The sequence below is a fragment of the Malaclemys terrapin genome, chromosome 16 (assembly GCF_027887155.1).
Source record: "Malaclemys terrapin pileata isolate rMalTer1 chromosome 16, rMalTer1.hap1, whole genome shotgun sequence".
Classification (NCBI taxonomy): Eukaryota; Metazoa; Chordata; order Testudines; family Emydidae; genus Malaclemys; species Malaclemys terrapin.
Window position 1 is genome coordinate 28,456,157 of NC_071520.1, and position 50,751 is coordinate 28,506,907.

The 50,751-nt window shown below is 41.8% G+C and overlaps 2 protein-coding genes across 3 annotated transcripts; one reads left to right on the forward strand and one right to left on the reverse strand.

Moving 5' to 3' along the window:
- Nucleotides 1–253: 253 nt before the first annotated feature.
- On the reverse strand, nt 254–4,439 carry RPL6 (ribosomal protein L6). Its single transcript, XM_054006367.1, has 6 exons — nt 4,260–4,439; nt 4,064–4,162; nt 2,752–2,895; nt 2,044–2,092; nt 1,287–1,471; nt 254–443 (listed from the first exon to the last, which is right to left on the reverse strand). The coding sequence occupies exons 1-6, from the start codon at nt 4,422–4,424 to the stop codon at nt 291–293; spliced, it is 795 nt and encodes a 264-aa protein (XP_053862342.1). The 5' UTR covers nt 4,425–4,439; the 3' UTR covers nt 254–290.
- A 3,009-nt stretch (nt 4,440–7,448) lies between these two features.
- Nucleotides 7,449–49,591, forward strand: PTPN11 (protein tyrosine phosphatase non-receptor type 11). Of its 2 annotated transcripts, XM_054006320.1 has the most exons (17): nt 7,449–7,623; nt 14,232–14,354; nt 16,468–16,662; nt 17,898–18,090; nt 18,999–19,064; nt 21,192–21,308; nt 21,927–22,040; nt 31,389–31,485; nt 31,968–32,047; nt 32,182–32,340; nt 35,965–36,096; nt 37,542–37,696; nt 37,867–37,934; nt 38,824–38,975; nt 42,659–42,771; nt 44,537–44,638; nt 47,159–49,591. In XM_054006320.1, the coding sequence occupies exons 1-16, from the start codon at nt 7,610–7,612 to the stop codon at nt 44,607–44,609; spliced, it is 1,851 nt and encodes a 616-aa protein (XP_053862295.1). In that variant the 5' UTR covers nt 7,449–7,609; the 3' UTR covers nt 44,610–44,638; nt 47,159–49,591. The 2 variants fall into 2 exon arrangements, with proteins under 2 accessions (XP_053862295.1, XP_053862296.1); XM_054006321.1 differs by lacking the exon at nt 18,999–19,064 and having other exon boundaries at nt 47,159–49,590.
- Nucleotides 49,592–50,751: the final 1,160 nt, after the last annotated feature.

Consider the following 50,751-nt stretch of genomic DNA (forward strand, 5'->3'; position numbering starts at 1 on the left):
TATCCTTCCCACGTAGCATGACGACCGAGCCTAGTACTCCCATCATTTTAAATGGGACTAATGGTTCTAACAGTGCGTTTCTGAAAGCTGTCACTTGCTCTTATGTCATGTAAGAAACTCCATCTGTTTGAAATGCAGGGCCACAGTCCTCATAACAGCACAACTTAAAACCCCTAGCAGTTTTCTAATTCAATCCAAACTGTGTTAAGATATGCACATTACAAAGTTAACTATAACTGGAATCAGACAAACCTCAGTTTTTTTCCAATTTTAATGTGTTTTCAGAAAATTTAGAACACCAATTTGTGAGGATAAACTCCATTGGAGAGAGAAAATACAGAACGCAGGTAGCCACGGAGCTGAGGCACCTTCTTGATTATTGGCAGGATTTGCGAATCCACTGTCTTCTGGTCTGCCTTGCGTTGTTCTGTTATCTCATATTTCTAAAGAACAAAATTAAGCGAGTTAAATTACAGTTGGTTATCCCTACAGAGATAAGGCTGGCTTCTTGCTTCCTGCCATGGCAAGGGCTTTTTCACCGAGTAAGCATTTCTCAGCATTCACTTGGAATTTTCCTTTCCAGGGAACAACAAACAAAAAGTAGTTCTATTTGGGCCACAGGACTCAAGTCACCTACAGTAGATAATTAAAGCTGTTGGAGTTTACACAATTGATAAGAATATGTTTAGAAGAGTAGGAATAGATCTTAGCTAAAAGAGCTGTTGCTAAATTTAATCAGCTGATGCTATGGTGCAAATGAAGTCCTAAAATCACAACACATGGAACACTTATGGACAACAGACCATGGAATGCACATTAAGAAAATTCAGGGCTATTTTATGACTCAGTTTACAGTATAAGATTGAGTCCATGCACTCAGGAGACACTGCTTTAAGAACCTGTGTTCAAGCACCTCCTCAGTATGGAGTTATTTTGATAACATTTTAAGATTCGCACCCCCCCCCCCCCCCAGTGTTAGACACACACAGTGGGGGAAGTAACATCTGAAAAGCACTACATCTCCCTCACGAACAGAAGCTGGTCTAAAAAAGATATTACCTCACTCACTTTGTCTCGAATATCCTGTGACCAACATGGCTGCAACACTTCCCAATGTTGTCATTTTCATGCATTTTAGTAGACCTGACCTTGCTTTCTTTTAACATGTTCTTATTGTTAAACATTAAATCTGTTTCATGGAAAGACATCTCCCTTCCCTTCCATCTTGGCTACAAACATTGAAAAAGACATTTGCAAATAGGAATACTAATCATTGTTATGCTTACTTCTTTCTCAGTGTCAAAGATCTCGCCTTCTTGATGTTTGGGCTTACGCAGCCTCTTCTTCTTAAAGTACGCATCGGTGAGATGTTTTGGAAGTTTCACCCCAGAGATATCAACTTTGGTAGATGTGGCAATAACGAATTTCTGGTGAGTCCTGCGCAGAGGGACACGATTGATAGCCAAGGGTCCTGGTGGCATAGAAAAATACTTGGAATGAGTTGCAATGTCACCTTATCACTGGAGAAATAGTACCCCCTTAGCTACACTCAAAGGAAGGTCACTCTCCATTAGGACGATTAGTTTGTGTTCTTGCAGAGGACAGTTGGCTTCACCTACTAAAATCTGAACTAATAAAGAAAATTAGGAGACTCTTTTCTCAAGACTTCTGATAATGCTAAGAGCTTCCTTGCGTTGTCAGTATTTTCAGATGTTAAAGCACAGTGATACTTCATTAGCTCCACAGGCTTAACTGCAAGTTATTGGTACTGCCAATGAAGTACCCTCTTTTGCTAAAGGAAGGGCACTTCACTCCCTTTCTCAGATTTTCAGTGCTATCTAGTGTTTCTAGCATTGGAAGACTGAATGATATCAGAACTTCGAACAGTCATGTCACGGGTACCTCAGGTTTGTCAAAAAAATTTCTATTCCCAGACAAGTACAACAATGGCAATCATGGTAGAGTCTGAAGACAGGCTGCCTGGACAGACTTACAGTGAATTCAACAGGAATTCAAGAGACTTGAGTGAATAAAGTTTCTTACCTGTTACCAGCAACAGGCCACTAGCAAGCTGCTTCAGGAAGACCACACGCTGAAAACCAAACACAATAGGACATTAGTCTGAGACAGCAATGCTAAATGCAGTTTGATGTCTGAGAAAATATCAGGACCTGATTTTTGTACAAAAAGTTACAAAGGAGGAGAGACACACTTTAGCCAGAAAGACAAAAGGCATAGCAGTACCAAATCCACCACACTTTAGAACAAAGACTGTTCTAATTTGACAGGACCCATTCCCAATGGTTAGGGAAACCAAACTAGAAACCTAAGTAGCTGGACTATGTTTAAATTGTCTAGTTTAAAAAACTGGAACAGGAACTGGCTTGGGACCCAACAATTTCATTCCTAAGTAGCCCCTTTTGTAAGTTACATGGGTTTATATTGGGTAAAGTCTGGCAATCAACTGCAAGTCCCTCCAATTCTTTACCTATCACAGAGGTATAAGCAAGGCATGGTCTACACTTCTAGGTACGTCAATATATAAATTGTCAGTCAGGGGTGTGGGGCAAACCCCCACCCCTAGCACTGACCGAAAAACTCCTTCTGTTGGTATATGCTGCATTTATAATAAGGGGCTATGGCATCATAGGCTCTGCAGAGCATACAGAAACTTCTAACAGACCAGCCAAACCAGTATTTTGAAGAGCAGATGTGGCATGGAAGGATATATGAAAGACAATTCTCCTTTACCTTGCCTCTGTGGCGACCAGTGAGAATGATCAGAACAGTTCCTGGAGTAATAGAAGCCCGCAGTTTCCTCTTGTGTTGGCAGAAGGGCTTTTTGCCATGACTCAAGAGCTTGCGAGGAACGTCTTCAGTTGGATAATATCTAGGCTAGAGAAAAAGCAGCAAATTATTAGCCAAAACTGCACTTTTACTATTCCATCAGCGAACTTAGCGAAAACAGTTTAATCTGAGTTTTGATCCTTCCCCTTTTAGTGGATGCAACACAACTTCTCTCATGGGAAGGCCATTTCCACCCTATCCCACTTTAGATTTTTTTGTTTGTTTCTCTGTTGTGCACAGGATTCACTTTGTTGCAGGCTAGCATTTTACAGAAACTGGCACTTTGAGTGATACATGTTAGGTACACGAGGTTGCATTTTGCATCAGATAGCTAATCAGTTACACAACATAGAAAAAAATAATACAGTAAATGTATGTTATTTGTGATTGTATTTACAGTTCACTAGAGATGCCAGAGGAGCCCTACTGTGCTGCTCATTCATAGGCCTAGGCACATTCAAACAATGGGCCTAGTCCATCATGGAGGTTGTCAGGGTCTTCCCATGGGAAACTCCTTAATGCTGCATGCAGTAGTCTCCCTTACATGTCAACAGGCAATTAGCCCAGTAATATACACCCAGAAGCCAACTGTACACATTCTCTGATTCAGGCCACGTCTACACTGCCTAACAGAGGTGTGAATAGCAGTGCTGTGCTGTAGCTCCCCCATGTAAACACTGTGGGTGTGAACAAAAAGGTTCCTAGTTTGGCTGGAACAGCTGCTCTCCAGCTTCATTGTTAAGTGTGCCACCTTCTTTAATAAAAAAGAAACTGTGAAGTAAATGTATGGAACATCAAGCTCCCATAGCATCAGTGATGCATGCACCAGTTACGGAACACCCGTTCTAGAATATTGCAACACAAAAGCCACAATAAATATAAAGATGGGATGTGCGTATCTTTTTAAAAGCAAGACTTACTCCCCACCCCATTTTTTACCCCCCCCCCCCCAATATATTAACAAGTCACTAGCTTAAATGCAAGTACCTACATAACAGTTTTACAGTGCTATACAGACAACCTATAGTGGAGATTATACTGTCTCATAGCCCAGAAGTACATCAATAGCAGCACTATCTAAGGAAGCTTTTCAATACAGAATAGGGAGCATATTCTCTTGTCATCTACATCAATGCAACTCCGTAACTCAGTGTTTAGCAGGAGCAAAATTCTGCTTGTGCAATTTAGTTAATTTTTTCCACTAATCTATTCTTACCATTTTACGAACTTTTACCACACGGTTGCCTCCATTCTTATCTCCCCCAACTGGTTTTGTGAGGGTAGCAGGTGCTTTCTCTCTCTTTTTCTTTTCTATCTATTGACAAACCAAAAAAAAGTTTCAGACAAGTTAACTTATGAAAGTTTGGGACACAACCTAATTAGTTAAACATCGAAATTCATTCCCTTTATACCTTTGTTTCTGGTGCATCATACTTGCGCTTGTAGATGGCTTTTCTGGCATACATCGCTGATCGGGAATATTTCCCAATTCCTCGGGCCAGCACTGGGTTACGGCTTGCATGGTGCTTTTTAGGCTTCTTTGCCTTCTTCTCACCTGCCTTCTTCTCGCCTGCCATCTACCAAATATCAAAATAAAGTATTAGTGATTGTCACATTAAACAAAGAAATTGTACAGAAAAAAATGTAATTGCTGCAAAAAACAAAAGCAAATTATACTTAAAATATCCATGGTATTCCTATAGTGGTCTTGAGACTATTCGGCTATGTTTACTGTACTATCTTTTGCATCAAAGCCACCTAAACTACACGGAGCCTAATCAAGATGCACAGGACACCACATCCATTGCATCTCGCTTGTAACACAAGGCCACGTATATAGTTAATACAGGTGATACAATTCAGATACCTGACCATGTCCAAAAGTACTAAAGCAGAGATCCAGGGAAGAGAAAAATGCAAATACATGTTGGGACTACAACTGCATGACAGCCCGTAGAGGGAAGTGGAGAGAGGGGCAATAACCAACTCCCCACCACATGGTGACCTGGGGCTTTTACGTGCCCTAGACAGAGTCCCCAAGGTGGCCAGGCTCAGATATGATTTCCCGCAGGGAGCAGAGACTGGAGGCGAAGGAAGAAACCCCGTCCTGTGTGTGCCCACCACCCATACGATACGATCTGCCTCTGGCTGGAGCGTCCTCATACGTTTCGGACCAAAGGCTTCACGCCGGGCGGGGGCTGCACTTTACAGGCTCCCAACCTCTGCTCCGGCTGAGTCCGGTCACCGCCCAGAGAAAGGGGCTCCTAGGATCACCCCCCACCCGAGGAGTTATTCAATCCATTACGGTGGCTGCCGGATCCCCAGCCACACAGTCCCCATAGCGGGCCATCCGCGGCCTACACTCCCCGGAGTTACCGGGGCCCGCGAACTCCGCACATACGGGCCCCCCCGCATGTATCCGGGCCCCCCGGAGCCACCGAGCCGGACCCGCGGGCCCTTCGGGGCCGCCTCACGGCAGATGGTGGCGGATAGTAGCCACTACTCCCCCGCAATAAGCGCCGCCACTCCGCCATTCTTACCTTCCTAAAAGGGAAAGGGAGCAATATCCGGGAACCCGGCGCTAAAGCGAGCCCAGCGTCTGACGTCACCCCGTCCACTCCGGGGCACGCTGGGAGATGTAGTCTGTGGCCTATAGCGGTTTCTGGCTGCCTATAGGTCTGTACGGCGCGGAGGAAGGTCAAGATCTGGGTCAAAGGGAGGACACTCTCGCCCTCTGGTTATAGCACGAGGTAGTGGGAGTTGGTCACGAGTGGGACCGACTGGATTCTATCTTGGCTGGGGTTGGAGAAGAAGGTATGTGATGTGTTGAGTAGTTACAGGGCTTATGGGTTCTGCAGATGACTTAAACCCTCCCCGCATTGTAGCAAACAACTAAGTGTTTAATTTCACTATCTGGAACTTGTAAAAGTAAAGGTTGTATAAATCTGCAGAATGGGGGTCTTGATTAATAATAAACCTACAGATGTCAGGTTTCAGAGTAGCAGCTGTGTTAGTCTGTATCTGCAAAAAGAAGAACAGGAGTACTTGTGGCACCTTAGAGACTAACAAATTTATTAGAGCTCTAATAAATTTGTTAGTCTCTAAGGTGCCACAAGTACTCCTGTTCTTCTTTCTACACATGTCAGCGTCATGGTTCTATATACTTTAGTTTCCCCGTCTGCATATTCTGTCAAATAGCTACTTCACAGAGTTTTATAAAGGTTACTTAAGGTGACACTATTGACTTGTATCAGAGGGGTAGCCGTGTTAGTCTGAATCTGTAAAAAGCAACAGAGGGTCCTGTGGCACCTTTGAGACTAACAGAAGTATTGGGAGCATAAGCTTTCGTGGGTAAGAACCTCACTTCTTCAGATGCAAGTAACGGAAATCTCCAGAGGTAGGTATAAATCAGTGTGGAGATAACGAGGTTAGTTCAATCAGGGAGGGTGAGGTGCTCTGCTAGCAGTTGAGGTGTGAACACCAAGGGAGGAGAAACTGCTTCTGTAGTTGGATAGCCATTCACAGTCTTTGTTTAATCCTGATCTGATGGTGTCAAATTTGCAAATGAACTGGAGCTCAGCAGTTTCTCTTTGGAGTCTGGTCCTGAAGTTTTTTTGCTGTAAGATGGCTACCTTTACATCTGCTATTGTGTGGCCAGGGAGGTTGAAGTGTTCTCCTACAGGTTTTTGTGTATTGCCATTCCTGATATCTGACTTGTGTCCATTTATCCTCTTGCGTAGTGACTGTCCAGTTTGGCCAATGTACATAGCAGAGGGGCATTGCTGGCATATGATGGCATATATAACATTGGTGGACGTGCAGGTGACTTGATGCATTGGAAGAAGTGAGGTTTTTACTCACGAAAGCTTATGCCCAAATAAATCTGTTAGTCTTTAAGGTGCCACCAGACTCCTTGTTGTTTTTGTAGATACAGACTAACACGGCTACCCCCTGATAATTGACTTGAAAAACACAATTGTAGACAAAAATTGTACTTACTCTTACGTGTAACCCCCAACTATAAATGAAAGAGATCAGAGAAATTTTTTTCTTTTTAACTTTGTTTCTTTGAACTTTTGAGAGCATTTTGAATATAGTAAAGTATCTTGTTGATGGTTAGTTGCGCTTCCCCTCTCAAGCAGTAGGATGACTCCAGCGTGGGAGTAAGATGCCTTATATTTTTGGAAGAGGATTTTTTTTTTTTGTTTTAAATAGCACGGTTTAAAAAAGGATCTCGATCAGCAAACTCATTTTTTTTAAATAGTCATTAAAAACAAGTTAACAGTATCGCCTCAGATCATGTTGGTAAAAGATTTAGATGAAAGGTGCTACTTTAAGTACCACGTGTTCCCACGAGACATTTAAAAGCTGATCCTGTGCACGCAGAGAGTGCTCAGCAGATGCACCTATGGGTGCACGCAGAGCGCCTCTAAAATATCCAGCCATCATTCCCTGCAGATCCCTCGTGCCAGCAGCGCTCACTGCATGCCCGCCCTGTGCAGCCCGCAGCGCTCCAGGCCAGGCAGCCGAGCGCGCGCCTCGCCGGCAGGCCCCGCCCCCGCCCCCGGAGGCTGGGCCGGTCGCGGGCGGATGACGTCGTGGCAGGCTGCGCCGGGGTTCTGTGTCTCCGCGGCCTGGCTGCGGCTGCTTTTCACGCTCCCCTCCGGGTCCCCCAGGCCGCGTCCCGCCGGGGGAGCCCCCCCCCCCCCCGTGAGAGGCCGAGACTCGGGGGGCCTGGCCGCTGCAGGCGCCGCGGGGGAAAATGACATCGCGGAGGTGAGGCGAGGGGGCCGGGGCCACCTGCCCCTTTCCCTGGGGGGGCGGGGCCCCATCTTCCCCTGGAGCGAAGGGCCCGGCGGTGGGCGGCAGAGACTCCCCCGGGGCGGGGCGAGCCCCCCTCCCCGTGGCGCGGGGCCGCTCTCTGCTGCGGGTAATTAAAGGGCAGCGCCCCCCCCCCCCCGGGTGTTCTCTGGTGTAGGCAGGGCCCCCCCCCCTGCAGATCCCAGTGTAATTTATTCAGTGACCCAGTAAACTGTCCGTCTGGCATTCCCGGATCCGGAGCATTCACCCCGGGTGGCAATGGGCATTAGCAACAGATGCATTACTGAGTGTGCGGATTTGGGAATTAAAACGTGAATCAGCTTCTACAATTATTAAGTGCAGGCTAATGTTTTAGGTGGCCTATACGGTAGGTGTAGTTTAGCGGTGCTCGGCTCTCTATGAGCTGAGGGGTGAAAACATTATCTACTTCCAAATACCTGCAATATTTGCTGGATTTAGAATTTGAAAAACTCAGTTAAATTTGAGTTTATTGCAGAGGTGTATGTCTTTCCACATCTCATTTTTACTTTGTAGAAGACTCTTGTTTATCCTTTGTCAGTACATTTCCCGTTTATTTTCTTTTATTCACTCTTTTTTACCTGTATTTAATTCCTTTGATTATGAAAGCTGACAGTATTTTTAAAAATCTGATTTGCTTTATGCTGTCTGTTTACTTTTTCTTTTTCAGTTTAGAATGATGAAGCTAGATTATCAATTTCATTTCAGGGTTCTCTTCCCTCCTACCACCATATTATTGTGTTTGGATCTCCAGCAGCTTGGGTAGATATTTAAAGTGGGAGGGAAATTTTAAAATTGAAATGGGGGGGTGGAATCTTATGTATTTCTTTTCATATCAGTTTCAGTGATGCTTTCCCACCCCCCCTTTTAAAATAAAGCCTAAAATGCATATGCCTGCATTAGTTAAGTGCCCATTTTACAGTCTTTGCTCACTGTCTGACTCTTGACAATTAGTCCTCTTAGCCCATTCAAAAGTTAAAAGGGGTTAATGAGAGAGAGTGAATAAAGATTAGAAATACAGACAAACCAGTGAGCCTAAAAGTAGGAATAATTAAACTAATAGTCACCGCTTTCCCGATATGTCTAGTTGTGTCAGCCAAAACCCAGAAGCACTCTAATCTGTTCTGCAGTCAAAACGGAGATCTGAGTAGCCCAATCATGAAATGGAGAATCATATTGATTTTGTTTCTCTTTTCAAGGTGGTAAATCGATACTATGCTCCTTTTTCTCCCTCCCCCCAAAATTTTGCTGACTATTCAAACTCTAATCAGAAAAGAGAAATACACTGTTAATGTAGTGTGTGATTCAAGGATGTCCTACACCTTCTGAGTTCTGCAAAGGGCTTTTGTACAGTCATACCCTGATTCTCCAGAATATTTCTTTATCTGAAACAAGGGCATGTTCCCATCTATCTATCTATCCCCATCCACCCCCTCTATCTTTATTTATCTGTCTATCTATATACACACATACACTCCTGGAAAAGGCCTTCTACTTATCCCCATTGTCCTTGTTTGACTGTCTCATTGATTATCTTTCCACTAGCATTTTTGCCTTATTGTAAAATGCCAAGTAGAATGCTGTGTGGCTGAAACTATTAAATCATGCTTTGGGGAACATTAAACCCTCTGTTCTCATTGTGGGCATAAATAGAATATATTGCTATGTATTGGTTTTTGATTGTATTCTAAGCTCTTGGTCAATTTTACACTAGGAGTAACTCCTGTGTCTGCTTAGAACAGAGCTAGAAAAGGAAAGCAGAAAAAAATCTAAAATGCATTCCATTCCTATGAAAGGAAACGTAAGTGAAAATCCTCTATAGGGTTTATATTACTCCTGTCTGTGTCTGTGCAATCCTCTGTGCTCTCCCACCAGTGTTGGAAAGGATGTGGCCAGCGTGGTTCAAAAGCACAAATGTGGTGGCAATATGCCAAATGAGGTTATCCTGATCACCGGTCCGGAACCATTTAACATAGATCACTAACACCCCCATTTCTTTCTATTTGGGGTGGTTGACAAATGCATCTTCCTACTCAAAGCCAAAAATACAAGGGTGAGCAAGCAGGAGAACCAGTTACCATTAGAACAGAAGTTACAACATGTGCAAAAACGTGGTCACTTTCCTGGATGTACCTTTTTTGATCCCAAACCCCAGCTTTGGTGGGCTACAGGAAGAAAGATCCTCTTTTCATAATCTTTTACATGATTCCATAACCAATTTTCAAATATATTATATTAGGGTCCCTTCTGTTCACTGAGATGTATTATCTTTTGGCGTAACTTTACATGATGTGTCTAACTAGTAATGTGGTGGTATGTATATTTGTGTACTTGGAGGACCAGGTGTTGCAAGTAGTGTGTGTGTGTAAACTTGCAGTGAAGTTAATGGAAGTTCTGCATGTGGCATGCCTGTAGGATTGATTCCAATATGTTCACATTCCTGTATCTATGCTTCTCTTTTTCATGTAATTATAACTAAAGTTCAATAAAATCTTCACTTAAATCCCACATACATTAAAAACTCCTGCCTGGCAATGTTTTGAAGTTATTGCTTCTCGTAGAAGTTATATGGGGGGGGGGTGATTGTGGGAAACCTACATAGCCAGATTGTTCCTTGGAGTACATTGTCTAGCATCCAGTCCAGTCTGGTTGTTAAAATCCCAGGCAATGCGGCTTGCACTGCTTCTCTTGGCAGACTATTCCAAAGATTAATACATTTCCCCATCAGGAAACTTTCCTTGACATTCAGGCAAAATTTTCCCATTATTCATTTCATCTTCGTTCTATCCCTGTGTCTCCCTGTATCCCACATGAAATTCTTCTTGCAGTTTACACCTTCCAGGTTCTTGTAAAGCTGCTTCGTCTAGTTGTACCCATTTAGGACCAGATGTTCAAAGGTGTCTAAAGATAGCTGCTTTTGAAAATTGGACTAGGTGCCTGCCTCTATCTTTTGGCATCTAAAGACTTTTAAAAGTCTAGCCCTTGGTCCATATAATCTTTCTTCATAATTCAATCCCTCTGACCTAAGTTATTGTGGGTCTTTTTTTTTTTTTTTTTGGCAGGGTCATCTTGTCTGTCATCCTATTGCCACTAATGGCTGGTCACCAGTGTGTGGGTTAAGTCCATCTTTCATAGTCCACATAATACACACTATGTGTTAACCATAGATTCCTCTTTTCTAAGCAAATGTGGTCATCTGGGGTCCAGAAGAGGTTAAAGTTATCAGTTACTTAATTGGGTGAAAGTGAGTAGCAGACAGTCAGGTTATGTTGCTGGGTTTAGTTGGTGATGGTAGAAACTTGCCAATCTAGCTAACAGGCTTTACTCTCTTCAACCTTTCAAGGTAACTATGTTGACTATCGTGCATGTACTGTGTGTATTTTTCAAAGAAGATGAGGAAAGCTGAGGCACTGAGTGGGCTTTGAAGATCCCATGACTCTTAGGCTTGGCTACACTCGGGACTTCACAGCACTGCCGCGGCAGCACTGTGAAGCGCGAGTGTAGTCGTGCCGCCAGCACTGCGAGAGAGCTCTCGCAGCGCTGTATGTACTCCACCTCTCTGAGGGGAATAGCTTGCAGCGCTGCGAGCGAGTGTGCAGCGCTGCAGGCACTGATTACACTGGTGCTTTACAGCGCGGTGCTCGCTGCGCTCAGGGGTGTGTTTTTTCACACCCCTGAGCGCAACAAGTTGCAGCGCTGTACAGCGCCAGTGTAGCCAAAGCCTTAGGGAAGAGTAGGGGTTTTCCCCAATTTTCTTAGCCAAAATGCATGTCTCGCTGTTGTGCTGATTGGTTACTGCCCAGAAGCAGCTGCATTTCAGTGGTATTGCATATTTATAGTTTGAAGAGCTTTGAGGTCTTTCAGGATCATGAGCATTGGATAAATGTAAGATTATCTGTCAATTGATTATCACAACAGACAAGAGTTAAACTCAAAGTACTGTAGTTGGATTTTTACTTACATTTTCCTGGTTTGAGCTATACCCAGAGTAGTTTATTTTTTTGGTGGCTCTGCTAAAGGTGCAATATTCTGGACGGGGTTCTCTTGCTTAGATAGGATATACACAGACAGATCTAAGGTTCCCATGTAGAATTACTTCCTTTTCAAGTTGCACTTGTGCACCTTTACTTCTAATTTCCCTGGGTATATTAGCTAGACTGACTCTGTTAGGGACTTGGCTGTTTTGGAAGCTCTAGAAGTGTCCGGAGTATTCTTTAGGAAAAATTTGCCAGAGTAGGGAGTATGGAGTATTACATTATTGGAATAATGATAAGTCTTTCTCAATTTAAGCTGCCAATCAAAAGAGCTGCTCTATGTTTAAACATGCACTTGCATAGCTTTCTGTTATGGCAGTTTACCGTGAAATGTGGATTTATGTTGGGAATAATCAGAAATGCGATGTACATTTTTAGTTATAGTATTTTTATAAGTGTAACAGAGCAGATTTCTGCCAAGCAGCTAAGTGTCTGTATTGCTGTGATGTTTTGCTTTACTCAGGGAAAAAACTCACTGGGTTTTTCAAGAGCAGTGGATTCTGCTGCTTTCTCTCAGATATGCTGTGTAAGTCTATAATCAAAGTGCATATGTCCAGGGGTGCATGATTTATAGCAGTTACAAAAATAATGAAGCCTTTCAAATGTCTAGGAAGACTTTAATTTCAAGAGTTGAGGTGAAAATAAAACCCAAGAAAGTAGTTTGGCAAAGCCACTGGAGTCAAATGGTTGCACACTGTTTGCCCAGCATTTTGCATTTCTGTGACAGTACTGTATTTTGTTCTGTGTTCTGTCTTGGCCGGCTGGGTGGCAGTGGATACAGTCTTGCTTTTAGTTTCTCAGCTTTTAAAACATGTCTGGTTAAATTGGGAACTCTCCTCAGACATCTGATTGTGTATCGTTTCTCCATTGATTCCCTTGGTACAACTGGGGCAGACTTATGCTTTGGTCCAAAAGGTAATTGAAATAGTAGATATTTACAGCTATAATTAAGTTTCTGTTGTAACTTTCTGGAATACCTTTTGGGAGAAATTTTCCATGCTCAGTCTCTGCATGAAGTTGAACTCATCTAAAAAGTGTTTTGTTTTGTTTTTTTTAGGATTCTTTGTTTCTGAATTTTTGGCAAAGGAGCTGATCTTATTAGTATGTGTGCAATTTTGATGTGTCTTTACTATACATGTCTGTATTGATTCAGCTTCCAACCTATATTTCCCTAAGTCACTTCCTTGTGAAAGAGAGCATCTTTTGGCCTGTACAGGGGAGCCATGATGGAGAGGGAGATAATGGATAGTGAGGGCTGATGCAAACCTCAGATTTTCTCTTCAGTTGATTGCATTGAAGTATAATAATCCTAGTTTCTCCTTAGTTCACAAAGCTTGTGCCTGGATATCATTTCCAGTTACTTAAATCATAGGACTGGAAGGGACCTCGGGAGGACTAAGTATTATCTAGACCATCCCTGACAGGTGTTTGTGGGCAGTAGAGTTGTTGGCCATCTTAATGTTGCATTACTTCTGTATTGCAGCAGAGGAATAAAACTTGTGCGATGATACGGAAAACATGGACTTGTTAACTAAATCACTACAAATAAGTCTGCTGAAATGTAATGCCATAGGTGGTGATGCTGAACTCTTTAGTTATAGATATAGGCCATATATGGTTCTCCTCCGGTGAGGTCCACTGTTTTGGTCATTCAGGAGGCTGCTTGTGGGTGGTGAAAACCAATATGATGTTCCTCTGTTTTGTATTTTAAGAGTGTGATATTTTAGGACCATAGGAATTGACAGACCAGATCAGAGCATTGCTCCATCTAGTCAGGTAGCCAATCTCTGGCAGTGGCCAGTACCAGATGCTTCAGATTTTGGACAATTGTGGAATAACTTGTCCACAAGGGAAGTTTCTTCCTGACCCCCGTCATCAGTCGGTGATCGATTTTATGCCCTGAAGCATGAGGTTTTGTTTTATTTTTACTTTTTAAATAAAACTGTCTTAATGCTACTATGGATGTCTTCAGTATTCTTATATATGTCTAATTTTTCCTTCAGTCCTAATAAGCTGTAGACCTCCATGGAATCCAGTGGCATCGAGTTCCGCAAGTTGTGTGTATGCTGGTGGTGAGGAGTGTGTGTTTTTGTTCTTATTAGTTGTCTTTCAGTTTAATTGAATGTGACTTTGCTGTTGTGTTATGAGAGGATAAATATGAGTGCCTGACTTCCCTGCTCTATACCATTTGTTTTATATACTTTTTATCATGTCTCCTCTGAAATAAACAGTTTCCAATGGTGTGGCTATAGTACTTCCACTTATGACATCTCTTATCAGAGGATCTTTGCGATATGTAGAAGAAAACCTACTTTTAACTGGTGACACGAAAAGTACAAGTTAGAATTACATTGACATTTTTTTAGATTTTTTTTCAAAGCATAACAAAATTCTTTAAAATCCAATATTGCATCCAGTGATTTTAATGTTATCTGATATTTGTGTGACAATGTGCCATCAGCTAAAGAGAGATTCTGGTTTTAAAATATTTTTCTTCTTTATCTTGTGTAGATGGTTTCACCCGAATATTACTGGAGTGGAGGCAGAAAATTTACTGCTGACAAGAGGCGTTGATGGCAGCTTTCTGGCCCGGCCCAGTAAAAGTAACCCGGGAGATTTTACACTTTCTGTTCGGTAAGTTAAGTATTTGAGAGGCTCTGTCCTTAATACCCACTTGGCCCAAACATACAGAAGTTTCCAATTGCCGTTGTTCTGTGGAGAGCAATCCTTTTTGGGTAGAGAGATGAGACTTTTGTGAGCTACATGTTCTTCTCTATTTCTGACTTCTGAGTCTGTTATGTTGATAGTTTTACATTTGCTTCTGCATAGGAACCCAAATGTCTTTGGTTTTCCAAGTTGTGCAGAGCTTGGAAGGCAGTGGATCCTGCTCTGTAGTGAGCCAGAAAGGTAGAGGTGAAGTGGCAGCCAGTTCATAATTTCTCCATTCCTTACCCTTTTAAAGAAATCCATTCGGGTTCCTGTCCAGAAAGTAGCAGAGCTGACAGCGTTAGCAAGATCATGCATGTAAGATCTGTGCTCCTTTATACCGCACTCTGTCTTCTCTTCTCCCCCTCATCACCCCGTTAGCTACACTGATAGTACTTAAAAATTTGCCAGTTACCTTAGATAGATATTTGCAGTGTAACTTAATGCCAAAAATGTGCTTGGCGCTGTACAACACAGCATGCAAATATAGTCTTTGCCCCAAGGAGCCCACCCCCTAAAAACCCATACGAGAAAGGGCTCATGGAGAAAATCCAAAGGAGGGAATAACATAATTTTTCTTCCCTCTGTAATGTCTCACTTCTTAGGGATTGCAGAAGAAGTGAGGGGGATTTGAATGAGACTAGGATGGTGGCTTGTCAAATAGAAAGAGACCAATCCACACACACTCAAGATACTTTCCTATAACAAGAATAAGGAAATATTGAGGTAATCTTGTTTGTTAGGAGAAATGAACAAGTTTTTAAAGGCAACTCATGTATTCCAGCTTCTAAAATGCGCCTTCTGGAGTACGTGTCCTCTGAGACAATGTGGGGATGGGGAAGGGGAAAAGGGCATGTCTGACACTTCATTGTTGCCTTACATTTTAAGGTAGTCTTAGTGGAGCTGAGTCAAGGGAAGGAGACCTCATCAAAGATCTGCGCATTGGAGGGGGGGAGGGGCGGCTGAAGTTTCCTGACTGAGAATTCCATTTAAGTCCTACCTAGGGCAGTCTTATGATGGCCGTTGATCTCTGCTCTTCATTGATATTAGTGGAGGTAGAGGCTAGTTGCTTATATAAATGGCTATCCTTGACTGATTGTAGGGAGCAGACCTGTCTTTAAGGGAAATCCCCATGCTGGGGAACCATGTTAGGATGTCTGAGTTGCTCCTTGAACGTGACAGTTGGAGTCTGTCCAGCCTTTCCTAGAGCCTGACTGCTATACCGGGCAGAGCTGGACTCCACTCTGAAGAAAGTGGTAGCACAGAACCCCAATGAGGCATCTTGTGGATGATGAAGACTTCCCTCCGTCATGAGAATTGCATCTAGAGGACAGGAGGTCTGTGCAGCTTCTATTGGACAATGTGTGTATATCTGCACTGCAAAAACAAAAAAACCTCTATGGCAGCGAGTCTCCGAGCCCGGGTCAACTGACCCAGGCTTGTGGGACTCTCACTACAGGGTTAAAAACAGCAGTCTAGACATTTGGGCTCTGAGACCCAGGGAGAGAGAAGGTCTCTGAGCCTGGGCTCCAGCCCAAGCCCGAATGTTGACACTATTTTTAGCTCTCTAGCGTGAGCCCCACAAGCCTGAGTCAGTTGATCCGGGCTCTGAGACTTGCTGCCGTGGGTCGTCTTTTGCAGTGTAGATGTACCGGGTGGGCTCATGAAGACTTGTGGTTCAGTGGAGCCATTAAGTAATTATGGAATGAAAAAAATCTTATTTCTGTACTGACTGTTTAACAACCACTTCCTCTTCCTGTAATCCTTGATGTTGTTTCATTGCCCTGCTATTAGATGTATAGTTGCTTCATTCACAGTGTGCAGTAATTTAGATATGCTGCAATTCATCTGCTGGAAGGTGCCTGACATATAAAGCTGAACTACTAAAATTTCCAAGCTAGTAGAGTGGAATATTTTAAAGTGATTGGTTTGAAATTGGCGAACTTGTGTAAGTTGCCCTTTTCTTTTCTTTTCTTTTCTTTTCTTTTCTTTTCTTTTCTTTTCTTTTCTTTTCTTTTCTTTTGGTGTAATAAACATTTAGGCGAAATGGAGCTGTCACGCACATCAAGATCCAGAACACAGGAGACTACTACGACTTGTATGGAGGAGAAAAATTTGCCACGTTGGCTGAGTTAGTCCAGTATTACATGGAACACCATGGGCAGCTCAAAGAAAAGAATGGAGACGTAATAGAGTTAAAATATCCACTGAATTGTGCTGATCCTACATCTGAAAGGTGAGAGAGAAAAATAGTGGTGAAAAATATGAAGGAGTCCATTCTCCTTTCCACGTATGCATGTAATTCCTATTAACCTTAAGGATTTGCCTTTACTCAGTGTAAATAAGGGTGGCATTACCTTACCTTGCAAGTAGTCCGACTGTTTTCTGTGGCACTACTTGCAAAATAAGCTATTACTCAACTTGAGTAAGGGTGGGAGAGTCTGGACTGAAGAGGATAGGCCCTATATGTTGCAGTAACTAAAACAAAAACAAAGTAAACTACGCAACCCACTTTCCGATCCTTCTTGGAAAATTTCATTGGTTGCAAAAGCTTCAGAGAATTATTTGTGTTACTGCAGTGACTTCAATATATATTTCAGGGCGTATTTTTATCCTGGTAAGGCTGTATTGTATGTGGGTTTAAGAAAACAAAAGTCAAATGCAAATACACAGATTGCTGAAACTGACATTTTTAACAAGACAGCACTGATCAGTAGGATCTCAGACTTTGTATACTTACTAAGGAAGTATAGCGAAGGAACTCTTCAGAAATGAATGTAGTTCTTTTTGGAAACTGGAATTAATTAGTCTTGACCCATTATTCAGCATTATGGCCAGTAGATGTCAGTTTATTCTCAGAAGTGAAAAGCAAGGAAAAATAATAGAACCACGCCATCATAAGGTCTGATGAAATTGTATCCATAGTGTCTAAGGAAAACTTTCTGTTAACATAAGAGCACTGAAATCATGCAAGTGCATAAAATAAACAATGGCAAAAAATACAAGAGAAATTTGAGGTATCTAATTGCAGTAACTGAAATTTTATTAGAACCCACTTCAGTTCTTGCTGACTTTTCTCTTGGGATTTCTTTCTTGTGATCTGTATAGATTTTTTTATTAAGCAATGGTGGCATTCTTCCAAGGTTTAAATGCATAAGAATTGAAGTATCTTAATCCGTTTTCTGTGTATGCAAGTTCTGTTTTGAGAGTTGTTTTGTGCATAATGTTTTATTACTTCTGAAGTATTTCTGTATGTGCGAACACACGCCCTCTCAATTCATATATTTTCTAAGTCTGTACTTTGCTAGTTTTTGGGTACCTTTAGCAACACTTGTGGCCCTTGAGACCTCAGTTTAGTATGAACATTTTGGCTTGTTATAGCTGTTTAAGCCAGGTGGGCCCAGTCATGGGTACAGTGAAGAGAAGGGCAACTATATTTATTTATTTATTTTATTTATTGTAAATTTTAAGGTGGTTTCACGGGCACCTTTCTGGAAAAGAAGCTGAAAAGTTATTAACAGAAAAAGGAAAACATGGAAGCTTCCTTGTGCGAGAGAGTCAAAGCCACCCAGGAGACTTTGTTCTTTCAGTTCGGACAGGAGATGATAAAGGCGAGAGTAATGATGGGAAATCGAAAGTGACCCATGTCATGATTCGGTGCCAGGTACAACAAAGCTGGAACTTCTTGACTGTACAGGCTTCCTTCCTGGTTTGCATGCTTATTCTGTCAGGAGAGGCATTACAGACTTCTCAATACTGTTCAGTCCACTGATTTTGGTCAGACGGCGCTGTATGTACAGCATATTGTTTGCTTGCTCAAATTGACTTCTTTGCTAATTTCAAGAATTCTATTAGCATTTTCTTTTTTTCACTGGATCGTGCCATAGCATATCTATATTGCTGAGGAGCTTCTACGAGGTTTCTCTTTGATTGCATCAAGAGTCTGTCTCAAAGCCTCTGCTGATGTAGCCTTTCACATTCATGAATCTCTCTCAAGTTTGTTGCAGTCTTGTCTTACTACTTCTCTTTTTATATAATAGACCTCAGAATCCATTCAGGTGTGTGGGGGGGTTTGTAGCTGTACTATGGAGGCTGGTTATTTTGTCTTTTTCATAATGTCTTTCCATAATAACAAACAAAATACAATAAATCCTTAATTCAGGGAAACCTTGTCCTACAGTTTAAACTTCAGGTAGGGTAGTTTGCCTTTACTAAAGAATGTGTTTAAACTATCTGATGCCAGGATTAATTCTTGATGGCTATTTTTATTCTCAAAACATTTTAATGTGTGCCTGAGTATTGGTGTTAAAGGGTCAAATCTGTTGAAAGTACTTTAATCCTTTTTAGAAAATACAGTTTTTGTAATACCTTTATTTGTCTTTTAAAAAAAAAAAAGCAAAAACAACCCTCCCCACATGCCTTGTATAGAGAAATTAGGAATTTGGTGTGGAAATGGTGCAACTGAGTGAGAGTGCCTGCTAGAGGTGTTTTTTTTTTTTTTTTTTTTTTTTTGGCTGTGCATTCAGTAAATGCCGTCAAAATTTCAAGGTAATTTCCTGCCTTTATTTATAGAATCATAGAATCGTAGGACTGGAAGGGACCTCGAGAGGTCTTCTAGTCCAGTCTCCTGCACTCAAGGTAGGACTAAGTATTATCTAAACCATCCCTGCAGAGGTTTGTCAAACCTGCTCTTGAAAATCTCCAATGACAGAGATTCCACAACCTTCCTAGGCAATTTATTCCAGTGATTAACCACCCTGACAGTTAGGAAGCTTTTCCTAATGTCCCACCTAAACCGCCCTTGCTGCAGTTTAAGCCCATTGCTTCTTGTACTATCCTCAGAGGTTAAGGAGAACAATTTTTGTTCCTCCTTTTGAAACAACCTTTTATGTCCTTGAAAACTGTTCTCATGTCCCCTCTCAGTCTTCTCTTCTCAAGACTAAACAAACCCCATGTTTTCTAGACCTTTAATCATTTTTTGTTGCTCTTCTCTGGACTTTCTCCAATTTGTCCACATCTTTTCTGAAACGTGGCGCCCAGAACTGGACACACTATTTCCAGTTGAGGCTAATCAACGTGGAGTAGAGTGGAAGAATTACTTCTCATGTCTTGCTTACAACACCTCTGCTAATACATCCCAGAATGCTGTTTACTTTTTTTGCAACAGTGGGACACTGTTGATTCATATTTAACTTGTGATCCACTATCCTCAGATCCCTTTCTGCAGTATTCCTTCCTAGGCAGTCATTTCCCATTTTATATGTGTGGAACTGATTGTTCCTTCCCAAGAGGAGTACTTTGCATTTGTCCTTATTGAATTTCATCCTGTTTACTTCAGACCATTTCCCCAGTTTGACCTGATAATTTTGAATTTTAATCCTCTCCTCCAAAGCACTTACAACCCCTCCCAGCTCGGTATCATCCGCAGACTTTATAAGTGTGTTCTCCAAGCAATTATCTAAATCATTGAGGAAGATATTGAACAGAACCAGACCCAGAACTGATCCCTGCGGAACCCCACTCATTATGCCCTTCCAGCATGACTGTGAACCACTGATAACTGCTCTCTGGGAATGATTTTCTAACCAGTTATGCACCCCCTTTATAGGAGCTCCATTTAGGTCAGTGATTCTCAACAATGGCTCTGGGGCCCACTTGGCGGCTGCGAGCAGGCTTCAGGGGATCTGCCAAAATAAACCAGAGAGCAGGAACAGCGTTAGACTTGCTGGGGCCCAGGGCAAAAAGCTGATGCCCAAGCCCCGCTGAGGGCTGGAGGCCAAAGCCAGAGCAACTTAGCTTCACGGGGTCCTCTGTGGTGTGGGGCTCTGGGGAATTGCCTTGCTTGCTACCCCCTAATGCCAACCCTGGCTTTTAATCTACTGGATATGCAGAAAAACAGTTGTTGTGGCACAGGTGGGCTGTAGAATTTTTTAGCAGGGCGGGGATGGCCTTCGAAAGAAAAAGATTGAGAACCCCTGATCTAGGTTGTATTTCCCTAGTTTGTTTATGAGAGCGTCATGTGAGACAGTATCAAAAGCCTTACTGAAGTCAAAATATACCACATCTACTAGTTTCCCCCCATCCACAAGGCTTATTACCCTGCCAAAGAAATCTATTAAGTTGGTTTGACCTGATATTTTTCTTGACAAATCCATGCTGACTGTTACCTAGAAGATAATAAGGTGATAAATGTCTGCAGCTCCTTATGTACATTTATCTTTATGTATATTAGCCATTTTAACATATTTAATTATTTGAGTTTGGGAAATAAATTTGTTAAGAGTTCTCCATGCCCTCAATCTGTTGCTAACCTCATAAATGCTAATGGTAGATGAGATAGTAATTATATTGCTGACTTGCTTTTTAAACAAGGACTACAGTACAAATACCTGTGTTCCAGGACCCAGTGTTAGATTCTGTTGTGCTTTTGTTTTGATTTATTCACAAATTCACGTCTGAGTCTCTGATGGTATCCCTCAAGTATTCTACTTGGGGTGAGTATCAGATAGGGACACTGTTATCCTTAACATTAAAATGTTCTAATTAGAAATGTATTACAACTTTTCCGTGGAATATGACTGTAGTAAATCATCTTTTATAATTTCAGTATGGAATGGCAGGGGATAGTTAAATAGGTTTTTAAGTACTCATTTAAGGGATCTTGTGATTGGTTGAACATTCTAAAGAGGTAATTAATGCAGACTTTATTTTGATTATTGTGTACATTGCTATGAATGAGCACATTTTGAATATCTTTCTTGGAAGGAGCTGAAATACGATGTTGGCGGAGGGGAGAAATTTGACTCTCTTACAGATCTAGTGGAACATTATAAGAAGAACCCCATGGTAGAAACTTTGGGCACAGTACTACAGCTTAAGCAGGTGAGCTTAATAAATGCTAGAACTTGGATCATAAACATTAATTAACTTCAGGACATAGAGGTGGGAATGGTGGTGGTGGGGGGGAGCTCAACCTTTTTCTTACATTCTGTAAAGTGTTGAAAGACAGACATTCATTCAGCGTTAAAACCAAAAGTGAATTTACCATCCTCTTTTACAACAGCATCTTAATCTTTCAGGTTGGTCCAATGATTGGATTTAAGATGCTATAGTTATTTTTAGCCATCTATAAAGGACCTAATTCTCCATTTCTGGTGCATCTAGAACTCCCCTTGGCTTCATTGAGAGTTCTGGGTCTACAAGGATTTTAAAATCCTGTCAAAAAGAGAGGAGGAGAGGACGCTTAATGCACTGAAACTGGAACCATGAAACTGTGTGACGACCACCCCATGAATCTGATTTTAAAAAAAAAAAAAAAAAAAAAAAAAAAAGGGGGTGGGGGGTGGGGTGGGGCTTCAAAATCTGGAGTGAAGCCTGGGTCCTAAAACTCTTAGTGGTACCTACATACAATATGTTTAATACAGGAGATCTGTGTAAACTAGCTTTATCCTGTTCTGTTTGCTGTGCTGTGGTTTAATATAAAATATCTTTCTTGATTAGCCCCTGAATACAACCCGTATTAATGCTGCAGAGATTGAAAGCCGGGTGCGAGAACTAAGCAAGCTAGCAGAGACCACAGATAAAGTCAAGCAAGGCTTCTGGGAAGAATTTGAGGTAATTTAAATGTTTCAAATATAAAGCAGGTGTGTCTCAGTGATAGAACTATAATTTTACCACAATTTCCCAGCTGCTTAGGGCCCTTTGCCCCTCAAATCTTTATTCTTGCTCCCCACTCCTGTGCCAGATATTGCAACTTCTCCAGTTTGCCAGTTCCTGTCATGCGTTAGCCAAAGATGAGTGCTTGAAAGGTGTGCCTTTTCTTTTAACCCTGAGCACTGGCTCCCACCCCGTTTTGAGGTGATATTGTGCTGGGCTTAGGAAGACATTGCTTAACAGGAACGGCTGGGATTTTGGCACCAACTCATGTTGTCTTTCAGTGGGAATTCTTGTAGGCTCTCTTGAAAGTCCCAGAGACAATAATTTTGCATTTCTCTAATTCTTCTTCTGAGAGGATTTCAAATTACTTTACAAAAAAAATTAAGCCTTGTGACATCCCAGGTGGTAGGTGATTTTTTTCTGATGGATAGAAAGAGGCAGAGGTACTATAGTTTCAGTGGCAGAACCCAGGAGTCCTGATGACCAGTTCCCCACTCTAGCCACTAGATGACACTCCCTTCCTTACAAGTGAAGTACAAACAAGTTTGGTATTAGATGGCTGGTTAGCAACTGCACTGGACATAATAGTCAAAATAGTGACTTTTGTTCATGCTTTTATAGGATTTGACTGATTTTTCAGAGGAGCCTATGGGAGATAGGTGCCAAACTCTTATTGAAATTTGATAGGATTTGGGCATCTGAGGCTAGTCTATACTAGAAAATGAGGTCAGTTTAACTATGTTGGTCAGGGGTGTGAAAAATCCCTGAGCAGCATAGTTAAGCCGACCTAAGTTCCATGTAGATAGCGCTAGGTTGACAGAAGAATTTTTCCATCGATTTAGCTAGTGCCTCTCGGGGAGGTGAATTACGTATGCCGACAGGAGAACCCCTCCCATTGGAGTAGATGGTGTCTACACTGCGCCACTGTAGCGTTTTGTAGACAAGCTCTAACTCTACGCAAATATTTAATTCGCAAGAAGCTGGGAAGTGAATCTACCCTGCACTAGCTTGCCATGGTCTAGTTGTCTGTGTGGACTCTGCTGGCCTGTATTAATAGTTGCACTTTAATCTACTCCCATTTCAAAGAGGACTAGATCAGACTGTTGATGTATGTCAGCAGGGACAGCTAGTCTGCGGCTGGCTAGTGTAGGGTAGATTCACATCCCATATTGCTGTAAGCTAAGTGTTCATGTTGACAAGCCTTTTGGTTCTTTTTTTGAAAATCCCTGCTTTTCTCTTCTGCAATAACTGCACTTTGCATGGAAAAAATTGAATGCAGTTGTTCCCCAAGAAAACTCTCTGCTTAAATTGCCAGTTAATTTGAAAAGATTATTTAAAATCATACTTGATGGCAATAGAAAGTTTCCAGTGGTTTAGACTGAAGACTGCATTGTTTTTACAATTACATGGTGTTCGCCAATACATATATGTTAGGTGTAGGGCATACAATATTAATATGGTATTACGTCCAACATGTGGGCAGTTAACTGAATTGTATTATGTCCACTTTGCTCACTTATGTCAAGAGATGTATATCCCACAACATTCTGCAAAACAAAATGTAGCTTTTGGCATTAGCAAATATAAAGCCCGTCAAAGGCAAGATATATTTGTTCTATGTCCTAATACAGGTACCTTCACAGGCAACTGGTTTAAAATATGGTATCCCAAGCAGAGATAGGGAAAGATATAGAACAACAAATTAAAGAACTGGTACAAACTGGGTTGGATCTTAGATGACCTATAAAGTGCATTCTAATTTGTAAGCAATTGTGTTATAAATATAAGAGGGTTTAGGGGTATATTTTGAAGCACACTTACTGTGTAAGGTGACCTGAACAGCGCTGCAAGAAACTGCTTCCCAGAAAGATTGGTATTGTATTAACTCTTTTTTTCTTTCTATACTGTTCTGCTATTGATTTCAAGTATAAATTGGCTATATTTGTCTAGTCAAGCAATCGACTATGCATTTTGAGCAACAATGGTCTTGTAAAAATAGAATCCAGGATAAACTTTCACATAACTCAGCTTGCTAGAAATTTCAGGAGAATCCACAAATGTGAGTGTAAAGTTTTTGCTTAAGCAGTAGAACAAAATGTCATACCTGAATTCATGCCCAGTTAATACTAGTAAACGTTTCCAACATAGCATGTTGCTTTTTCAGTGTTCCTTTTGGTGGTAATAAGAAATGGATGTGTGAATAGTGATATGGCTGCAAATGGGGAAAAGAATCCATTTCAAAGCTGGCCCATTCAGTTTTTTATATTATACCCTTTTAAACTGAGGGGAAAGAAATAAGCAATTTAGAAGACAAAAGTCCCCAAGTGTTAGTGTGCTGATCATGGCAGGATCGTGAGGGATAACTGGTCAAACACACTCGCTGCAGTACAAATCTTCTTCCCCAGCTATTTATATAAAACACTCTCTCGTCCTTGAATTCATTGCTTCTTTGACACTCACATTTTGGGAATGCTAAAATAAAATTACTGCAGAAAGGGACCCTTTGAGCCATTTTCCAGGTTAATTTTAAATAGTGTTGGAATGACAGCTGTATAATCTGTATGCTTTGCTTAAGAATTTATTATTATTTTGTTTGGGTGCAACCCCTCTATCTGGAGCTATTATTACCATCATCATACCAGAAAGAGAGTAAGGGGGACATCTATTCCCCTCCATGCAATAGTGTATATACCTTCTACATTTTTAATAGCATCTGGTGCTGGTTTTTTCCTTTAAAACAAAACAAAACAGCCCATTGATTTGAGAGTGATTCTCTGTACATAAATTACCAGTTTCAACAGTATTCCCCATTTTCCCCCCCTCAAACAGAAGAAACGTTAAGTACAACCACTGTATATCGTATCCCAAACCACAGTGAGATATTCCTGGCTCCGAGACTTTCTCTACTAACTGGAGTGATTCAGGAACAAAGAGGAAAAGAGTGAAGATGATAGGCGCTTCTAAAGGCCCTATATTTCACTTCTAAATATAGTGAAATGGTTCCCGTAAAACAGGTTTATATTGAAGAACTTCCTTAACTGATTCTGGAATATATATTGTACCACCAGCAGATGGAGACAGGAAATCAAGGAATGTGATGTCAACTTCTTTTATAAAGAGGCTGGTTCCAGCTGCATAATACTGTTTGAGAAACTTCTTGAACACTGTTGGGGTTTGAGAGTGGGTGGGGAGAGTAACTACCGTTTGTTAGATAATAAGGATATATTTGCAAATGCATTCACTAGCTGAATAAAATCCTCATGATGATTATTCAGCCAGCTGGGCTTCATGGGAGAATTAAACAAATGAAAAGCACAAAGGAGCGTCACTAGCTGAGGTAGGAAATTGCTCTCTACCAACATGAGAGTGAAACGAACAGTTTATTGGTCTTGATCAGACAAAGACAAGAGGAAGAAGGAAACAGTGTTTCTGGTCACCATTCTGTCAGAGTTGAGTGTCTCCTCTTCCCACAAATTCTCTACCCTCTGCGGTCAGAAAAGGGACTGTCAATCGAATTATCTCAGCTGATCACTGTAATGAGGGAAGGTGGAGAGAGAGGATGCAGCCTTGGATAAGTAGGGCTCAGGAGGTATAAGGGTCTGTGTATCAAACTAGCATCCATTGGCTTTCATACAGAACAGGCAAATATGCTCCACGTAGCTAATGGCACAAAGTAGGCAAACAGCCACATTCTGCTCTAGCTAAACTTTCCATGTGGATGTGACCAAGAAACCGTGGTCAGTGGTATACTTCAATAGCTGTCATATCGTGACATTTAAACTGTTACATGTGACAGCTACATGACTTGGTTTGAACCCACAATAAATTGGCTTTTCAATCTGGCTGAAGAACAAAAACGTGTGTTGCAGTTAGCATCCTCTCCTGGGGACTCTGAGTTTACCCTTCCGGTACTCAGACTTCACTAGCAAAGGTCCCAAAGCTCTTCTTGATTTCCACCCCCCGCTCTCCCCTGCCCCCGTTGTAGTTGGTGCTGGCTGATGAAATGATTTTGGTGGTGGGATTATGTGGATTAATGTCTAGCTGCCCAGGAATGGAAGAGACTGGTTTTCGCCCTGTGTGCCAATATTGGTGCAGGAGGGATAAGCATTCCCATACAGTGTCCTTTTGAATATATTGTAGACTCATCTATGAAACCACAGAGCTGGCACTGTTAATGTACCTCTTGTTTCTCCTGGCCTGGCCTGAGATGATTTGTGGCCTGGTGGAGTACTGGAAGAGAAACTCATAATGTAGCTGATTCATTGTGGCTGGCCCTTGGAGAAATGGGGCAGATAAATGCTCTGACTTTCCTGAATACATATATTCACCGGGAAGCCAAAAACTTATGAAAGGGGAAAAAGTTATAAAAACAGAAAATCTTTATTGTGAGCTATTTTATTGTGAGCTGCTTCCTTTCACCATCACTGCCTTTTGGAAATTGCTGTATTAATCCTAAATGTCTCTTTATAATGTCATATGGTGATCTCTGAAATTAGGGTTACCATATTTGAACATTGAAAAAAGAGGACACTCCATGGGGCCCCGGCCCCGCCCCAACTCCGCCCCTTCCCCTCCCCCGGTCCCACCCCTTTCCCCACCCCCGCCCAACTCCGCCCCTTCCCTGTCCCCATTCCAACCCCTTCCCCAAAGTCTCCGCCCCCTCCCCTGAGCACCCCCACATTCCCCCTCCTCCCTCCCAGCCACACGAAACAGCTGCACCAATTCTAAAGTCAGGCACTCCACTAGTATAGACTCCCATGACTTTAATGAAGCTGCTCAGTGGAGGATCTGCCCCGGCCCTCAGTTTTTGGGAGCGGTCAGGACACGCAGCTCACACTGTTCTGTTTCCCAGCTCCCCAGATGCCTTGGAGCACCCAGTTCTCCTCCCTGCCCGGTAAAATCCCGGACATTTTGAGCTATTTAATTCTTTAATTCTAAAACGTAATTCTTTATATGTAGTGAACTTTGTATTTTCGTTTTGGCATTGTGTTTGCTCCTAGGATCAGGGGCAGCCAGGGTCTCCACGTGCTTGGCCCGCCACAAGCCAAGCTCAGAGGCTCCCATTGGCTGGGAAAAGCTCCAATGGGAGCTGTCGGAGCCAGCCCCTGCAAGCCCTGCCCCCGCAGCTCTGATTGGGCAGGTATTTCGCAGTGATCCACCACACTGCTGTGTCTCATCACAAATGGGGAGCTGAGTGCCATACAGCACACCCCAGCCCCAGGAGCTCTGATCCACTTGCAGGCAAGGCAGCCCGATGCCCATCGCAGCCAGAGCTCTGATCCCTCTGCACACTCCTGCCTTTCTCACACTGCCCTCCCCTCCTCCCCCACCACAGTCAGTGCTTTTTGGCGACTCCCCGGAGCAGCTCCCCCAGCGCTGCCCCCCACCTGTGCAATCAGTGGCGCATGGTACTCCCAGCTTTGCTGCTCCCTGACTCTTCGGCTCTGTTTAAGAGCCAAGCTGCCCTAGTGCTACCGGCTTCAGGCACTTCTCCTACCTGGGCTCCACCTGAGCTGCTCCTCCCAGCTCAGACTGTAAGAGCCGAGCTGCTGGCTTCTGGCAGCCCTCCCCTACCTCAGGACCCAGAGCTGGCTGGACACGTCCCTTCCCCCGGCTCCAACTGAGCTGCTCGGCTCCGCCCCCTCAGACTTACAGAGCAGAGCTGCAGGAGCCAGCGTTACCGGCTTCAGGCAGCACCCCCCCTGCCTCGGGACCTTGCACCGTGGGAGCAGCTCAGCTGGAGCCGGGTAGGAGAAGTGCCTGGCTGGGGGCTCGGGGTCCGGAGGCGGGGGGGGGGGGGGGGTGCTGCCTGAAGCCAGTAGCGCTTGCTCGGGCAGCTTGGCTCTGTAAATCTGAGAGAGGAGGAGTGGAGCAGAGCCACAGGGGGAGAGGAAGTGCCGGCCATTTTCCCGGACATGTGTGGCTTTTCAGCAATTCCCCCCGGACGGGGGTTTGATTGCTGAAAAGCCGGACATGTCCGGGAAAAAGAGGACGTATGGTAACCCTACTGAAATGAAACCATCTCATAAAATGTTAATGTTGCTGTTTAATTCAGTTCTGACAGCCATTGGTTGTCTATCTCTGTGAAAGACTCCAGGATGTCCATGAAACTCTGCATGTGCCATTTATGGTCTTACTACCCAGATAGTGCTTATAAATTACTTTCTCTTTAAGTATATTTAAGGATGTAATCCCTCTTTTCCTGTGAACTACTGGATAGAGATGTTGGCAGGATTCCTTATTCTTTTGCTTCTGAAAAAAGGCTTTTTGGTGAGTTTAGTGCTTGGATGGCATAGTGAATTGAGAACCTTCATTTATTATTGCAACCAGATTTATTATTGCACTATGTACAACTTTAATGGGCTAGCTACAAGTCAGTGCTGCTTATGGGTCTCTCCTCAGGGATGCACAGAGCAATAATAATGAATTGCGTGAAGCAAGGACATGTTTGCAGTCTTTCCCGTTTGAATCCCATGCTTAAAGAACCCGGGGGCAAACTTTGCTTGTAGATTATAAAATGGACACAGTTAAATGTGCAGTTATGGTAGCATCAAAGTGCTAATTATACACAAGGTGTTCAGTGTAATTGGTTTATTCAAGCACCTGAAGAATCTTGCAGTATGCCAGGCACATGTTATCAGCTGAAGTGAACCTTCTGTAGAACTTTGCACCATAAATGATGACTACTATTACTACTTTGTACTAATACAGCATCTTCTGTTCTTGGCACTTTGCAAACATTAAGACTCTCAACTCCCCTATAGAGCTCTTATCTTGATTTGGCTGGGGAAACTGAAGGGCAGAGAGGCTCAGTGACTTGTTCAAGATAGCACAGGAGTTTTGTGTTGGAGTGGGGAATTGAATCCAGGTTTCCCAACTCCTAGGCTAGTACTGTAACCCCGGGACCATCCTTCTGCTCACTTGAGCTATGTCACCATTTTTTCCATCCGTAAAAAGGGATTAATAATACTTGCCTCCCTTCAGAGAGTTACCTCAAGGCTTCCTTAAGGTTAACCATATATAGCACTTTTCATGCAAAAGCGTAAGTCCTGTTACTGCTCTGGGTACTAATTTTGCTCTCTGGTCCTATTGTAGCACATATCTGCCGTGATTATTTTTATTCTAGTGTGGCATGCATTGAGATGAGAGAATGGTTTGTAACAAGACTGTAATATCCTTTATTTTCAGGATGTTTCTTCTTATCACTTTCCAGTTTTCATCTAGAGTTGCGTATAGAGGTTCTTTGTTAGTTTTTTCTCTTAACACTCGCTCCTAGTCTTCCCTTGTTGTTTAGGATTTGCCTGGCTGTTGCTTACAAGAATCCACTCCTCTTCTTGAAAGCTTGTGTTGTGGCAATGCAATATAATCTCTGGCAGCTTGTTTCTGGGACTTCCCAGCAACATAGCTACATACTGGTAATGCCGGAAGTGGAGGAAGAAAGCCAAATAAGGCCCGAAGGAATCCAGTTCAGGTAGAGAAGTCCAGACCACAAAGTGCCACACTGGCTTTATAGAGTGCTCAAATGGTTACCAAAGTTAATTGTTATTTACAGTGTGGTTGTAGCTGTGTTGGTCTCAGGATATTGGAGGGACAAGGTGGATGAGGTAATATCTGAAGAAGAGGTCTGTGTAGCTCGAAAGCTTGTCTTTTCACCAATGGAAGTGGAGCCAATAAAAAATAATACATCGCCCACTTTGTCTCTCTAATAGTTAATTATTAGCAGCATTAAAAGTAGTACCAGGCTGCTAAGCAGACTTTCTCTCCTCCCTTGAACTCAGCAGCTGGGAGAAATATAAGCAAGTATCTTTATGTTTAGTTTTAAATCTTACAAGGAGGGTTCAGACCAACCCCCAATGATCTGTGGCTTTGTTCTTCAGACCTACTTGGCAGAAACTTTGCTTGGCTTCTTTTCTTCTCCTCATCCTCCTCCCCTCGCCCTTTCTCCTTGAAGACCTCCTCTCCTTAATCCAGCCTGTTTAATTTCCTTCTTAACGTAGGCAGCTACTCTAGCAAAAATCTAGTATCGTCTGGGCTAAATGCTCCGTTCCTTTTTCACGTCATTGAGGGGGTGGGGTCTCTTTTGGTTGCTTTGATGGTATTGGCACTTCTCCTTCAAAGCAGTGTGAACATTGATTGGTTCTCCCAACTCTCTCGGAGGCAGTAGGGATTGCCCCTTACTTCTCAAGATGGAGAGAGATGCTAAAAGACTTTCTCTGTGTCCCCCATTGAGCCCATATCAGAGACTGGATTAGAACTTGCTGCTCCTTGGGTCCCATTTCTCTGCTCAGTCCCCTAGACCACGTTTCCTACTCTTGGGTGAGTCACTGCCTAGGAAACAATAACTAGCTGAGGACTTTAAGTTGAGATTACCAGATTCTCTTCTGGGCTTTGCCAGTGTCTGTGACTTTGGGCAAACCCCTTTAAATTGTTCTCTGCCTAGTCTTTCCGTCTGCAAAATGGGCATAACTATGTCACTGGTATGTTATGAAGCCACTTGGAAAAGCATTTGCGACTCTGGTTAAACCGCTTGGAAAATCCCAGCCCAGCTTCTTGCTTCATATGATGATACAAGTCTTTGAGGATGCTTTGGGAGGTCCCTTTACTTAATTGTTTAAATGCGGAATGGCCACATGTGGGCAGACTCCATCATTCCTGAATTCTTTGTAACGTGTTACTACTAAATAGTGGATTTTAGGAATTCGACTTGAGGTGATCATGTTTTAATGCTTGCCAGAAGGCTTAACGCTTGGAGGATCTGGCCCACAGTTCAGTGTGTTCACGTTCAGGCTTTTGCTTTCATTTTGCAGTTGGCTTGTTTGGGTTTCCTTCAGACTGCCAAATTTCTGCATTTAAAAAAAACAACAACAAATTTTATGCCAGGTTTATGTAACCAAATATTGTTTCTGAATATAAAGTTCCGTAGGAAGTTGAATTTAAAAAAGACCCACCTGTATATGCAGATATCTGCCTCAACGCAATAGAATGGAAACTTACTGATGCAATGGTTACTTGACTTACAAAAGTTTGGATTCCAGACATAAGCTTTTGTCTTCAAAGTCGTCACATATTATTTCTAGTAACTCTGCTGTTTTGAATTTCCTAATTCAGTGTGTTTAACCCTTTGAACCAACCTTATCAAACCAACCTGAATGCTGACGCATGAGATTTCATTTTTCTAATGCTGTCTAGTATGATAGTCAAATGTCAGATTTTTCTCGCGAGCCACCACTGTGTGCATTCTGTCTCATCATTCCCAATGTGGTGCAAGTTTTAGTAAAACCAGTTGTTTGTGCCCTTTTCATCTAGACTTTACAACAGCAAGAATGCAAACTTCTATATAGTCGTAAAGAGGGTCAACGGCAAGAAAGCAAAAACAAAAATAGATACAAAAACATTTTACCTTGTAAGTAGTATTCACTTTTTTTTTTTCTTGTTTCACTGTTAACATTGGGCTGGTACACTCACGGATCCTTTCACTGGGAAGCTAATAATTATTGGCCAGTAGTACAGTGCTGTTCTATTAAAACACCAGCAAGCTAAACTATTGCTCAGTGATCAGCACTAGTGCTCAGTAAGTTTAAGAGGATTAATTTGTGCTGTAGGGGTGCAGGACAGAATAATTATATATACTTTTTATATATCTCATATTCAGATTAATTGCAAATATGAAGCACTGACTAAATAATTGTCCTAGGGAGCAGGGAGAGAGGAAAGGTTGAGTCATCTGGCCATTTTCTTAGCTATTAGAAATGGTAAGTAGTCAAGTACATGCGAAACTTGGCCTTCATGTAGTTTGTTTGGTACTAAGGAACCAATTATAAGTTGACTAGTTAGCAATCACAGAATGCAGCAGTTTAACATGCTGTTTACTTATCCTTCCTCTAGTTGACCATACCAGAGTTGTTCTACATGACGGAGATCCAAATGAACCCGTTTCAGATTATATCAATGCTAATATTATTATGGTAAGTGTGTTATTGCCTCCTTCAATCTGTCACTGGCACAGAGCATAGCATGCTTGCTATTGTATTCCCTCCTAAAAACAAAATAAAGTCATTTTACAATCACATCATTCATTGATATTTGTTTTGATCTCTAGCCTGAATTTGAAACTAAGTGCAACAATTCAAAGCCAAAAAAAAGTTACATTGCTACTCAAGGCTGCCTACAGAACACAGTGAATGACTTCTGGAGAATGGTATTCCAGGAGAACTCTCGTGTTATCGTTATGACAACAAAAGAAGTCGAAAGAGGAAAGGTAAAATGGAACCTCAGGCGGGCCCCACTAAAAGTTATTAAGTTTCAATACAAGTAAGGACTAACCAGACTTCAGTCATGTTGACTTACAAGCTTAAAAATGGTGATCTGGTGCAGCTACAACTCCCATTGGAGACCCGGGCCCTGATCTGTAAGTTGCAGAGTGCCCTCTCCTCTCACTGATAGCGATTGGAATCAAGGGCACACTCATCTCACAGGATCAGGCTCTTGTTTAATAAAGGCTGACTAAGTTACAGCTGCCTTACATGAATTTACTTACTGCAAAATTACTTAAGGGGAGGGAACAGTGAAGGAACTGGTGCAGCCAGGCTGGCACACTGCACACTTTAAGGGAGTTAATGCCGTGTGCTTGAAACTAAAATATTGCTGTTTATTGGTATCAAACCCAAACTCTGTTAGTTGCAAAGCCTTTGTGGATTCTATTTGTATAAGCAGTTTGGGGGAGATGGGGGGGAGAAGGCGGTTATTACTATGAAAATAAACTTCTTGGAGTGCACCACTCGTTAACTGGAAATTTCAACAGCGTTAAGTGAAATTTTCTGCCATGCATTCATGCTAGCCTGAATAGCATTTATGAGACTACCAGAATGTGTTTCTCTTCGTCCTTCTTTATTTTCACTACTTTCCAGACTTGGGATTGATAAAACTCTTTGGGCTTGTACAATGAGCTAGTTGTTTGGATTGTAACTGCACCCAGATGAGACTCCCCAAAGCAGCAGTGATTTAGCATGTTTATTTCTAACATAATGTTTTCTGCCTCCAAATGCCGTCTGCGAGCCATGTTCTGCATGAGCACATGTGCTCACTCAACCCTAGTGAGCTGCGAGTCTCTAGTGAACTGCTCTGGCAAGATCAGCACATTTATTACTTTGAAAGAGAGAACTTTTACAGTTGTGTATCCCAGAACCTTGGCTTGTTCCTTTAAATGCAGAGAGATCTCGTTTGTTCCCCCTCCTGCCATCTGGGGCTGTTACTCTGTTTCTGGATCCTAAATTTGTCGAGTGGGTGGGTGGATGAGGGAGCAGAAGAAAGAGAAATGGCTCACAAATCTTGGCGGAGTGGCAACAATAGTACTCCATTGCTTGTGTGCAGCCTGGTTTTCTCTCTCAGGAGTCCTTTGCCTTGGGTTTTTGCAAACACTTTTGCTGATGGTCTGTACTTGTTCTCTTAGTTTCTTTGCCTTTTCTGTGTTCTTTCCTCTATCTCTTTGTGAATATGATACTTCGTGTTTAAATCTTATACATCATGTCTTCAGTAAAAAGAAAATTATCCTTCCACTCAGTATGAGGAGGGCCTGGAAAAAAGCTGAGTAGGAAGACGGCTAGTGCTCTGTTATGTAACAAATAATTGACAATGTTTTTTCATTTGCGTGACCATATGTAATAAGGAATTTTAACAATCTTAGTACAGAAGCTGGATATTTGTAGCTTTTGTTGGCATTTTCCCCCACCTTAAAGTCTCCAGCCTGCCATCAGCAGGGCGGTGGGTTAGTGACTGGTTTTGACTTCTGAGTTGTTTAAAATCCTGCCTGCCCTTAATTAAAAAAACAAAAACAAACCGAGACCTCTCCCTGACTGGCTTGATGATGTGTGACAGGTTCCCTCTGTTCAGAGTGCAGTGAAGAAAGACCAGCTGGTTCATTGGGAGGAGCCGTGCTTTGGCTTCCTCACTCTTGGAACAAAATGAAGAGATTTTGGGTGGTTTCAAAGGAGTCACGCTTCAGAGCACCCTCAGGATCCTATAACTTCTGTGATGTTTGATCAAGTGGGCCAGGCTCATCTTGACTTTCAGTTTTTGATCTATGTTTTTTGTAAAGGATTGCTAGATGTTGCTGATGCTCTAGCAATAGCCGTTTTGCTTGTTCCACCAGTCAACACTTCTGCTGCACATTCCCCAAGTTTCTTGGCACTTCTCTCTAAATTGTGCCAGTCTGCTCTCCACACTAATGACCTAGCCTTTTAAAATGATTCAGTAATCAGAGCGTTAAAGTACTGCATCATGTGCCAAGTGATTTTGAGATATGCTTCAGCCTTTTCTCTTCAGTAGACCCTGATTGCTGGCCTGGTTGGATATGAAAGCTTTTACACCCCAGGCCAAGGTGCTTTTTGATCTGCAGGAGGTAGAGGGAAGCATCTTTCCCAGAGAGGATGACTTTAGGAACAGTTTGCTTCAGGCAGTAGGGGATCCTGAAACTGTCTCAGATCTATCTAGGACTCTTAAGACTGCAAAATATGCAGTAGGCGAAGCAAACTAAAGTACATCATTATGAATTAAAATAATTCTCTCTCTCAATAATTGTCTCCACCTTGTTTCTCTCAAATTAAAATAATGCAGTCTTGGAAGGGATCCACTGAGCTGATGTACAATGCGTCCCCATTCCCATACTGACGACTCTTTAATATTACACATTACCGTTGAGACTCTTTATGCCAACAGATGCTTCCTTGTTCAATATCCTGCATTAAAACTGCAAATTGTTATCTCTGTCTACTTAAATACAAGATGTGGGTTTCAGTGCAGCTTGTGCTTTTTGCAGAAAATACAAACAAACAAAAGCTTAGATCCAAAGCATCCTGGCAAATGCGTATGCGTACATCCCTCATCTAGCATAATATCTTCTCATGTTGGCAGCAAGATCCTTTCCTCTGTTGTGTTTTCTATCTGCTGTTGAGTTTTGGCAGTGAAATTATTGACCTTCAGATGCACATTTATGGGGAAGTTGTTCTCTACAGTAATCTGTGGGTGGTCTGCATTTGATATTGCTAGAAAATCTGTCTATGTATCTACTACAGATTGTTCATTCTTTCAGTACATGGACTAGGCTTGCATTCTTAGATACAATGATTCTTGAGAACCTAGCTATTCCCTATTACTGTTTTCACTTGGTTCTGGAGGACTTGCTCCTTGTTATATGGAATACATCATTACAGACTATAGAATAGTCTTCCAAGGGAAGTGGAGCATTCTGAACCAGGCTTAAATAGCAACAGACAGCGTTCTGCACCCCATGGAGAACAATTCCTCATTTCTTGCTGGATGACCCGAAGAGCCCAGTGAACCTTCTGTGCTCTGATTTCTAGATGAGGCGAAGGGCAAACTTCTTGCAAGATGCTTCTATACTAAAAATGGCCAGTTTCTTTGACTTCTATTTATAGCTTTAAATATTAGGTTTTAGAGCTACCTGTGAGATTAATGCATTCCTCTTGAAGTTCTTCATGTATTAAAACTACTTCTGAGGTGAGTGTGTCATACTTCTAGGCTTTCCTCTTTGCTGTCACTGTGATGTGGGTTTTGTTTTTGTTTTTTTTGTAATCTGCTGAAGCTAACAACATCAGGAACGCTGCTGGAAAGCAAATCCCCCCCTCCCTCAATCTATCCTTATTGTCTTGGACCCTCCGAGCTTCCTTGCATTCTCTTTTCTCCCCCATCTTGCACAGGAAAAAGAAATATCCGCCTTGAATGGACATTGGGTAAGACAGGCAAACCTAGCTTTGCCTGTTAAGCTAGTCTTAGCCAATCATGCTAGTAACTGTGTGAACTGGGTATTTATATAGACCATGAAATCAGATAGTAATTACTTTTTTTTTTTTCTTCTGTCTTCCAGAGTAAGTGTGTCAAATACTGGCCTGATGAATACGCATTAAAGGAATACGGGGTTATGCGTGTTAGGAATGTTAAGGAAAGTGCAGCTCATGACTATACGCTAAGAGAACTGAAACTTTCTAAAGTTGGTCAGGTAAGTATGTCAGTGGCTTTTCTTTTTTTCCTTTTGGTTAGTCCTTTAGAGTTTCTAACAAATCTTCATCTTTCAATTTAGGCTGCAAAAAATAATTGATGAAAGGACTAAACCTTCTATTGGCCCCAAAGAGAGAGTCCAGGAACAGGCTTTTAGTTTTAATAAATTAAGTCCTGTCCTCCACTTTGAGGCTCAAGTTCTAAGTCAAGGAATTTGGTCTTTTGAGCTTGGGATAATGTCTTTATTTTCCATATTCTTGTAGCCATTATTTAAGCACTTCAGCAGAGAACGTGTCTCTGTAGATTTATTGGGAGACCTGAAGTTAAGGTGGTCTTGCCCTTAAGTGCAAACCAAACCATCCTTCAATCTATTTAGATGCTCACATGTGTCCCTTCACTATAATATCTGAGTGCCTTGCATCACCTTCATTCTTAAGGTACCTATGTAATGACTGTTGTTAGTCTGCTCCTGATGTGGGCGCCTCCCTGTTCGCCAGTACCAGAGCAATTCACTACTGCCATGTTGCCAGGTTTAATTGTTTTACTGTTTTATTTTTCTTCTTTATTCTGCAGTACGGAAAAGTATGCTACGTTTGAGTATATAGCACAGGGTCACTGCCCTAAAGAGCTTAGTCTGTGACAGAAGGAGCTGCATACCGATGGGGTGGCAGCGAGCGAGGAGATAGCCTTGGTTACTGTATGTGGTTACTCAGCACAGGCATGTGCATGGCATGCTTGACTTGTATATGAATGAAAAGGAAACGGATTCTACTTGAAGGTGTTAGAAGTGACTCTCAAAGGAGGGGTTTGAATGATGGGAGAGTATTAGGTTGTCAAACCAGTTCCTGCAGACCATTCTGTGTGCAGGCGAGCGTGTGCCAAAAGGTGCAAAAACAGCTCAGGGATAAAGCAAACTAGCCGGTTGCTTAGCCTGATGATACTGGCAGAGTGAGACCACGAACGGTGGGTGCCAGTGGGAGGAGAGCACAACGTGGTAAGAGACTAAGACCCTGATTCAACAAGTAGGAAAACACGCAGATCATCCCACTGAAGTCAGGTTAGGGTCTAGGTCAGGGATAGAGTCATGCAACATCCTGAAGATGAGGACAAGAAGCTAGAGATTGATGCAATAGAGAAGCAGGGAGCCATGAAGGGATTCAAGGAAGCAGATGGCATGGTCAGATTGCCAGACCAGAAAGAACTGTCTTGGAGGCTGTGTTCATTTGGAGTGGAAGGGAGCAGTGTGGATGTTGGGGAGGTTAGAGAGAAGGTTACTGTAATCAAGAGGAATGCATGGCCTTTTTAGTTTTTGATGGTGTTAAGAAGGCCGTTGTGTGTTCCTTTTTTAAACCAAGTCTGATTCATCCTGAGTAAATGGACACTTTTGGTTGGATTTCTCTGGATATATTTAATTTTTTCACATGTATGTTGGTGGCTCTCTTTCAGGGGAACACTGAGAGAACAGTCTGGCAATATCACTTCAGAACCTGGCCTGATCATGGAGTACCCAGTGATCCTGGCGGTGTCCTGGACTTCTTAGAGGAGGTCCACCACAAGCAGGAAAGCATCGCTGATTCAGGACCTGTTGTGGTGCATTGCAGGTACAATAATGCAACTTATCTCCTAGCTTCTGCAATAAGCTGCTTCTTGATAATACCGTCTGGAAGTCCAGTACATCTTTATATTGGACACTTATTTAGGTTGGCTACTCTGACGTTATTGCCTATTCAGAAAGGAAACCATAATCACGTCTTTTTTTTTTTTTTTACAGTGCTGGGATTGGACGAACAGGAACTTTTATTGTGATTGATATTCTTATTGACATAATCCGAGAAAAAGGTAGGTCCCCAGTTTAGTTTCTTCACAAGTGCTGTGAAAGTGCCTTCACATGTGATCTGTGAGAAGGAGACAATTGGTGAAGATCAGGAAGACATTGCAAAGTGTATGTTTGTGCCTGGCAGAAATCACATCCTTTAAGATGTGCTCCCATTGACTTCAAAGGGAGTCATATGGCCAAAGCCCGGAATGAGGATTTTGCATCTCATCTACAGTGATTTTTGTAAATTCCATATTTTTTGCTAGCCTACCAGCTTTTTGCCAACACCTTTATTCTGCGACTATCCATTTGTACCTACCATTTGCCATCTTTGCTGTCCAAAGCATTTTAGTGATCTTGGTTTCCTATTTGCAAGGGCAAGTTGTGAAGTCCTCTTAAAATTATAGTGGACAGACAATGCCATGTTACTATCCTTTATATAACTCAACATAAAGTTAACACTAGACTGATATAAGGTCTTTCCTGGTCAGAAGACTGCTCATCACTTGTCTCCTTTCTCAGCTTTGGTGGGGTGGACTTTTTTTCTTTAAGTTCCAAGTATTCCACTTCTACCTTAGTGCCTCTGTATTATGATGAACATTTTCAGCTGAAGACTGGATGTGACTTCATTTGGAGTGTAATTAGGGTAATGCAAAGTGATGGTTCTTTCGTCCTCCAGAACAGCTTGGCATCTTGTCTTTACAGTACTGCAAGTTTATGTACAAATGGCTAAGCAAGAGTCTCAAACTCAAATTTCCACACCAAATCATTATGACAGTAGTCCCAAATGTGCTATGTGTTTTACATTCACAAGGGAAAACAGAGTCTCTGTCCCAAAGAGTTGACAGTCCAAAAAAAAAAAAAAAAGAGCATGTGTTACACTGCTGCACTAACACTGATGGTCTCTTCTAGGCGTGGACTGTGATATTGATGTTCCAAAGACCATTCAGATGGTGAGATCGCAGCGGTCAGGGATGGTTCAAACAGAAGCGCAGTACAGATTTATTTACATGGCAGTACAGCACTACATTGAAACGCTACAGCGTAGAATTGAAGAGGAGCAGGTACGTTGGTCCCAAACCTACCACGGTCTTTGTGCAGTGATGCCGATAAGGAGCTTGCGGCGATGATGGGAATGAGAAGAATTGCCCTGTTGCTGTCTGACCTTTTGAGGCATATCTACTGTATGTTGACTGTATACATCATGAAAAGGCTTGTTCTATTACACTATTTGTTCAAAGAGCTTTACTATCTATTTCAAGTCACTATCTTAAAAGACTTAATTGAAACTGAAGGATTTAGATAATTCTAAAGTAGTAAGAACACTTACCGATAGTTTTTCAGCCATCTAGGAGGGGGAGAAGATTCCTCCATCACCATTCCTACCTACAGTATTTTCATGGAAGGTGCAACAAGGTCTGAGGCCCAGTCCTGCATTCCTAGTGCATTCAGAACTCCCATTAACTTCACTGATCAGGTTAGGATGGGGAAGGAATGAAAAGTAAGACTCTCAGTCTTAATAAAGAAGACTCCCTTATGCTTCATTGTGCATAACGTGGATTTCAGGAGTTATTTCAAGTCTCTCCATTAAATCTCTGTTTGAAGTGTAGTAATTGTATTCGATCAGCAGTCACGGCAACACCTGTTTTGGAAGTCTAACATTTTAAGTGTTTAATGATTAAAAGGTGATTATGTTGGGTTTAGTTTAAGTCTTTGGAAAGAAATCCTTTTAAACAATGGAGCCAATGTTATTGCAGCATAATAGCCAAGGAAGAGAGAGCATTTGGAGCAGAGACCACTCGTAACAAGGTAGAGTGACTGCATTGGAATGCGTGTTGGTTAGCTCAGGATTAGTTCAAGTGGAATCATGGAGATATTCCTTGCTCCGGAAAGCTCCAGCAGCCCCAAAATGCCTTTGCAGATTGTTTATATTGTGCTGTGATGGAGAAAGGGTTTGTTCGTTTTCTGTCCTTTTCTTCCTTGGCGCTTTCATTCTTTCAACCCTTACCCTAAATGACTGCCATCCTGGATTCTTAGCCTTGTCTGGAACAGCAGGGGCTGTTCTCCTCTGCAGTTCTCCATACTGCTGCAACAATTATATAGCTAAAGCTACTGATCTTTCTCCCTCTTCCAAGACCATTCACACTATCTGTTACCCACCTAATCACCACCACCTGCAGAACAGGAGTCCTCAGGCGCTTCAGACATTTTTCTTTTATGACTCGGTCCTACCTTGCCTTAAAGCTCACTGAAGTTTGAAAATGCATGGAGTTCTCTGCAAAGCTCTTACCCTCAAATATTATATATTGTTCAGTTCACTTGCAGCCTTTCACAAAATTGCTACTACTGTCTCTTGGCGTTTGTTTTTAGTTCTAGTGTAGTTTTTCCAATATAAATGGAACTAATATAATTACAATAGCATCTGCTACTAGGACAGAGGAATCTCTCTCTCCTATGATGGTCAGATTAAATCTGTAGTCATGTAAAACGTATACTACGGTGCTAAAATGGAAACGAGACTTAAACTGGATTCTAAGCTTTACTTTACTCTAATACAGTAATAGTGCTTCTAGTTCTGGACGAAAAAGCCCTTTGACGCTCTTGTCAGAAGTTAATGTGATCCTGAGCAGCCTTGTGATGACCTGAGGTGGCACCACATGTGCAGTGAGAGAGAGGAACAAAAATGGGTGGAAATGGGTTGAGAGCATCAGTAGAATGAAGGAAGCAGCTGAGTGTCTTCAGTCCCCAATTTGCGGTTTATTTGGGGGGTGAAATTTACTGTTTCCGTCGTCCTTTCTACCAGTGGAACAACCCCCCCTCACAAAAAAATAGTTGTGGAAAGAAAAGCTAATGAGTGACGCAAGTTCTGTGTCATATTCTTGCCCTAATTTAGAAAATGTGTTGAGTCGTTTGCCCAGCTCTACTCTAGAAATATTCCCCGTTTCCTTTTGGCATTGAGAACCTCGGGAGTCTTGATGTAATCAAGTAGTGTGTTAAATATTGCCTGTCTCTTTCGTATGTATGAAAACTACAAAGTAAACTTGTTTGGTTAGTTTTCTTCTTGGAAGCAATAATTTTTTTTTTTGTAACACTGAAGTAACTTGAGTAATTATTTCTAATTAGGAATAATGGAAATGTGGTAGCAATAATTAAACTGAATAGTAGGAATAATTATAATGAATTAGCGAAGTCAGAGGAAGAAAAGCCTTAGATTTACATCTTCCTGGTTTGTTTTCTCTAATTTAGTCAGATCAAAGAACAGAGCTGACTTTGATTCTGCTTCTCGGCTGCTTTTACACTTAAGATACGTCTGCGGGTTGAATTGGCATTTATCACATAGTTAGAAGAATTCAAAATCCAATTTTAGGCTGCAGCATAAAATTGACCTTTATTAGCTGTGTCCAGGTGAGAGGTGTGTACCTCACAGATTCTAAATTTGGGCAAGGCCTGAACCTTTATTCCCCTTAAATCTGATTTTTTGAAAGGTTACAGCAACAAAATTGTTTTTGACTAGGGTCCCTGCAAAGTGATCTGTCAGGAGAAGGTGGGAGGCAGAAGTGGTAGGAACATAAGAACATAAGAGAGGCCGTACTGGGTCAGACCAAAGGTCCATCTAGCCCAGTATCCTGTCTACCGACAGTGGCCAATGCCAGGTGCCCCAGAGGGAGTGAACCTAACAGGCAATGATCAAGTGATCTCTCCCCTGCCATCCATCTCCATCCTCTGACAGACAGAGGCTAGAAACATCCCATTTCTAGTGCCAGCTGCGTATAGCAATAGAGGCTGAGATTTTCAAAGTTGCCTTAATGGGAATTAGGACTCCAAGGCTATGTCTTTACTTAAAATGCTACAGTGGCATTGCTGCAGCTGCACTGCTGCTGTGCTTCAGTGTAGACACTCACGACAGCAATGGGAGGGGTTCTCCCGTCCCTGTGGTTAATCCACTCGAAGGCGGTAGCTAGGCTTACGGAAGAATTCTTCCATCGATCTAGTTCTGTCTACACCGGGGATTACGTTGGCATAGCTATGTCTCTCAGGTATGGTTTTTTCCACACCCCTGAGGGACATAGCTATGAGGAAGTAATTTTTCAGTGTAGACCTGCCCCATGTCTCCTAAGATGCTTTGAAAATCTCAGTCATAGAATTGACTGGATCATTAGGTGCTGCTGGTCTGAGCACTTCAAGAATATACCTTGGAAAAAGTTAGGAGTGGGGCTTGCACTCGTATTTGACCATTTAAACCTTGACTTTGGTGTATATTTAGCTATTGTTAAGGTCTATCCTAAACTGGAGAATGATGCCCATTTGCCCCAGAGACCCACTGGCTGACACTGTCTACTGTACAGTGAAGGATGGATCTTTTTGCCAGGTTTGGATAAAGAAAATACGGTCATGTTCACGTGTGTGAACTCACAAAGTTGGCACATCCTAGTTAGAGACTGGGGGCGGGCGGGCAGGGACCAAGCATTCTGTGAAGATTTTTACCGAAAGCTTCCAGTAGTCAAAGATAACCTCTACCTCTAGGAATATCCAGAGTGCATGTTGTAGTTACAGAAGTGAAATCTTTCATGCTTTAACTTTTTTATATAAAATAAAAAAAGCCTCTTTTCTGAGGGGTGGAGGAAAGTAGGTTTGGCTAATTTATATTTCATTTCTTGAACTTTATATCTATTATCTTCTAAAAATGTAGGTTTCTGTTTTATTGACTATTCTAAACCTGTTTAATTTTTGTGTTCCCTTTTTTCAGAAGAGTAAGAGGAAAGGGCATGAATACACAAACATTAAATATTCTTTATCGGACCAGACAAGTGGGGATCAGAGCCCACTTCCACCATGTACTCCGACCCCAACCTGTCCAGAGTAAGTAGCAGTTTCTCAAAGTAACAAGTGAGTTCCGAAATGCCTGTGAATTCAAGCAGATCCGGCAATAGAGAGTCTAGTTGTGGACTGTTTTCCTCGTAAAAGTTTATTTCTAATCATATAACAAAGAGGAATTTCCTGAGCAAACTTTTGTTCTTTCTCTACTCACTGTCACTTGAGGGTCCTTTATTAATTTTTTCTGGTGTCCCCACAAATGGAATTTTTCAATCCTGCACTGATTTTTTTCATTTGACATAAATGGGGCCTTGGTGATAAAGTGGTTTTCAACCAGGGGTTCGGGACCCTCAGGGGGGCCGCGAGCAGGTTTCAGAGGGGCCGCAAAGCAGGGCCAGTGTTAGACTTGCTGGGGCCCAGGGCAGAAAGCTGAAGTCCCACCACATGGTGCTGAAGCCTGGGGCCCAGAGCCCTGGCACCCGGGGCTGAAGCCAAAGCCTGAGCAACGTAGCTTCATGGGGGCCCCTGTGGTTTGGGGCCCCAATCAATTGCCCTGCTTGCTACCCCCCAATGCCGGCCCTGGCTTTTATATGCAGAAAACCAATTGTTGTGGCCCAGGTGGGCTGTGGAGATTTTATAGCTTGTTAGGGGAGGGAGGTGGCTCAGAAACAAAAACGTTGAGAATCCCTGCGTTTAAAACATAGGAAAAGGATATCTTGGGTGTGAAGCACTTAGATATGAAAAATATACCGGTTGCTCTATTCATGGTGCACAAATTATGCATGGGTCCCTGCAGCCACCAATGAATAGAGGAACTGTTTAGCAAGCATACATCAGCATTGCCTAACCAGTAGTTTAGGACAGAAAGTAAAGAATACCATACCCCATTGAAATGATCTGTCTGTCTTGTGTATTTCTCCGGTGACAATTACTATGGTATCTGAGCATAGGGGAAATGTAGGTTGAAAGAATTCAGTGACCTAAGTTAGAATTTAGCCAGGACACCCAGGTTAATTCCTCCATACTTGGGGGTGCAGTGGTGAAGAAAAAGGCCCCTGGTTCTCAGAAGGTTGTTCGGAAAGGTGGAGGAAAATCCGTTAATACTTTGCCATTCTGTTTCCCTACTGCAGTGTTTCCCAAACTTGGGACGCCGCTTGTGTAGGGAAAGCCCCTGGTGGGCCGGGCCGGTTTGTTTACCTGCCTCATCCGTGGGTCTGGCCGATCGCGGCTCCCACTGGCCGCGGTTCGCTGCTCCAGGACAATGGGAGCTGCTGGCGCGGGACGAGGGACATACTGGCCACTGCTTCCAGCAGCTCCCGTTGGCCTGGAGCAGCGAACCGCAGCAGTGGGAGCTGCAATCGGCCGGTCCTGCGGACACGGCAGGTAAACAAACCGGCCCAGCCCGATGGGCTTTCCCTAAACAAGCGGCGTCCCAAGTTTGGGAAACACTGCCCTACTGTGTTGGGTTTTCTTGTTAACCTCCTCAATGACTAGCATTGCAGTAAGATTGCGATGCCACCCTATTGTAGTCTTGCCTTCATCCTGTCCCAGGTTTTGTGCTGACTTAACTCTGTACAACTGTAATGATGTTAAAGTGGGCAACTTCAGTGCTTGTATGGGGTGGAGTTGTCTCAGAATCTGCCCCATTGATTGGGTCATGCAGAAATCACCCAATATTCTGAATCCAGATGCTCTGTGCTTTGAAGCGAATTGAACACGTTATTAGCTAACATCATTGAATTATGTGATATGTATTTATTTTCTAGTAAATCTGACTTTTTTTCCCCTCTATAAAAATCTGTCATTTTAGAATGAGAGAAGATAGTGCTAGAGTATATGAAAATGTGGGGTTGATGCAGCAGCAGCAGAAAAGCTTTAGATGAGATGTACAGAAACTTCCATGCAAAGGAAGGTACGTACATTAGAAATTCTAGTATATTCTAGCCTAAAGCTGTTTTTATTGCACTATGGCATATTTTAACATAATCACAGTTCGATCATGAAATGTATATAAGCCAAGAATCTTTGCCATAGTGTCAGTTGGTTTAGCAGCTAAAATATTCAACATCATTTTCACAGCAACTTGATTTACCGATTGAGGAGGGTAATATTTTGGACCCAGCAGAGCCAGATCTTAATGGAAAGAATTCCAATTCCAACACTTAGAAGTCAGGCCATTCAGAGCAGAGATCAGAGCTAATACTCCATCTTGCTTATAAAGTTTGAAGGTAGACTCCCATTGTAAGTTAAAATTGGTTTTGATTATTGCACATCAGCAAGGATTGCAAGATCTGACTGAAACTTTAACTGCTAAACCAACTCGCGCTATGGTAAAGATTCTTGGATTAAATACACTTCAGAATTGAGACGGTGGCGCTCTTTGAGTCTGAGTATTAGTGAACGTTGCTGGATTGGGCTGTGAGTGATTTTAAATCCTCTCATTTTGATCTATTGACCAAATATGTTTTATGCTCATGTTAGCATTGCTGAGCTGATACAGTATGGGAGGATGGTGTAGATGCTGTTCTGCCTCTGACTAGAATCTCTCTCTCTTGCTTGCCTCTTACATCTGTGCCAAAAATAATCAGGTAAACTTTCAGATCTCAGGGAGAGACTGCAACACCAGCCACTTTTGTATCACATTGAATAATTTTGGACTCGTAAACTGAGCCTGTTTGCTCTGGAAGTCAGTGATAAAATAAATATAGGGGGTCCATGATGTCATTTGTACATGGAGCCCCCCTTGAGAGAATAACTGAACTTTTAAAAGGTTCTTAAATTAAAACTTTGTACAAGATTTTAGCATATGGGTTTAATGTGCTTATGTGATGGAACACCTCTGGTTCAGAGAGGTGACTGGGCCAGTGGTCTGCCAACATGTGATTTAGGTAGGCCTATCAGAGCCATTATGGCATATACAGGACACAGCACCCGCCCTGACCCAATAGACTGTAACCCGTATCAGAGTTGGAGAGTGGTCCATAAACTAGGCATTTGTTAAATAAGTCATGGTCTGATGATCTGTTTGATGGGTTTTTGCAGTATATCCTGTTTTGGAGTCTACATTTCAATAGCTCCCTAATTAGTATTCCCTACAACCAGGGAACAGTACACATCTTAAAATCCTCTCAGTTATGTATTGCCACCCACTCAGCCCTCAAGGGAGTTAAACTACTAAAACCAATTTTAACTTACAATGGGAGTTTGCCTTCAGACTTCATAAGAAAGATGGAATGTTCGCTCTGATCTCTGGTCTTTGCTCTGAATTAAAAAAATTGGAATTCTTTCCTTTAAATTTACGTGAACTGGGGGCTTACAGAAGATATTACATAGAATGTTTTAGTCTTCAGGACTGTCTATCTCTGGAACAGATCCAACATAGACAGCTGCAATGTAAGCTTGCCCATGCTGCTTTGCAAGTATGCTTTGATCCTGGCCTATGCTAGGGACTTGGAGACCACCTAAAGAGACAAGGCAGCAGGCTGTCTAATCCTTGGCCTCTTTTACTGACACTGTCAAAAAAGTGTCAACTGTGTTTGTATGATGTGGACAGGTGTCCACAAGGATCTGGACTGAAACCACTAGCTGACTTCAGGTCACAATTGGATGCGAATGACTTTCAATCACTGCCAGCTATGGGCAGATTGGAGCCAAGGCTCTGGAGTAGGAAGTGAAGGGTCTTCATCCTATTATTGATATAATATCACTAAACTAAGCCCTTACCATCACTCAAATAAGTACTTGGATTTTGTCTTACACTGTATTTAAATACCTACCTTTTTCTGGCTGCTCCCCAGTCAAATGTAATTGAATATATTTATTTCACTCTTTCTGGTTCTCATAAACTAGCCTAGTACTGCAGTTTTCAATTGGAAACATTGCAATTTGAATTTAAGTTTTAAATGAACTTTATTCTAAAGTTAGGTTTCTATATCCCTTAGATTCATTCTTACGTTTTGGGCCAAAGCTACCTTATGGTGACCCTTTCAAGAATTAACAGTTTAGGCTTTTTTTATTGTCCGAGCCAACTGAAATGCAAAGTGAACAGCGTAAATGTTGAAAAGTAAATTAGATCTTAATTCTTTCAGCTTCTGTTCTAACAAGTTGGCAATCTTCTTCCTTTTGTGCTTAAAAAAAGGCCTTCCGACCTGTCACTGTCCCTTTGATAGTACATGTTTACAATTGTAAACTGACAGTGGAAAAGGTGGGATATGCCACTCCGCGTGAAAGTTGGGAGAAGACCAGACTATATCTCTTTAAACCGATGGATGTCTCTAGTTGTGTGAAATTCCATCTGATATTTTAGATCTAAACTATCAATCACTGCTGTTTATGTTAAGTGTCAAAATGAAGCATTTCCATGTACGTTCAGAATGATGAATTATTATAGTATATGTTTCTAATGAGCTTTTAATTGTTTTCCCTTTCCCAGAAATGAATATTTTTTTTTAAAAAAGGTCAAGAAAGAGATGGAACAAGCTTCACGTGAAGAATGAATTTTGAAGGCTTGGTACCTTTTTATTTATGGTGTTTAACCCTTCAATAATAAGCAAAACCTAAGACCATCTAAAGATCATTATATCCTTTCTCTCCAATATCTGATTTACAATTGCTCATTTTTCAAATAAAAAGGAAATCCTCTCTACAATGTAGAAAGATATTTTGTAGAATCTTAATTGTGAATCCAGCCAACTGTTAGCCTGGCGTTCATCTGCTTCAAATAGCATTTTTGTTTCAAAATCTGGTTATTAGCATTATTTCTTATCAGAGCAGTTGTGGGGATTTTTTTTTTTGAATGGGGAAGCAATGATGTGGGTAAGTCCATTTATATAAATATAAAATACTAATGGGAACAATTCTTGATTGTTTGAAGACAGTGGATCACCCACATTAAAAGTCAGCTACATCATAACATTCGTCCTAATGCATTTCAAACTTGGTCTGAGTTTGACGGGGTGAGCAGTTCATCTTTGATATGAAGATGTTTTTTGTGACCGCTGATGGCTTTGATTACTTCTCAGCTGAGTTGCTGGATGGGCTGTTTTTGAGTAACTACAAAAAGTAGCCTTTGCCTCAGACTAGAACATTCTGTAGATGACCTGTACCCAAGATACCAATTTACAGCCACTCTGGCAAAAAAAAAAAAAAAAAAAAAAAAAAGCAGCCTTGGGGCCGCTGCCTATGTTAATTTTTCAGTGTTCATTTATTAAGCAGGAGATCTGACCTGTGGAGCTGAGACATTTTAGGAAGCTCCACAGTGACACTTGACATCGTATTAAAACAATGAAACCAGTAACCCCCTGTGCAGGCTGTTATCTTAGGCTGAAGTGAACCCTGTCTTAAAAATAGAGTTATTTGGGCCTTCTGGTTCTCAGTAAGGCCTCTCACTAACGAAGGTAGCCTGGGGAAAAGGACTATATGGAAATTAGCTATCACCTAAAATTGCCTTAGTGAAAAGGGCAGCGCAGGTACCAGTCAACAGCAGCTTGTTCTGGTCTATTTCATCAGGCGGGAGTTTCATTAACATTCTGCCTAAAGTGCCTTTCAGAGCCACATCCAATTTGCTGTCCGTGTTTTAATTAAAAAAAAAAAAAATACTGCATCTATCTCTAAAAACACTTTTGATTGTTATTAATGAAACAAAATCCTCCCAGAGTGACGCCAGCAGTGAGAGATGCTGTTATAGTGCCACAGTTACCTGGGTTTCTTCATCTGCAGAAGAAGGGATGTAAACACTTCTCGGTTTCCTGCATTAAAGAAACTTTGCCCTGTCCTGTTGTCTGAATCTGGATCTCCCATTGGAACCTATAGTAGCTGAGTGTGTGCTCATGGCAGGATCGGGCTCGAGGAGTAGGTACCAGTGGTGTCTTAGCAGCATCTTTCCCCTCACTGCTGGTGGAGTTCTGAGAATTATGGTGAAGCCACCAGGTGGTATTGAGGAATTATCATCATTTTTATTTAGAGTATGCAGTTAATGGTAATCGCTGCATTGTATTTCTGTATGTGCAGTAAGGGTGCAGGAGTGATGAAGTTACATTATTGGTCATAGTAGTGAAATTACACAAAAGCCTGGAATGTAATTAGTGCAGCATTTGTGTTCCCTACATTCATGTGGGGATTGCATTGGCTTTCCCTGAGAATGCTTTGCAAAGTCAAGTGCTTCACATTTTGTGTTTGTCTGAACTGAATGAAGGCGCATCTTCACTTTAAGCTGAACTTTGTTACTTTGCCTCTTGTTCTTTGTTATAATACCTCTTGTCTTCTGGTCCTGGAACTCCTGTCACCAGCACACCATAATATTTGTGTCTTAATGTCATTATCTATAGCACAGTCGTTAATATTTGCACCCTCTGTAGATCTAAAATTCTTATGGCTTGATGAAAGGATGGTCAGTTTTCATCTACTTGTGTTCGTTCGGTCACAAATAGAATATTTGCTTTATATCACCTTCCTTCCCCAGCCTCCGTGTACAGTTTCATCATGTTGACTTTTTCTGCAAAGGTTAAATAGGGATCATTTAAGTGCCGAGTTGTGTTTTTGAATTGAGTAATTCAATAACAGTCTAAATATCTGTTAATTGGAAATTTTGTGTAGCATTATGTGGTGCTATATTTCCTTGGATGCTGCAAGGTTTTAAATCAGGAGAAAATGAAGTGCATGTTCAGGATTAGAAATACTTTGTACCAAAATCATAGGGGTAGCCGTGTTAGTCTGGATCTGTAAAAAGCGAGAAAAAGTCCTGTGGCACCTTATAGACTAACAGACGTATTGGAGCATAAACTTTTGTGGGTGAATACCCACTTCGTCAGACGCATGTGGTGGAAATTTCTGATGAAGTGGGTATTCACCCACGAAAGCTTATGCTCCAATACATCTGTTAGTCTATAAGGTGCCACAGGACTCTCTCGCTTTGTACCAAAACGAAAGTTCAAAGGAAGATCCTCTAAGCAGTAGCTTATGAACTGCACTAATGTGACCTGTCCTAAAGATTGACTTGTATTGGCTGTAACCAATAATATGGTGATGTATTCAGCATAAAGCTGCCTATCATAAGATAGCATTTAAAATCTGTGGAACTCAGCTCTGTAGTTTATTTGTTCTTGGAACTGGGGAAATCTCATTTGTCTAGAATGTGTGTGAATCTTAAGGAGCACATGATGGATGAATGGCTTTTTTTTTAATTAGAAAAGATTCCAAAAGATTGTATGCTAGAGAGAGCTGTTTCTTTTTAATTGGAGTGTCTGGCCCTGCTGAAAACCAAAGGGGGGATCTTGCAAGTTACAAACCAGCTGCCTTTCAAACATAGCCGACAGAGGGGTAACTCTTAGTGTGTCTTTCTCTTTTAATATTATTTTAAACATTGGTTGTTTTATTACAAATCAAACAAAAGATATAAACGTTCTGTGGTACAGGGGAAAAATGGATACTTGGGTTTCATGTATTTTTAGTGGGTTTTTAAAAACTAATTTAACATCACTCTACAAGCTATTGCTGTAACAATGGAATGGAAAAGGGATGCAGTTTTGAAATGTTCTATTGTAGAAGACTTTACACCACAAGGGAAATTTAAACCAATTCCGAAGGCACAGTATTGTATGCCAGCAAGAATCTGCTGCAGACCCTCATTTACTGAATGTTTTATAGCATACACTTTCATTTCAGGTAACCTTTATTAGGACTGATTAGTTCTTCTATTGACCAAACTTTTTTTTCTCTTGAGGTATATGTGTTCAAAAATACAACTTCATTAGCTGTATCCTAGCTATAACACTTGTTTCCTTTTTCATTGTAGGGATGGGATAAATCAAACAGTTGGTACTAGGACAATTTTTTCATAACTTCATTATTTCAAATTAATTTTTATTTTTTTTCCATTTTTAAATAGCAAAACATGTAATTAATTGCAGACCTGGTTATTTATGACACTATTGTGATTTTTTTATTACAGTACTAAAGGCTAATGAAAAAAGATCCTTTATTAGGTGGACTAGACCGTACATTTATTTTTTCCTGCAATGTATGAAG

Coding starts and splice junctions, on each gene's coding strand:
- PTPN11 (XM_054006320.1), top strand. Junction 14,355..16,467: donor GATTTTACACTTTCTGTTCG/GTAAGTTAAGTA, acceptor ATAAACATTTAG/GCGAAATGGAGCTGTCACGC. Junction 42,772..44,536: donor CCGACCCCAACCTGTCCAGA/GTAAGTAGCAGT, acceptor CTGTCATTTTAG/AATGAGAGAAGATAGTGCTA.
- RPL6 (XM_054006367.1), bottom strand. CDS start 4,424: ATGGCAGGCGAGAAGAAGGCAGGTGAGAAGAAGGCAAAGAAGCCTAAA. Junction 2,093..2,751: donor CTGGTCGCCACAGAGGCAAG/GTAAAGGAGAAT, acceptor TTTGGTTTTCAG/CGTGTGGTCTTCCTGAAGCA. Junction 1,472..2,043: donor TGGCCTGTTGCTGGTAACAG/GTAAGAAACTTT, acceptor CTATGCCACCAG/GACCCTTGGCTATCAATCGT.